Source organism: Staurois parvus, unplaced genomic scaffold (assembly GCF_062004578.1).
Source record: "Staurois parvus isolate SC_StPar_1 unplaced genomic scaffold, SC_StPar_1.0 ptg000486l, whole genome shotgun sequence".
Classification (NCBI taxonomy): Eukaryota; Metazoa; Chordata; class Amphibia; order Anura; family Ranidae; genus Staurois; species Staurois parvus.
In genome coordinates, this window is record NW_028318282.1 from 2,555,189 (window position 1) to 2,627,277 (window position 72,089).

Consider the following 72,089-nt stretch of genomic DNA (forward strand, 5'->3'; position numbering starts at 1 on the left):
AGCGGAGAATGGTCGGGGTCACAGGCCAGGTTCAGCAGGTAGCAAGCAGCATAGTACAGAGGGTCAGGCAGAGGGATGGTCGGGGTCACAAGCCAGGGATCAGAACAGGTAGCAAGCAGCGTAGTACAGAGGGTCAGACAGAGGGATGGTCAGGGTCACAAGCCAGGATCAGAGCAGGAGAAGTCAGCAAAGGAACAGAAACAGGATGCAGGACAGATACAGGGCCCAGGACAAACACAACACCAAGGCAGAGTCTGTGGGTCTGGCCATCCCTTAAATACCCCAGCATCATCAGTTACAGGTGTTAGCTGGCTGCAAAGTTGAGTCTCTGATTGCTGGGAACACCCGCTGGCCAGCCCTGGTACTGCAGATCGAAAGGCAGGTGAGTCCCACCATAGCTGGCCAGTCCATTCCTGACACCTAAAGTTGCAATATTCTTTACCATTCTGGGCTCAATAAATCTGCCAAAAAAAAGAAAAAAGATGTTCTTAGGCATTTTTTATGGCAGCAAAAACAGTAATACCTCCACATTGGAAGCCTACCATTATACCATCCTTCTCAGAATGGACAATGGAAGTAGACAATATTATCAATTTAGAATGGCTATTATCACAGGAAAATTATAGAATAGATCAGTTTTTAGAAACATGGATGCCATGGTCATTCTTTCATCTTTTCCAAGAGTTTAGGACCCCATTCACTGAGCCATAAAAACTGAAAAGCATGGAGCCATGATAGATATACCCCCTCACCCCTATATAACTACTATTTGCACAGTATATACTGTAGTTTCTACTTTTGATCGGTAGATACCCATATTTTGCTTTATGTAATGAGTTTGGTTCTTATGTTTGTATAATTTCTAATTCAAATATAAAGAATGTAATAGGCTAATATTTAATGTTTTATGGTACGGGCACACCCAATTTTCCCTTTGCATACCCTGAAAGACTTAATCATGACTTATGGCCCAGGATTTCTAACACCAACCTTCAAGGTGTGGTAAAATCCCTGTTTACATATGTAAGCAGGACCTATGCACGTTTGCATTTTTGTCTGGACACAGGGATGGGGCAGGAGTGCTTTTAATTTTTAACATTTTTTTCATTAACCTTTATTGCTATTAAATAGGTGCTAACAAGCAGCAATAAGCACAAATGTAAAGCTGGCAAAAGAACCTATGTAAATTTTGAGGAAATATAGATGTCAAGATTTATATATAGAATTACAAATTATTCATAGCAAAAAGGTTTTTTAAGACAAATTGATAATGTTTACATCAAACAAATCTCTTTTAAACATATCTAAAAATGTACAGAAAAGTTTCAGTGAAAAAACACACTTTTTTTAAACAGTGCTTATTCTTATTTGTCTAAATTGATTCCCCTAGCAAATAAAATTAACAGCATTAAACAAAAATTTTAAGAAATGTTCTTACTATTTATGTATGAATCCAAAAAATATTACACTGCTATTAATTCAATATTTCTCCAATGTTATTTTTTTTCTCCAAAAGGAGAAACAAGAAAATAAATTTTAATTGAGATTGGACCCCTGGGTATTAAAACCCCAGCACTCATCTAGGTTTGTTTATCTATTTACATGTGTAGATACAGTATATATGCTAATAAATTGCAGTCTGCATACTATTTCAGCTATTTGATTGTCATCTTATGTTGTTCTATCACATATATGCATTCTACTTGGACTATGGCTGAGAAATTTCTAGTAAGTATACAGTTCATGATACACTTTGTTACACACAATACATTTTATAGCAATAGTAAGCTGAGGGTTTATAATGGTTCACAGATGGCAATTTTCACATTTCTCACATTGGCTTCCCATTTATTGTTTTCTTGGTCACAAGAATAGGTTTTTTTGCCATGAAACTTAGAATTGTGAGCCTGCCAGTTAGAAAATATTTTCTCTGAATGCATTATGTTATATGATTTTACATTACTTTAGTTATCTTTTAAATTGAAACAATAAAGGGACATGAAAACTTCTATATTTGACTGGTCAACAACAAATATGAGATTTCTGTTCCCTCTGCAAACCCCTTTAATGACAGTTCTCTAAATTTTTTTTACAGGGATTCTACTCTATAAAAAAGGACCTTAATAAGACCATTGTACAAGAATTTATTTTAATTGCTTTCTCAGACCTAAAGCAACTCCAGATATTACTTTTTAGCTTTATTTTGGTAGCATACATCATCTGCATTATAGAAAATATTACCATCATCGTCTTAGTTAGGACTGAGCCCTTGCTTCAAACTCCGATGTATTTTTTCATAAGTACATTTGCTGTTCTTGAAATTCTGTTTGTGACGGTTACTATACCTAAGCTTCTGGTTAATTTAATTTCAGGAAATAAGAGGATATCTTTCATTGAATGTTTTGCACAGATGTATATTTACAATGGGTTGGGTATGTCAGAATGCTATTTGTTAGTCACTATGGCCTTTGATAGGGACTTAGCTATTAACAGCCCTTTACATTACTCCGCTATTATGAGGAAGGAATTATTTGCTGTATTAGCTGTGGCACCATGGGTTGCTGGTTTTTCAGCTTCTTCTGTGACTACTGGTTTTATAGCCCAATTGAATTTCTGTGGGCCAAACCAAATAAATCATTTCATCTGTGATTTGGCTCCACTTCAGATGTTGTCTTGCTCTGATCCTTCCATGAGCAAATTAGTCTCAATTTTAACAGCCATTTTTGCCAGCATTTTCTCAGTTCTCATTATTATGTCCTTCTATATTCACATTATTAAAGCTATCTTAAAAATCAAAGGAGCTGAAGGCAAACAAAAAGCCTTCTCTACCTGTTCCTCTCACCTTGTTGTGACCAGTCTCTTCTTTGGAGCAGTTCTTGTTGTATACATCATACCTACTGGAAGGGAAAATGACAAATTTCTTGCTCTTATATACACAGTTCTTACTCCACTCTTAAACCCCTTTATTTATACTTTGAGAAACAGTGATGTGAAGACAGCAGCAAAAAAAATCTGTATTAAATATACAACATATTTATCCTGTAGCACATAAGGAACACTCATAGTTTACATGGCCCTTTCATATATACTTTGAGGAATACTAAAACCATTCAAAATGGAAGAAAATACATTTATTCTGTAGCCTGATAAACCACTGGAATTTGCTGGGATCGCTGCATGCTATTCTCAGAGTGGGATCAGCTCACTCAATAAATAGATCATTGATAGTTGATAGCAGTGAGCAATAGATAATTATATAAATTATCTCTTGCTGCAGAGGTGCATTTCCCCTTAATTGTTAATGCTGCATCAAATAAAAAAAGTGTAAAAAATAAGGGAATTAAAAGTGTCAAAATTATTTTTAAAAACCCTTAAATTTCAAATACATTGAGTGCTTAGGTTGGCATTTGCACACAAATGCCAAATGCACACAGAAGTGTAGGTATTATCATTCAAAATATCTGGAATTACACATTTTTCAAACAGTGTGATTGAACCTATTCCCATCTGCTCAAACCCAAATATTTCTCAAACATCCAAAATAATAAACTAATGTTAGAACTTTGGCAGACATACAGTAGACTTGTGGATTACATTGCTGTTGAGCTCTAATTATTAGTCTCTTTTGTCAACATAATGTATTAGAAAAAAAATCCACTTTTCTGCAGTTCTCTCCAAACCTCAGAAAAACTGTAAATGAAACAGAGAGCACACTGGCATAGTGTAAGAACCTCAACAAATCTTTAATTTGTTAACATAAATAAAGCGTAATCAGAAAAATGGTATAAAGAAACCCTTTTCACATATTTCCTATTGGGAACGTCTCGTTGGCCAACTAATACGAGGGGTCTTCAAAATGCTTCCGCACTTTAACTTTAACCAAAATGCGGAAACATTTTGAAGATCCATCGTACACTCATTTGTTCATTATTGCATAATTTTATTATGTTATTACTATTATCTAATATACTGGGTATCAGAGCCAGGAATTGGCAAGTGCCAGGGTGCAGCCTGGCTGGAACTTAGGAGTTCTGGTGTCAGATAAGAAGAGGTACAACTGGTAGCACATCATGGATATGCCAAGTTCAGTAATAAGCAGAGCCAGGCCCAGTATCAGCTGTGCGAGAAGACAGCAAGTAAAGCCAGGGCCAAAATCAGAAAAGAGCACAGGTAGGCAACGTGCAGACAGTGAGGTACAAAGTCAATGGACAAAATCTTGGTCCAGGCTGAGGTTGGTAACAATGAAGTGCAGCAAACATAAGCAGAAAAGGGTAATCCAAAAGCAGGTGAGGATGAAGCCGGGTTAACAACAGGATCTGTATAAGTTTTAGTATCAGAAGAACAGGTGCAAAAGACTGAAAGGCTATTAAGCAATGAACCTATGCACAGCTCAGGTTTAAATAGTCCTCTTGGTGCCAATGGACATGCCTGCACACTTACCCATGCACATATGATGTGTAGTTAGGCATTTATGCCCTTAAACATGTGCATGCTTAAGTGTACAAGGCATTAGCCTGATGGTTGGCATAATGTTCCTGACATTGAGCCTAATATGGAATATATTATCCAGCCAATGAGACCAGTCTTCCACTGTCACATGCATGCCAGAATCAGGCTTTTCTGGTTCCATACTGATGACACCAAACTGCAAGCTGTCACTGTTAACTATAAATTTGATAAAGTGTAAGAAAAGGAGCTAAAAAAGATATCATACATGTAGTGCCAGGCAAACGGGTCAAAACGATGAAGGGCTGCCCTGAGCATGTCAGGGTGGGCTGAAAAGCAGGAGAAGGGTTAAGAATGGTCAGGGAAAGGTTTAAGAATACGACATACAAGTGTTTATTGTTAGAGAAAGCTTCAAGGAGGAACAGACAGCAAGGTGAGCAATCTATTACCAAGATGGCAGGTGGTTGGGTCAGAGTGGTTATGGCTATATTTAGAAGTGCATAAGTTTTGGGGGATTGGGGTATGAGAAGAGGATGGGGACTTCCGGGGCATATTTTACTTTTGTTACAACAATGGCTGGTCTTTGATGGTGTCAAAAAAGTAAGATTGTTGGTAATGTATGTACAGGTGGTTTTTAGAAATATGTATGATTATGTGGCTTACATGAAGGAGGTAATTACTAAGGTTCATTACAAGTGAATAATGGTGTAAAAGAACTGGTGAGTACTGCTGGAGGCAGATACAGGTTTACAACAGAACCAAGGGCAGACTGACAACTCATGGGGCCCTCGGGCAATAGGGGAATCAGGGGGCCCCTGTGTCCTCACCCACACTCAAACCACACCAAAAAATGCCTATGAAAAAGCCTATGAAAGGTACCAGGGGCATCTCATGGGGCCCCCGGGCAATGCTCGAGTGCCTGAATGGTCAGTCCACCCCTGAACAGAACATGCCTCTTGGGGGATCAGGAAGGAATTTTTTCCCCTGCAGGAGCAAATTGGATCATGCTTTGCTGGGGGTTTTTTTCCCTTCCTCTGGATCAACTGTGGGTATAGGATTTTAACTTTTTTTTTTTTCTTTTAATGGTTGAACTGGATGGACTTTTGTCTTTTTTTCAGCCAGACTAACTATGTAACATTGGATGGCACTGTCAAGGATCTGGCTTTATTGATTGTTAGAATTTATACATAATTTTGAAGAAATGGTACCTAGATTATGTTATTGTTATTATCTTGTTATTTAATAAAAGCTTTGGCCATACTACTGCAATAAAAATAATTTGTGTCATTTTTTTTTACGATGTTTAATGTATTTGTTTTTTTTTATGTTCAATCTACAGTATGGTTTGCTTAAAACTGTACAATGTGCTTACTTTTCCAATAAGGAACCAATAGAAAAAAAAGATATAGGATTCTGTACTATTTATGTAGGTTAACAGCAAAAATATAACTGATTAAAAAGTACTTTTATTAAGCACCTAGCCTTGAGTGGACCTTGCCTTACTGTATCTTGTTCAAGCTATGTAACTGTGACTCATACTAATAATATGTATTGTACATTATTCATGATACAGTATCTTGCGTTGCCAAACATCACATATTCTGTATGCTCCTGTTTACAGAATTCTTCAGTAAAATATATATTTAAAAACAATTTGTTTGCCTTTTTTGCAACGGTTTACTATCCCCTTTCCTTTTCTGCTTATTTATCGCACTAGAAGCTGTATAGTACACAAAAATGCTGCTACTCTGCTATACTGAGCTTTCATTTAGGGCCCATTTAAACTTTCCATTGCATTAAATTAGTCATGTTTGTGCTTTGAAGTGTGTTGCATTTTTGAAAGGGGCTGCCAATCCTCCTCAGCACAACAAAAATGTATCTTTATTTATTGAACACAGCATACAATGTTACAGAGTATTCACATAATGCCCACGAAACTCATAAACTATGCCCTGGAGATGGGCACTCAGACTAGACTGATTTTATGCATGCAGTTGCTCACTTGGATTATATATTCTTTTACTGTGAAGTGTGTCACAATATTGCACTAGGCTGGTGCATCCTCTTTTTATGTTTTTGTTCCAGCTCTTGCTTAAATTTGTGTGTTATGTTGTGCTAAAACGGTGCACTGCATATGCGGTTGAGATGCCATTCAAATTGAATGGCACCAATGGCACCATGGTTCACCAATCCTAGTTCCATGCTTTAACCACTTGCCCTCCTGAGGATTCAGCCCTCTTCCTGACCAGGCCATTTTTGCGTTACGGCGCTGTTTTACTTTAACTGACAATTGCGTGGACAAGCACCGCTGCACCCAAAAGAAATTGAAGTCCTTTTTTTTCCCACGAATTGAGCTTTCTTTTGGTAGTATTTAATGGCCGGTGTATTTTTTATTGTTTGCGCTACGAAAAAAAAAAGCCAACAATTTTGAGAAAAAAAAACAATATTTTTGACTTTTTGCTATTAAACATGTCTAGTAAACATTTAAAAAAAAAATCAAAATTTGTCAAATTTAGGACAAAATGTATTCTGCTCCATGTCTTTGCTAAAAAAAAATCCCAATACGTGTAATTTAATTGGTTTGCATGAAAGTTATAGTGTTTACAAATGGCGGTATAGATAGTGCAATTTTTTTTTCTACTAGTAATGGCAGCAATCAATGACTTATAGCGGGACAGCGTTGGACATTCTGAATTGGTGATCCCCAGTTACAGCAATACAGTGATCCGTGCTAAAAAAAAAAAAAAGCACTGACACTGTATTAATGGCATGGGGCAGGAAGGGTTTAACATGAGGGGTGATCAAAGGGTTAAGTGTGTGCAGGGAGTGTTTTACTAGGGGGCGGTGTGTTGGTGCTTCACTGTAAGTACACTGCTCTGGATGGCTGTACTGTGCACATCCATCCAGAGCAGTGTGCCCAAGCTGACAGGGAGAACTGTTAGTAAACAAAACAGTCCTTCTCCCCGTCGGAGATGCTCGATAATCACCGGGCTCTAGTGGGTAATCACCAGCCGGGACCTAGTGACTGACAGCCGTTGTCGCGAATGGAACTGCGGGTAGGGCACGCCCCCTACCCATAAAATGCGAAATCACGTATATATACATGCTGCCCTGTTGCAGTATATCTGCTATAGGGCGGTCGGTAAGCAGATAATGTACATGGAAGGCAACACACAGATCAGAGTAAAGCCCTTTAAAAGGATAGGTTCACCTTTCATAACATGTTACACCCATATTCATAACTTTGAAAGCTTTTGACATTCTCCCCTCACGCTGTCAAATTGAAAAAAAGTGGCCATGCGGGGCTTCGCCTGCTTGGCCGTGTCACTCATTCACAGCATTCTGTGAATGAGAGACTATAAGTCCTGGCAGCCTTAGTGGCTGTCAGCTTGTAGTCCTCAATGAACTAAGACAGCACTGTGGAGCTCTGTAGCAGTTCATTGAATCTTTCTGTCAGTATATCTGCTTGTGTGTACATCATGTACCGGCAAACAGATATTCTGACAGATCTGCAGGAGACCTGCATGGCACCTGCTCATCTCTGCAAAAAAAGTGCATTTATTTTTTTTCTAAAAGGTGAACTTATCCATTAAAATACTTGTTATTGCTGTCTCCTATACTCAATACATTCAAAATAATTGATCTGAAAGAGGCACAAAGGCACAAAGGTTTTGATTGAGTGCTGACCACTCAACATCATGCAGTATTTTTTGTTTAATGCTGGATCTCAGTTATGTATGGTTCCAGTGTTACTGTATATGCAAGTATAAATCTCTGTACAAATGGTTTTGCTTGTATTTATTTTAACAAGCAGAAGTAAACCCCCTCCCGAATCTGTCAAAAACAGTGCTACATTTCTGCATAGCCAACACAGTCCATGAATTAAGGTGCTGTAGAAAAATGGTGGTTAAATTAATAGTGGCCATCTGTTGACCCAGTTATTGCACTGCTTATTCCCACCCATAAAAATACAGGATCTCTATATGGGGTCAGAACAAAAATGCTAAAAACTTCAGCTTGTTTATGTTCTGCGTACCTTATGAGTTCTCTCTAAAGGATGCTACATTCTGTATATCATAGGAGTCATCTCGAGATAAGGGAACTATACCAGGCTTGGGAAAATACTGTATGTTAACTGTCCAAGAAAATCATTACTAATATGTGAACACAAATCAATTAGGCAGTTGTGCTATACGCATATCCAGAAGATGTACAATTGTATTAGCAAACATGAAGTTAATTTATTATGTTATGGGGTGTAGTGGGAGAGTTGGGTATGTAGATTATTCATGTATTTAAGGCTTCATGCACACAGGTTGTTTGTATTGAGTTCCAGGTATTCGTCCCTGGGTACATACTGCCCTAACCTTAGTCCTGTACTACTCATTCAGACCCGTCCAGCCACAGCAGCATTCAGCCTTTCATAGAGTTTTACAGGCTGGAGGTAGTGGGGCTGTACAATGTACCCATGCCTTCTGTCTGTTCAAAAATGCCAGGATCTCATACACAATTACCTAGCGTGCATGAGGCCTTCAAGTGGAATTCCAGGCTATTGCTAAGGGCTCGTTCACACTTGGCTGTTTTACCAACGCTTGCCAAATGCCCATATAGCGTTTGGCAAGCGTTGGTCCGGCGTTTGCGAAGCGTTTTTTAACGCTCGGCAAATACGCCGCATGCGCGGTTTAACGGCGGTTGCTAGGCGTTTGCCGAACGTTAACGCCCCACAAATGCCTATAATGCAGTTTGAGTGGTGTTACCGCTCCGCAAATGCCCGCAACTGCATCGCAACCACACCGCAAATGCCGGCTGGGCGTTTGCGGAGCGGCACCATAGACTAGAATAGGAGGCTTCAATGCCTCCTGACTCAACCAGAGGCGTCCGTTTTGCCACAACGCGACGCAAACGCTCCCGTTAGAACAGCACCATATGCAGAAATGTGCAGAGGTGGTAAAACCGCTTCACAAACGCCTCTCTGCCGCCTGCACACAACGCTAGTGGGAACGTAGCCTTACTGTACTTAAACCTGTTCTCACCCCTTCTAAATATTATTCTGAGGAAGAGGCTAATCCTCGAAATGTGTCAGCCATTTTGGATGTCCATCATTCTCATCACCATTCAGAAACGCAGTGCGAATTGGACAGAGCGGTCTCATATAATGTGCTTATATTCCTGTACTTTTGTGAGTAGAATACCTTCTTTTATTTAATAAGCATATTTTTAAAGGTAATGCACAAGGCCGGTGCACCCTCTCTTTTGTTTTTCTCTATTACTACTATTCTAACTACCCTGTGAAAGGAAGATGCGCATATATATATATATATATATATATATATATATATATATATACACACATATATATACACACACACACACACCTATTTTGAGGGGGCTCCAGTTCATTCAAATGATCAGCTCCTTGTGGCGCTTACATGCAATTTGTTTATTTGAACAGTTTGTCAAACGACTTTAACATATCATGACTGGGCTTTCCTTCAAACTAGAGATGAGCATTTCTATCCAGGTAATGACTGGGCTTTCCTTCAAACTAGGGATGAGAGTTTTTATCCAGCTTCATTTTGCCTAAGGTTTGACTTATGCACTTTTACATTTGTTGAACCAAAATTTAGCGCCAGAACCCAGTGAAGTCTATGAGAGGCAATTGTTTTTTTTCCTAGCCATTTTTAAGGGCTGTTAAAAAGGGCATATGGAGCTGTGAACTGACATGGGAGACATGTAACAAGCAAAACAAAAATATAAATGTTAAAAATACCATTCAGTGATGAGTGGGTATTTTCATATGTTTCAGCAGTCAGGCTAAGAAATGTTGTCTGGCTAATGTATGTGCAGACATAGAGGACTGACTGCACATACATTGTTGCATGTTCACTGTTGCCATGCAGACTATTTAAATGTAGCCAGGTGCTTGGCTAAGAACGGAGAGTGAAAGAAACACTGGCTGCAGCTGCTCTCTGTGGTTGCTGCCCTGTGGTGCTGAACTGGTTAACAGATATATTAGGAAGAGGAGGGAGCTGCTGAGCGGGAAGAGTTCAATAGACTGAGTCAGGCAGCACTGCATTGTGGAAACTGCAGTCCAGAGGACAGAGAATCAGCTGTAATCAGGAGCTTTTGTACTGCATTTTTGAGAAAAAATTCCAGAAGAAGAGAAAGAGCTCTATTTTCTCAAGCTGTACAAGATACAGTTTCCGCTTGCAATGAAGGAGTTTAGAGAGTGCACATCACTGTCCAGTGTGCACCATCACTACTACATATCAGTGGTTTGAGCAGGATAAATAGTGCTGGAATACAGACAGAGTCACATAGGTACACAGCAGAGAGTGGACCAATCGCTGTGTGTGTGACCAACTTGCGAGCTGCTGCTGTGGGGAGTTATTATTTCCTGCTAGAGAGAGGAGAGAGACTGAGCCCTTTAGGAACTGACCATGCTGTAGCCTTATTGTGGCCTGCAGACTTTACTGGGACTATTCTCTTGTGCACCAACAGTAGAGCTGTGCCCCAACATTAGCCAGCTGAAGAGTTATAGTCTGTCCCTTTACACTGCTACACAGAGACCTTCACCTACTGCTTATGCTAAGAGGTACCTCCCAGCAAACATTGCATCATTTCCTAGCCATTCTCCTAGAGTGCACTCTATACTAATTTTAGAATTAATATTTACTATGAAGCTAATGCTTATATGCACTATTTATTGCTGAATTATATGTTGATTGCAGTATAGTGATACAGAACTCTATTCTAAGTTACTTTGACACAATGATTATACTGTCTAGTGGACCGTGTTTGTATTCTCACACATACCAATATGTTAAAGTTCATTTACCACTAAACAGCCTTGTGTCTATTTCATTTTGCTAATTCACAGCAGAGTCTGAGGATGTTGTTGGAGTCAAGGTGCAGAACAGAGAACCCAAAATTATCATGCAGCTCCTGCAGGGGTAGCACTACATAAACCCGAACTGTGCACTAGTCTGTGCATGGTCTTCAGTCTTTTCCTTGTGATCCAGTTCCTGATATGCATCTTGATCCTGTTAATGATCCAGCTTTCTCTCTGACCTTGCTCTCAGATTACCCTTGTCTGCTCCACGCTTCTCCCTACTGAATTTATTCTTCGCTGTCCAATTGTTGCCGACTTCTGCCTGTTCCCAAATCTGATTCTGCTTATATGCAGATCTCCATCCACTTGGCTTGCCGCTCAACCAGGTGTGGGACCTGACTCCACTATCATCTGGATTTGGCATCCCCATGGTGCATTATCAGCTGGCACTTGTGCCGTTCCTTCTCTCCTGCAAACCCTGTTTCAACTCCCAGGGTGTTCGGATGGGAACTGTGATGCATTTAAAGTGGTTCTAAAGGCTTAATATTTATTCTTAATGCATCCAAGGAAAAAGTAAAGCTTGTGTGGCTATACTTCCGCTGTGGATAACAAAGAGTGCAGTTTGTGCTGCACTCCAGTGGCTGAAGCCCGCTGTTGGCTGACATCACAGATCCGGTCCAGGCTCTGGAAAGATCCATACCATATAGTTAGGATCCACCCAGAAACCTGGATTGGCACCTGGTTCAGTCTCTCAGTGACCCACCGAGAGCCTGAATCAGCCCAGCACTCACTGGGGAGAGCAAAGAGCTGTTGACTGGCAATCAAGGCTCTCTACTCAGAAAGGAGGGAGAGAACTGAGTGATCAGCAGTGTTTCATAGCGCAGTTCTCACCACAGAGCCAGTGAGGTGTAACATCAACTTCAGATGAGTATGTTTATTTTTTTCCAAAGCCATACTCTTTTAAGGTAATTAAAGCTTCTGTGAACAGGATCCCCCCCTAAATACTTTCCTTACCCTGATCTAGATCCATCATTGTGTCTCACTCTCCTCACAGGACAGAGAGACAGCAGTGGGAGCCATTGGGGGGCAGGGGTGAGCCATGCTGTTTGTGACTATGGACGCAAGCAGAGCAGCTTGGGATTGAGCCTGCACTAATGCACCCATAGGAAGTTACTTCTGATGGCACTCTCTGAAGAAAAGTCATAACGTACAATGTAAATGTGGTTTCTGTTCCTTCAAACTTCACTCACTCATCCACGCAATTGGCAACCACGAGGGAAATTTTTTTTCAAGGATTCCATCTCCAATACTTACTCATGTTTGTACCCGTGTCAAAAAAAGAAAAGGAGTCCATGCACCCCACATAATGTAAATCTGTAATTGTTTATTCGTAAAAATGCATTATTTGCATTTTTACTAATATATATTTATGGTTTTACACTATGTGAGTGTAAATGGAAATGGAATTTTGAAATGACAATTCCCCCTTGGTTGTCAATTGGGTTAAATGAGTAAGTGAAGTTTAGAGAACAGCGGCCACATTTACACTGAGCAGTATATGAATTTTTGGACTGTCAATGTTGTATTTTTTACTTTTGTTTTTTTTTGCTTTGGTACATGTTTTCTATGGCTGTGCCATTCCTGTTACCATACAAAATGGCCAGAACTGTTTTTTTTTTTCCTTAACATTCATCTCCCATTGACTTCAAAGGGTTTTGTTCATGTCCACCAAACCCTTGTACATTTGGTTCATCACTACCTAACAGCAGGTGATTGATCTGCAGAAACACATTACAGTCAATTTAACATTTCCTATGAGTCAAGTTCACATCTTTGAGTTTTTTAACCAATGCAATTTTTGGAAAGGGTCAGGGATTTTTCTACACGCAGCAGTTTGCATTTTTTCTTCTATAGATTGCAATGGAAACACACAAAAAATGCAAGTACTGCATTTTTTATGCATTTCTGCTGTATTTTGTGTTCCTTCACCTGCATGCCAACAAACACCTAACAGACTTTCCAGGCTGCCCAGAAAACCAGAAAGTGGATTCCTGAATGCAGCATGGTGAAGACAGAAGAGCTTAGCAGGCTGGTGAGACCAAGAAGCTATTTGTATAATACTGCAGACCCAGCCCATAAGGAATGGGATAAGGGATGGATGGAGATAGCCTTGGAAATATATCTAAGATGGGAATCATTCTCCAAAAGTCATGTTTTGGCACTTTCCTGTGCAATGGTGGTCCACTATTCCGCCCACTGACACCAATGATGGTCCAGTATTTCACCCGATACAAATGGTAGTCCACTGTTCCGCCCACTGATGGGAAACAAATCCTCCCACTTACTCCAATGATGGTCCACTATTGCGCCCACTGATACCAATGAAAGCCTACTGCACACATACCAATGTTGGTACACTATTCCACTCACTGATACCCGTGATGGGACACTATTCTGCCCACTGATACCAATAATGGGATACTATTTTGTATATGGATACCAATGATGGGGCATTGTTTACTACCAGTGATGCCAGGGTATTTTCGACTCACACGGACACAAAGCAAAAAAATATAAAAATCAAAAGCATACTTTGGAATTGTGTCAATATTTTTTTTTATTTCAGAAACACTAACAAACCTTTAACAAGGATTTATATAACGTCCCCAACAAAACCTCCATGGAACATTACACATTATAAAATTGCCAAGAAAATATTTGGAAATTACCACATTTTTAATGTGTAATCAGTATATTAAATATGACATTGCAATACACAGAAGAGCTTTATTATTTTTATAAAAATATACAACAGCATCAAGCTGCTATAGCAACTGACCAGTGGGTGACAAAAAAAGAACTGACTAAACACAAAATAACCAAACCCCAAGATATAGCAAACTTGTTTGCAGACTATTATAGTGAATTTTACAGCCTTCCTCTTCAAACATTGACAGCTTCCTGGCTTGCCTCTACCTCCCTACATTCTCCGATGACCATCTCTCTACCTTTAACTCTCCATTTTCTGAAGCAGAGATTGCAATTAGGAAGGGAAGCTATAGTCTTGAGAAAGCCCCAGGCAAACATCCTAATATTATTAGCCTTTCAGCTGGTGGAATACTATTCCTGAAGAACATTCTTTTGCTCTAGCTTGCTGTTGAGTAATCCCAGAAACTAAAAAAAAAAAATAAAAAATAGTGATTAAAAGAAAAGACAATGTGACTTGTACATGAGCAGTGTGTCTAATTTCAGAAAGTAACCACTTTTTCACAGCCATCCGTGTGTACTTGAAAAATGTATCCTCATGTGCTCTGAGGTCATTGTGCATCACTCAGAACTGTCCTCTCTCTCTGTTCCCTATTGGTAATCATTGATGTACTCAATATCTTCACTGACTCCTTGCCTCTTCTTCTAGGAAGAGTGCAGCAGTAACAAATAATGTCATTTTAGCCATGCTAGCCAAACACCACACCAGAAAGGAAACAGGATGTAAAAAAGGCAATCATACATCCTATGAACATCAAATCTGTCATTTTCCAATTGGCCAAAAAAAAAAAAAAAACCCCAAAAACATCTAAATCGCAAACTGCATATATGTGGACATAGCTTTAGCCTGGGTTCACATATATGCGGTGTGGTATAGTGCAGGAATGCGAATCACATGCGATTTGTGTGTGCTGCGATTAGAGCCATACATTTTGTATGGCTCTAATCGCACCACACCAGCATCAAAAATGTGCAGAACCCTTTTTTGGGTCCACACTAGAAAAAGATCACATGGGTATTCACACTTATGCCACAGCGTTTTGCGGACTGCTTTCGGGGTGTCAACATACACACCTGCAGCAGTTGGCATTAACAGGGTGAGATTCTGATGAGGTGCGGAATTCACGCTGAAAATGCTGTGAATTCTGCACCACATCAGTGTGAACCAGAGCTTAAAAGGAGGAAGCTGATAGAAACTGTAATACTAGTTTTTGTGGGTCATAATGGATGGAACCTATCCTATCCTATGCTAGGTGCAAGGCAGACAGGAACAGGTGATTGCATATTCAAGTTAGAGTCTTAGGTCTACTGAACGTAACCCTGAAAGTTAAAGGATAAGTTCACCTTTTAGAGAAAAATAATAAATGCACTTTTTTTGCAGGTAAAAAAAAAAAATTGCATTTATTATTTTTGTCCAAAGGAGCCTGGTAAGCATTGCACCAACGATCAGTAGATCACTGACGCCATGCAGGTCTCCTGCAGACCTGTCAGAATATCTGCTTGCCGTACAGGATGTACAGCCAAGCAGATATACTGACAGGAACCTTCAATGAACTACCACCACGCTCCACAGCGCCATGCTAGTTCATTGAAAGCTACAAGCCCACAGCCGCTAAGGCTTTCCAGACTTGTAGGCACTCATTCGCAGAACTCCGCAAATGAGTGACGTGGCCTCGTGAGCAGAGCCCCGCATGGCCGCACTGTTTTCAAATTGAACAGATAGTATACTGTCACAGCACCGTGGTAGTTGATTGAAACCTACAAGCCCACAGTCGCCAAGGCTGTTGGGATGTGCAGTTTAAAAAAAAATTAATAAAAAATAATAATATATATACACACATATACACACACGGGCTGACTGACAACTCATGGGGCCCCTGGGCAACAGGGGATCTTGGGGCCCATGTCCTTGCCCAAACTCAAAAGCCTATGAAAAAAAAGATACCAGGGGCATCTCATGGGGCCCCCTACTGACCCCGGGCAGTACAGAGTTTCCAAATGGTCAGTCCGCCTATATATATATATATATATATATATATATATTTTCACCCAAGCACATAACATCCCCCAAAAAATATGTAAAGGCTCCTACCACTTAAATATACAACGTAAACGCACACATCAAGGCACACATGCATGAAAGTGTCAATTGCGATATATTGCATATTGCCGTATACGCCAGAGTGAAAGCATTACATCTAGCACTGCGGAGGAGGTCTGGTGCTAAACTGATGTCCTATATGGGCTTTTGAAGCATCGGCTATAGAAAATATAGGGTATTGAAGTCTGACAATTTCATAGGTGCACACAAATGTAAGGTTTGGCCTGTTGGATATCTATTTAGTTGGCACAACCTCATCTGTTATATTCTACCAAAATTTGTTTATTGCGTGCATTTGACCTCAGATTCACTTTAGTGTGATTTTTAGGTTTCCTACCTCTTTTCATCAATATCCTGTGACATAAAAAATTAGAACTATCACTATTTTATTATCTTAGGGTGTCTGCTTTCAGAAAATATAGAAAGCTTTGGGGGTTTTATATAATCTTCAGATCTAAAATATTTTAAAATCATGAGTGCAAAACATGCAAAAACAGCTTTGGCAGCAAAAGGGGTTGGTAAAAACCATCTAAAAGTAAGGCAACAAAAATCTCAATATATTTGGAATCATTGATCCTAAACAAGCACGCAGTTAAAATCAGTGACAGCAACAACTTGCAGTTTAAGAAAAAGACAACAAACAAGTTGTAGCATTAGGCTAAATTAAGACTGCTGGATGGCAGCAAAAACGATTTTGAGGTCCGGTGGTGGATAAACTCCAGCTCAGGCCACGGCAACACTCAGTAATATGACTGCATACAAAGTGGCCGATTAGTTGGGAAAAGTTAGTATGGAAAAACACAGAGCATGCCCTTACACTGGCTGCATCTAGGGTTGGTTGCACGCAACTGGTCCAATGGGCAACCACATCCTCACTGGCCATAGATTTTTTACAAAATACAAGCCATGCAGCAGCAATGGTTTACAAACATGATGTACAAACAGAATTTACAGCTGCTGCTATTCGGCCATCCAACTGTAGCCTAAACTATCCTTCCTAAACCTTCCACCACCCATCCCTCTTTCTGCTCTTAGCTGCCTTCCTCCAGACACACACTGACAGCAATGAGCACAGCCCTCATATAAATACCGATAGGTGTGGCTAAGACATTAACTCATTGCTACCCAAACTCCATATTATATCCATTGATCATTCTAAAATTTTGGGATTGAAAATGAATCCAAAAATGTTCACCTTACTTTGTGAACAGTAAAGCTCTGTTCACTTTGACTATGCAATCATAAGAAAATAAAAAAAAAAAAAAACTTGCATGATTGACTTTAACCACTTGCCCTCCAGAGGGTTTAACCCCTTCCTGACCAGGCTATTTTTTATCGATACGGCGCTGTGTTAATTTTAACTGACAATTGCCCATTCATGCAGCGCTGCACCCAAATTAAATGTACATCCTTTTTTTCCCACAAATTGAGCTTTCTTTCAGTGGTATTTTATTGCCTGTGCAGTTTTTATTTTTTAGTTATAAAAAAAAAGACCAACAATTTAAAAAAATATATATTTTTGACTTTTTGCTATAAAACATATCCAGTAAAAAAATGTAAAAATCTAATTTCTTCATAAATTTAGGCCAAAATGTATTCTGCTACATGTCTTTGCTAAAATTAAAACAAAATCTCAATACGTGTAAATGAATTTGGTTACGTGAAAAATATAGTGTTTACAAATGACGGTATATATACTGGAATTTTTTTTATACTAGTAATGGCGGTGATCAGCGACTTATAGCGGCGCTGCGGTGGGCATTCTGACACTGGGAGGGAGCTAACTGCCACTGACATCCCCAGCAACACTAATAAAAAGCACTGACACTGGGCAGGAAGGGGTTAACATCTGGGAGGATCAAAGGGGGCTGTGTGTGTTTTACTATTTTGTGCGTGTGTGCTTTACTGTGTAAGCACACTGCTTTGTATGGTTCTGCTATGCAGAGCCATACAAAGCAGCATGCTGGTGCTGTCGGGAGAGATCTGTATTGTTTACATACAGACCTCTCCTCTGTCAGTGTTCCTCGGCAATCGCCGGTTGTCATTAGGGAATCTCCAGCCTGGACCAAGTGATCGACAGCTGTAGCCGCCTAGGGTGGCGTGTGCGCCCCCTAGACGGAAACACAAAATCACGTATATATACACGTATTTTTGCACAGCCCTGTCACCCTGTAGCAGTAGTTTTTCTGCTATAGGGTGGTCATGAAGTGGTTAATAAATCAACCCCCCCATCTTAGAATTTTATTTAGTTTTTAGTTGCTCCAGAGCATTAGGCTCCATTTATACCTATACAGTTTGCTTTTTGTCCATTTAGAGTGCTTTTCGCAATTTGTTTTGCATCTTTCTACATTTGTTTTTGATGCATTTTTGCCGCATTTTGTTCGGCCTTTTTTTTTTTTGTTAAAGTGGACATTTAATTTGTTGCTGGGAAGAATATAAATGCAAAACGCAGCAAAAACACACTACCATGCCTTGCAGCAGCTTCTCCATTGAACTCTATTGTAGCAAGAACTCTGCTTTTTGCTTTTAAAAAAGTTTCTGACTCTTTTCAAAAACGCAGCAGCTCAAAAAAGCATCAATGTGAACATGTTCCATAGCAAACCATGTTAAATGGACTGTAGTGCGCTTCTGCAAAAAGCATTAAAAAATGCATTAGTGTGAGTGGAGCCATATAGGTTAAGTTCACTATTAACCACTTGAGCTCCAGAGGATTTACCCCCCTTAATGACCAGGCCTCTTTTTGCTACTCGGCGCTGCACTAATTCAACTGATAATTGCGCGGTCATGCAACGCTGCACCCAAACAAAATTTACGTCCTTTTTTTCACACAAATAGAGCTTTCTTTCGGTGTAATTTGATCACCTGTGCGCTTTTTATTTTTCACGCTATAAACAAAAAAGGCCAAAAATTTTGAAGAAAAACAATATTTTTTACTTTCAGCTATAAAAAATATATAGTAAACTCAAAGTCGGTTATAAATTTAGGCCAAAATGTATTTTGCTACATGTTTTTGGTAAAAAAATATCCCAGTAAGTGTATATTGATTGCTTTGTGTGGAAGTTATAGCGTCTACAAACTATGGTATAGATACTGCAACTTACGCCATTTTTCTGCTATACAGCGCTGTGCTAGTTTAACGGACAACTGCGCGGTAATGCAATACGGTACATAAATGAAATTTACATCCTTTTTTTCCCCACAAATTGAGCTTTCTTTCGATGGTATTTGATCGCCTGTGCGTTTTTTATTTTTTGCGCTATAAAAAAAGGCTGACAATTTTAAGGAAAATAAAACAATATTTTGGACTTTTTGCTATAAAACATGTCCAGTAAAAAAAAAAAAAAATAAATTTCTGCCAAAATGCATTCTGCGACATGTCTTTGCTAAAAAAACCCCAATACGTGTAAATTAATTGGTTTACGTGAAAGTTATAGCGTTTACAAATGGCGGGAAAGATACTGGGATTTTTAGGGGTTTTCTTTATACTAATAATGGCGGCGATCAGCGAATTATGGCGGCAATCAGGGACTTATGGCGGCGACCAGCAACTTATGGCAGGACTGCGGCGGACTTTCTGACATTGGGGGGTACTGACTTGGGGTCACTGACATCCCCAAAAACACTAATACAGTGACCAGTGCAAAAAAAAAAAAAACTGACACTGTACTAATGGCAATGGGGAGGAAGGGGTTAACTTTATTTTGCAGGGAAGGGTAATAGGAGTGAGGGGAGTGTTTTACTAGGGAGCGGGGGTGTGTACTGGGAGGGACAAGGCTGATCAAGAAAGAGAAACTGTTCTTTCTCGATCAGCTCATCCTCGAGCTGACAGGGAAGTGACAGACAGCACAGCTACTGCAGCTGTGCTGTCTGTCACTGTTTGCCGCCGAACACTGGGAAACAGCCGCTAAGGAATGGCTGTGACCCGGCGACTCACATCTGCGGCGGTGATCGGCGGGACAGATAGGGCGGCGGCAGCGCGCCTCGCGTGCGCCCCCTATTTGTTTACAAAACACACGTTTTAAAACGTGGTTTTGCCTGCGAGTGCCGCCCTGCCGCCATATATCTACAGTGGCTGGGCGGCATGTGGTTAAAAAAAAATAATAAATGTACACATTTGAGCAGATAAAAAAAGAGAGATTTTTTTATATATTTATTTGCGCAGGTGCATGCAAAGATTTGCACCCTTGATCAGTGAGTGCAATGTTAACCTCCTGCACACAGGCTTTCATTTAGGCCCCATTCACACTTCACATAGTGGAAACTTGAGTGTTCGCTCATGATTTTGTGTTGGCGATTTTCACGGCAGCTCGTTCACATCAATGGGCTTCCTTATGCGTGTTTGTCACCCAAAAGAAGATCCTGCTCCTTTTTGGGTGACAAGCTTCATATGATTTTAGGGTGCTATTTAAAATGAATGGCACTCAAATGTGCATTCTGTGTTTTGCACCAATTGCCATGCGTTTCAAAATAATGGCGATTCCAAATTGACAAGTGTGAATAGGGTCTTAGAAAGATGAAGGAAGAGTGAATGAATGAGCTACAAGCTGCCTACTGCGGTAGTTTATTCATTCACAGACCTGCTGATTTTAAGGCCCCATGCACACTGGACATTAGTCAGTAGCATTAGCTGTAGAATGCCGTTAAAAACGCAAGTTTTGTCTCATTTTTGATTTAGCAGTTTCTTACTTTTCAGCCTTTGCGTTTATAGCAAAACTATACTTCCACAAAAGCTTGAGGCTTAACCCCTTGCCCTCCTGAGGATTTACCCTCATTCCTGACCAGGCCATTTTTTGTGATACAGCGCTGCGTTACTTTAACTGGCAATTGCGCAGTCATGCAACGCTGCACCCAAATGAAATTTACGTCCCACAAATAGAGCTTTTTTTTGGTGGTATTTGATCACCTGTGTGCTTTTTATTTTAACCTCCCTAGCGGTCTGATTATGTCCATATTTCTGTGCTCAAAGCGGTACATTTTTTTGCATGGAAATATGTATTTTTTTTATTGTAGGCCTGTCATTTTTAGGAATAACTCACTGAAATCTGTCCGAGTCTAGTAAACATTCCGGGTATGTTAGAATTTGAAACACGAAATCCTAAATTATAATTTAATAAATAATCATAAAAAATAATAATATAATAATAAAATTTTAATTCAATAATATAATGAAACCAAAAACACAAAAATTTGAAATATAGCGCCAAGTTCGCACATCAGTGAGCTCAGTCGCAAAATCGTTTTCAGTGTCTGATGACGACTTTCCCCACGAATCATTATCAGTCAATTCTGCAAGTAGTTCTGATTTACTATCGCTATTCTCTAGCCGGTCTAAAGCCGATTTTGACCTAAAGGAACGCTTTTTGGATGCCATGGACTTTTCTCAGTTTCCAGGCAGAAAGAACAATAAAAATGAAGGCAGGGCACAGGACAAAGCACTCAGGACAAAATGTATGTGAAATGCTTTGATACCGTAATGTTTTACTATGTGATCTTAGTGAATTTAGTGAATGTCACTTTTTGTCATTTTCAAATTTCCCGCCGGTCCCGACATCACAGGGGACAGAACCCAGAAGACAGATGCCGGCATCCGCCGGAGGACATTACAGGGGACACTGCAGGAGGGACATCGCAGGAGCGCAGGACAAGGTAAGAGAAGAACAGATCCCAGAGCAGCGCTGCATGGTAAGCCCGAGTGTAGCTCGGGGTTACCGATTGTGGTACTGAAACTTTACCCCGAGCTACACTCGGGAATACCACCAGGGAGGTTAATACTACGGGAATTTAAAGCATTTCTTGTGCAGATCAGGTAGCTCTGAAGAAGTGGGTATTGCCTTCAAAACACATAAGCATTTTTCATGTTACAGTGACTAACTGTTGGTTGATGGGTTTGACAGTTGGTCATTTATATCCAGAGTATTAAGTGAGTTTCTATTGAGATGGTTTTAATGTTATATGCACTTCTTTACTAATACAGTATCTGTTGACCACAATTAGGTTTTATTGAAGCTATTGTACAAGGTTGGTCCACTTTTCATTCTGTTTTGCAGTTTTGAATAAAGATATCCACGACCTTGAAGAAGGGGTTGACCAACCATTTGGTAACTCGGGCACTGCCCGAGGGACCAGGGTCAGTAGGGGGCCCCATGAGATGCCCCTGGTACCTTTTTCATAGGCTTTTTTGAGTTTGGGCAAGGACACAGGGGCCCCATGATCCCCTATTGCCCGGGGGCCCCATGAGTTGTCAGTCCGCCCCTGCCTTGAAGCTCTCTCCAGGTTGGTCAATCATCTTGTATTTTACATTCATAAGGAATATTGGTAAAATACATTCTGAATTTAAAATAATCTAATAGCAAGCCTGTTTCTTTTCAAAACTCAAGCAGTATAAATTATATATATATAGATATTTGCAATAATCCATTTTTTTTTTTTGCTAAATGGAGTATTTCATTGTTTTTCCTTTAAAATATATGAAATATGTACTTTTAATTTGTTCTAAGGAAAGACATAAATAGCTATAACTATAGCAAATTCCTATGGGTGCAGTATTATTTATATATTTATTTTGCATTTCTGGTCTCAAGCGTTTCATACATCTGGGTTTATCTTAGGATAATTGTTCCCAGGATTGCACATCTTCAAGTTCCTCCTCCTATACATACAGTATGTTTGATTGTATAAATTTCATAAATTAATGTTAATGTACAGCATTAAAATCTTTATATTACCTATATACTATAAAGAGAATATAGAATAACTATAACCATCATTTATTTAAATCCTCATATTAAATAAAACTTAGTTTTGTTTGGACTATGAGTGATACATCTCTAGTAAGTGCAATCTCTTTTGTTTAGATTATGAGTGATGTTTAAAATGTTGCATCAAAAACATTACATACACTTGTTAAGTTTCATGCGATCATAATGGGAATGGTAACTTAAAAATAAATACATAAAACACACTAACTTAACGTGCAGATTTTTTTTCAGGTTTTAACCTTTATCTTTCTTTTTGTGATTTCTTCCACATAGTTACCATAATTCTAACTGAGTAAAATGACACTAAAGTATAACCGTAGTAGGCAATGAAGGTCATACTTTGTGTTATTATGTGTGCATGCCATATGTCCTTTCTTTTTTGTTGCTTGTTAATGGCAGCCAACTGTATTTCCCTTTTAGAGATCAGTGTCCTACATAACTGATGACAACAACAAGACCATGGTGAAGGAATTCATCTTAGTGGCATTTTCTGATTTAGCACAATTGCAGATGTTACTATTTGTCATCATTTTGCTGTCATACTTGATCTGCATCAATGGAAATATTTCCATTATCTTCTTCATTAAAATTGATCCCTTACTTCATACCCCAATGTATACATTTATAGGCACCTTTGCAGTCTTGGAAATTATGTTTGTAACAGTAACTATACCTAAGCTTCTTGATAACTTAATTTCTGGAAATAAAAGTATATCTATTTTAGGATGTTTCACGCAGCTCTATGTCTTTAATGGATTAGGGATAACTGAATGCTACCTCTTGGCAGTAATGGCCTTTGATCGAGACTTGGCTATTAACAATCCTCTACACTATTCATCTATAATGAGTACGGAGCTTTGTATTAAACTAGCTGGGGCACCATGGATTATTGGGCTTACTATTTCTTTTATGACCACTTTTTTCATTTCTCGTCTCAATTTCTGTGGATCAAATCAAATCAACCATTTTTTCTGCGATGCAACACCACTTCAAGATTTGTCTTGCTCTGATCCTTTTATCAGCAAAGTCGCTGTACTATTAGCAGCTGTTTTAGCCATAGTTATCCCATTTCTTATCATTATACGTTTCTACGTTCACATTATTAATACAATTCTTAGAATTAAGAGTGCGTCTGGAAAGAAAAAGGCTTTCTCCACCTGCTCCTCTCATCTTACTGTGACTTGTCTGTTCTATGGTACAGCCATGATTGTATACATCACACCCATTGGCACCCAATTTAATAAATTTCTAGCTCTTGTATACACTGTTCTCACTCCATTGTTAAATCCCTTTATTTATACCTTGAGGAACAAGGATGTGAAGTCAGCAATAAAAAAAGTTAAGAGTTTACTAACCCATTTTCTGGTTGTTTTTGCTTCTTGTAAGCAAATTAATTGAATACATTCCTTTTTTTTTTACAACAATGTATAAAAACAAATAACATGCCATAATATGTTTCTTAAAGCAAATCTTCATCCCCCAACATTTTTTTTTGTTGTTTCCATTTCAGATACTCACACACCCTGAGTATCCAGCGTTGTCCCACTAAGTTCCTCTTGGCTTCTGCCACCGCTCAGTCCTGTATCATCATGCTACTTGTGACATCCTTGAGAGGCCCATCAGCTCTTCTGGGTTCAATGCGCAAATCTCCAGGTGACGTGGTGCTAGGCATGCCCCCTCCTTTCTGAATGAAGGGCTATGCTTTCTGTGATATGTGACATGAATATTCTAGGAGGCACAGGCAGCACTGTGCATGTCATTTGTCTGGGCAGGTAACACAAATGGGGTTCCAGGGCTGTACATTTTTAATTAAAAAAGTGCCTTTAAAAAAATACTATTCATGTAGTGGAGGGGAGGAGGGGTGCATTGGAGGGAAGTGTACTCAGAGCTTAAAGATCTGCTTTAAATTAGAATCCCTACACAGTTGCTTGCTATCTTTTGGCAAAACACTCAGGTGTAAATGAAGCTCCCACTGCTTCATAGATGCTTTTTTCGCCTCTCTTTGGATCAGCTTTGGGTATAGGTATAGAGTTCTGTTTATGGAGGTTTCTATTTATCTAATTATTTTTATTGGTTGAAACAGATGGACCTTTGTCTTTTTTCATCCAACTACGTAACCAGTGTATACAGCCCAGTTCCATTGTCAGTCGTACTTCTGGTGTCTGCATGTACTGCATTTTGATGTTATTGATGACATTGCATCTTCAAACACTTAATTTGGGTAATAAATGAATCTACATGTGAGTGTTCTTAAATTATTGTTTTTTAAACTTTTACATGATCAATTTTACATTATGATGGTGATTTCCTTGCATGGATAATGCACGACATCTTTAAGATTTGATATAAATGTAAGGATTAAAGTAATTATAAAAAATTGTTTTAGACATTATTTTTTTAATACATTTTATCCAAATTTATATATAAAAAGTTAAATAATCTTGATTTTGTTAAACACCAATTCATTTCTAGGTATACAGGTGAATCTTAATAAATTAGAACATCAAAACATTAATTTATTTCAGTAATTCAATTCAAAAAGTGAAACTCATATTATATAGATTCACTACACATAGTGATATATTTCAAGCATTTCTTTCTTTTAGTTTTGATGCTTATGGCTTACAGCTAGTGAAAACCCAAAATTCAGTATATCAGAAAATTAGAATATTGTTAAAAAAGTTCAATATTGTAGACTCATGGTGGTTGCTTAATTAAAGGCAAATAGGCTGTGCACTTAACATGCAGTTGCTCTAGATCTGAGGGGAACATACGCGGAAAATAAAAAAACTGAATTTTTGCTTGCACATGATTGGATGAAAGAAACCAGCAATGCTTTGCCTCATTTCAGAGCTTCCCCTCAGATCTAAAGCAACTGCACTTGCAGTGCACAGTATATTTAACTTTAGTAAATCAACCCCTTGGCGTCACATTCTAATCAGCTAATTAACTCAAAACACCTGTAAAGGTTTCCTGATACTTTAAATGGTCTCTCAGTCTGGTTCAGTAGGTTACACAATCATTGGGAAGACTGCTGACTTGACAGTTGTCTAGAGGACAGTCACTGACACCCTCTACAAGGAGGATAAATAAAAAAAAGGTTATTGCTAAAGAAGCTGGCTGTTCACAGAGTGCTGTATCCAAGCATATTAATGGAAAGTTGAGTGGAAATAAAAAGTGTGGTAGCAAAAGGTGCACAAGCACCAGGGATAATCACTGCCTTGAGAGGATTGTGACGCGAAGGCCATTTAAGAATTTGAGGGAGATTCACAAGGAGTGGACTACAGCTGGTGTCAGTGCTTCAAGAGCCACTACATACAGACATATCCAGGACATGAGCTACAACTGTCGCATTCCTTGTGTTACCTGGGCTAAGGAGAAAAAGGACTGGACTGTTGCTCAGTGGTCCACAGTCCTCTTTTCGGATGAAAGTAAATTTTGCATTTCATTTGGAAATCAAGGTCCCAGAGTCTGGAGGAAGAGTGGAGAGGAACAGAATCCAAGCTGCATGAGGTCCAGTGTGACGTTCCCACAGTCACTGCTGATCTGGGGAGCCATAACATCTGCTGGTGTTGGTCCACTGTGTTTTGTCAAGTCCAAAGTCAGCACATCCCTCTACCAGGAAATGAGCACTTAATTCTTCCCTTTGATGACCAGCTTTATGGAGAGGCTGATTTCAATTTCCAGCAGGACTTGGTACTTTTGGCAGTGTGGGCAGGTGCCAATACCTGGTTTATTGATCATGGTATCACTGTGCTTGATTGGCCAGCAAACATGCCTGACCTAAACCCCATAAAGAATCTGTGGGGTATTGTCAAGAGGAAGATGAGACACCAGACCCAACAATGCAGATGAGCTGAAGGCCAGTATAAAAGCAACCTGGGCTTCCATAACACCTCAGCAGTGCCCCAGACTGATCACCTCCATGCCACACTGCATTGATGCAGTAATTCATGCAAAAGGTGTCACAACCAAGTAATGAGTGCATACTATACTGTACATGGGCATACTTTTCAGTAAACCTACATTTCTGTATTAAAAATCCTTTTTTTTATTGGTCTTATGTAATATTCTAATCTACTGAAATACTGAAGTTTGGGTTTTCACTAGCTGTAAACCATAATCATCAAAATTAAAAGAAATTCTTGAAATATATCACTCTGTGTGTAATGAATGTACTGTATATAATATATGAGTTACACTTTTTGAATTTAATTACTGAAATAAATTAACTTTTTGATGATATTCTAATTTATTGAGATGCACCTGTAGACACAATAATCATTTAACACTTTAACTGTTTTAAAAATGTATGTGTAAAAATATATATATATTGCAATATATATATATATATTTATTTTTTTTTTTTAAAGGTATGATCTTAAAAACATGTATCTTTTTACTCAGTAGTTAGAAGCTCTAAGACAATTGATTATTTGTGAATTGTTGCGTGAATCGTTAACCAGTTCAATATAACTTAGCAGTAATACTGTTGAGCACAGTAAGACTTAACACTAATTCCTGTGGTGCCATGTGTATATTTATTCTCTGTGGCTGCATTGTCTTGCTTGATGCCCTTTCTCACTTGTAACACATTTTCTGATGAGGGAGCAGATTAACTGCTCAGAAATGCATTGAATAAAGTGTTTTTGTTTAGTTTAATAACACCTGAAGTATGTATCTGAACTCACTGTCTGTTTTTAGCTTCTTATCTGACATGAATCCACAATCACATATACTGTACATGTGAGAAGAGCTGCTTGCTGCAGTCCAGGGGACAGCAATTGAAAAACTCTAAGTCTAATCCTAAACTGGAGACACAAACCAAAGCAAAGCACACAATGCCTGGAGACAGAGGAGGTAGATTATCCGCTCACCGGACACACCACTTAAATGTACAGCAGCAAAGCTGCATCCCTGATTTGGATCACGTATCTATTATTTGATCCAGTTCTTACAGGTAGGGGGTGCTGTGATTAGTTACAGCACAAGCTAATCAGTGGGTCCCAGACAATGATTGATGGCCAGGACCTATCAATCGGCGAAGGAGAACACAGGACAGAGCTCTGTGGATGTAAACAACACAGAGCTCTGTCCCGTCAGTGGGGATGCACCAGTTTTTGTTCCCTGCAAAGCAGGAAATATAAACTGGCACGTCGCTTCGTAAAAGCACCACACAGTAAATACACCAAGCATTGCTAGGCACCCTTTAACCCTTTGTTTGCCCCTAGTTAATACCTTCCCATTCAATGTCATTAGTACAGTGTCAGTGTATATTAATATTACTGATCACTGTATTAGTGTCACTGGAGATGTCAGCGGCAGTTAGTCAGCTTCCACTAAGTGTCAGTGTCATATTGCCTACTGTACTATCACAGTCCTGCTATAAGTCGCTGATCACTGCCATTACTAGTATAAAAAAAAAAATGAAGAAATTAGTTTTTTTTAGTGGATATGTTTTATCTCAGAATGTAGAAAATATTTTTTTCAGAATTTTCAGGGTTTTTTTTCATATACATTATATTGCCAAAAGTATTGGGACACCCTCCCCAATCATTGGATTCAAGAGTTTGAATCACCTCCATGGCCACAGGTGTATAAAATTAAGGACCTAGACATGCAGACTGCTTCTACAAACATTTGTGAAAGAATGAATTCAGTGAATTCAAGTGTGGTACCTTGATAGGTTGCTACCTTGTAATAAGTCCATCCGTGAAATTTACTTGCTACTAAATATTCCACAGTCAACTGTTCATGATATTGCAACAAACTTGAAGCAACTGGGAATGACAGCAACTCATCCATGAAGTGGTAGGCCACATAAAATGACAGCGCGGGGTCAGCACATGCTGAAGTGCACAGTGAGCAGAAGTCGTCAACTGTCTGCAGATTCAAGAGCTAAAGACCTTCAAACTTCGTGTGGCCTTCAGATTAGCACAACAACAGTGGACTGGGTTTCCATGGCTGAGCAGCTGCATCCAAGCCTTACATCACCAAGTGCAATGCAAAGTGTCGGATGCAATGGTGTACAGCACACCGCCACTGGACTCTAGAGTAGTGAAGACATGTTCTCTGGAGTGACAAATCAAACATCTCTCTGTCTGGGTTTGACGGTTTCCAGGAGAACAGTACTTGCCTGACTGCATTGTGTCAAGTGTAAAGTTTGGTGGAGGGGGGATTATAGTGTGGGTTGTTTTTCAGGTGTTGGGCTTGGCTCCTTACTTCCAGTAAAGGGAATGTTTAAGACATGCATATCAAGACATTTTGGACAATTTCATGTTCCCAACTTTGTGGGAACAGTTTGGGGATGGCCCCTTCCTGTTCCAACATGCCTGCACACCAGTGCACAAAGCAAGGTCCATAAAGACACGGATGAGTGAGTTTGGGGTGGAGGAACTTGACTGGCCTGCACAGAGTCCTGACCTCAACCTGATAGAACACTTTTGGGATGAATTAGAGAAGAAACTGCGAGCCAGGCCTTCTCGTCCGACATCAGTGCCTGACCTCACAAATGTGCTTCTAGAAGAATGGTCAAACCTTCCCATAGACACCCTCCTAAACCTTGTGGACAGCCTTCCCAGAAGAGTTGAAGCTGTTATAGCTGCAAAAGGTTGGCCAACTCAGTATTGCTGCTGCACAAGTATTAAATAGTAAGAAGGTTAAAAAGTGAAAAGAGGCTCCCACTCATGCGCTGCTACACCATAAATATAAATAAAGAAAAACTAAACCAAAAACAGGGAGATTGCAGCACCCACTCACTAAGTGTACTCTCACTTAAAACTTATACAAACCAGGAATGTGTAGTGCGCTAACTCCTCGTTAAATATTCCTCCAATTGTGCCATGCACAATATACACACTAAATAAAGTCAAAATCCCAAATCATAAATTTCCAAATTGATGTGTTTAACAATAAATTTCCAAAGGATGTGCTTGTGCTCAAGATACTCTCCCTGCTCACTTTTATGTTCAACCTACAAATTATAATCGGTCAAATGTGTTTATAAAGGAGTGAATCCTTACATGTGGCAATGAATCCAAATGTCTTCACTCAATCAATGCTCAAAAAAACATGTATAAAATATATATATATATATTGTAGTGCAACACTGTTTAAGATAAGCTTAAGCACTGAGTGCACCAAAATATATACGCTCACATTAGAGAAAAACACACCGTGCGCCACAACACTGTTATAGGTGTTTACTTTATCCAACAAATGCAAAAAGTGCTCCCATCGCCAATGAGTGTGCCATGCACTCACCTTTTTCCTTGACCAATATACCTTACAGGTTATAAACACTGTGGACATTGGTTAATCTTTTACTTGTCCACCACTATCCCTTAGTAGCGATTTCCTTGCTACTGGCCCTTTAAGAGGGTCCATTTTAATGGATGCAAGTCACAGGGATTGTTAAATGCATCAATTTGTACATTTTTGATTTGGACTTTATTAAGTGTGTATATTTTTCATGGGACAATTGGAGGATTATTTAACGAGGAGTTAGCGCACTACACATTCCTGGTTTATATATATTGTACATTCACATCAGTCCGTAACCCTCAAGGGGTGCACAATCAAAGGTCATTAACTTACATTCATACATACACATACTAGGACCTATTTAGACAGGATCCAACTGACCTACCAGCATGTCTTTTGGAGTGTGGAACGAAACCAGAGTACCTGAAGGAAATCCACGCAGGCACAGGGAGAACATGCAATCTCCAGGCAGGTGCCATGGTTGGGATTTAAACCAATGATCCTAGTACTGCCAGGTGGAAGTGCTAACCATTTAGCCACTGTGTGAATGTTGAACTTATTTGCTAAAGGAGTTGAGAATATCCACATAATAAACTTTACAAATATTAATTTCAGTTATCCAAACATATGAAAAGCAAATACCTGTCAAGTTGAATTCCCAATCATATGCAGAATAAATAAGCTATGGAAATTAGTTTTTCACATAATTGGACAGCTGAAGTAAATACACATTTTTTTCTTAACCCCTTACTAATCAGCCTACACATGAAATTCTTTCACAGTTATATTTGGTTCAATTTTTCTAGCAAATAGGATTACCTTCATGTACTGTATATATTTAATTATTGTATTAATAATTATTAATATTAAAACTACAATTATCATCAAAGCTATAATCCAAAAAAGGTATAAGAGATGATCTCATTGGTAAACAAAACTGCTTTCTTTATCACTAACAGAAGAAGGACAGACACAAAGATTAAGTATTTATAAGGAATTGCTATTAAACTAGCTAGTTTTGGGTAGAATCCTGAACATTTTAATAAAATGTTTCTAAACTGAAACAACATCACTTAACCTAAAAAAGGACATCCAATTTACCACATCCCAGGGACGGACTGACCAATTGGAAACTCGGGCACTGCCCGAGGGCCCGGGGTCAGTAGGGGGCCCCATGAGATGCCCCTGGTACCTTTTTCATAGGCTTTTTTGAGTTCGGGCAAGGACACAGGGGCCCTATGATCCCCTATTGCCCGGGGGCCCCATGAGTTGTCAGTCCGCCCCTGCCACATCCTTACTATCTGAACCAACTCTAATAGAGAAATGTTGTTGCCTTGCAAAATTGGATTTTGACTGTACACCATGAGGTCAGTCAATATTTTCATAGAATCATATACTTTTTATTAACAAATCTTTAAGAACTTGCATTAAAACCCCCACAGGTTCAGAAACATTTATACCATATGGTAAAACCATATGAAAACAATTATACAACACAGTTCAAAAATTCCAGCAAGGGCCCTGCAAACGTATCAATAGTCAACATTGTATACAATATTCTAGTTGTCTTTTAAAGGGCTTGATGGGTTGTCCTTGCTGTACATCTGTCGATATGTTTTGCGGTACCACTGCTTGTTCAGAACAATTGTTGTATAGTACAATCTCTAGGTGGTGTCGCAGTGGCATACTAGTTTCCCAGGTGGACATAGGGGCTAATCTAACAGGCACTCATGGAGGGGAACTGCCCTCAGGACCAAGAAAATTAGATAATAAAAGCAGGGAGTTGTGCGCCTAAGGGGTAACTCCGAACACCTTAGTACTACGTATAGACTATCCACCAGTTATTGTAACTCCTTTAATGAAAAAATGGAGTTCCTAGAGTATTAGCCCAGTTTTTCAAAACCCCTAAATTGTATGATTGCTGATTCTCTGTGTACTTTGAGGTGCTGTCAAACGCTCAGGATGCCTAATTTTTTCAAAATTCCTTGATGCTTCCTATCTACCCCAGTATTGAGTATCCTGCCCTAATTCGATAGTGGCAAGAGCAAAGAGAACGCTATTGTTGCACACAGATCAGACACTACACGTCCTTTGTAATCAACCCCACCTTTGCTTACCCTCTTTGAAAGTGCCAGTCTAATTCAGATGCCCCTCATATCCTTAACTAATGCTTCTAGTGTCTTCTAAAATACACCATACTTAAGGCATATGAGACCCACAGGAAAACTGAACTCAGTTCTCACTTATTTTATTACAGGTTACTTATATAGCCCCATCAATACACAGATTTATTATACATTCACATAAGTCCCTGCCCTAAAGGAGCTTACAATCTAAGGTCCTTGGCTCACATTTATATACTAGGGACAATTTAGATAGTAGGAGACAGCATGTCTTTGGATGTGAGAGGGAACCAGAGGAAACATGTAGGCATGGCGAGAACAAGCCAACTCCTGGCAGGTAGTGCTGTGGTGGGGATTTCAACCAACAACTCTAGGGCTGGTAGGCTGAAGTGCTAACCACTTAGCCACTGTTCTGCGTTGCAGAACATAGGAAAAGTCACTGCTAAAAGCTGCAGAAATGTCTTAAAAGGGAAGTATGGCCAAACGTATGTGTCTGTACTTCTATTTAGGGTCAAAGGAGTACATTTACTTTTGACACAGTCAATTGATGAGGTAGAGTCATGCCAGCCTCAGGGAGGATCCTGACAATATTGTCAGGATCCACTCCACCTGGCTGCCTTATTAAGACCTGGTTCTATCTTTTAGTGCATGGCTAGGAACCAGAGCACCCCCTTCTCTAGCCTTGTGCTGCAGTGAGTGCTGGAGGAACAGAGCAGACAGAAGTGACTGACACAGAAGTATGCACTGTATGATTTTTGTATACCTTAACTTCTACTTTAATTGCAGAAAACTCTAAAAAAGTGGGGATGAGCTCAAGGTTTGGACTGAACCTTTGCTGTTTGCAATCAGCCATCAGAATGCTGGACTGTTAGCCAATTTGGAAGGAACCGATGGTCATTTATAGCAGCTGGCACTCTCCATGTCTTTAGCAAACAGTGACATCACTAGGCCCCAATCATTTACTAGCCAGGAATCCCCGACCATGTAAAAAAGAATACCGTTATGACATGAGGTCATATTTGGACAATAACTTTGACTTCACATGGGAGACATAGCTCCTTTGTTTATTTTTATTGGCAGGGATGAAAGATGTCATTTGGTGTGAATCAGTGATGGAATGGGGCTTGCTCATCAGTTGAAGGTATTTATCATTTTTGGTGACTCTCAGACATTGTTCAATGTGACCGACATGGTGATAAACAATAGACGTACCTTGTTGACATTTTTTGTTTTTTAATTTTAAAGTTTACTTTTTCTTGTGTGAAAGAGCAGGAGGACTATGTACCACTTCCTTATTTACCTGGTGGGGTTATATATGGGTGCCCCCCTATTTTTAAAGGGGGACTTTCAGATTCCTATAAGCCCCCCTTATCACAGACCCCACATCCAGGGATCATGTGGTTACTGGGGTCAATGGACATTACTGTTTTTTTTTTTAAATTCAGCTCTTATTGACTTCAGTGGGATTTGGATTTGGCACCAAGACATTAGTCATTTTTTGCAAACCCTCCTCAATCTGAACCCAGGTACATTTGCTTCATCCTTAATAAAAGTTTCAGTTTTCAGCCCTGTTGCACTTTGAATGACAATTGCACGATCATGCAACACTGTTCCCATATGACATTTTTTAATGATTTTTTCACACAAATAGAGCTTTCTTTTGGTGGTATTTAATCACTACTTTTTGCTAAAAAAAATGAAAAAAAAACAAAAATGTTGGAAAAAAGTGTTTTTCTTTGTTTCTATTATAAAATTTTAATATGTAAAAGTAACTCCATGCCTAAACTGACAAAGCAACAAATACAAACCTAAAATTGTGAATTACTGCAACAAAAATACCACTGCTGCAGTTTTTACTTTGTGTAACACAACTACAGTGCATATACAAAAAAAAAAATTCTAACTACACATATCATAGATATACTTCAGCTCTTACATACAGTATATGATGTGTCTTTATTGAATACGTTTAAACATTTGCGGTGGAATGTATCTGAGTTTCCAGTGTCAGAAGTGAATAGCGGCCATCTTAGTGTTTGTAGACACTAAGATGACTATACTGGGTGCCGGTCCATAGGGCACCTATTTATGTGAGTGTAAATTTTTAAACATAGTCAATAAAGACACCATATGGTTTTACACTATGGGACCCTCTCTTCCATCTTTTTTTTTGTTTTGAGAAACACAGCTTGGTTCTGAATAACTGACTGGAGTTGATCATATAGGGGTTTGCCCCACAAGCACAGTTGCCAATGCTAGTGATAGTTGGTCACCCAACAGAGAGTGAGTGCAAGTCCATGTGGGACACAAAGGCACTGTCAAGTGGAGCACTATATTCATATTACAGCACAGCTACTTTTTGCACCAATTGGGACATCATATATTCATACATATTTATTTGAGCTTTGCTTTTTTTATGGTAGTATAAAATTTTTCAAACAGGTTATTTTTCTCCTTCACTGATGTGCGCTGATGAGGCTGCACTGATGGTCAATGATGAGGTGGCACTGACAGGCAGCACTGATGGGCACTGATGAGGCTGCACTGATAGGTGGCAATAATGGGCACTGATAGGTGGTACTGATAGGCACTAATAGGAAACAATGAAGGGCACTGATTAGGAGCACTGATGGGCACTAACTGGCATTTATAGGCAGCACTGATGGGAACTGTTGGGGCAGAAGTAATCAGTGCTCTGATTATCAATGTAGATGTACCCTTTCACACTTGTCAGTTATCAGCAGTACTTTCCTCACACTGTGACAGCATGAGGAAAGTACTGCCGATAACCAGCAAGTGTGTTCACATCATGAGCATCTGTGATTGGACACAGCTGATCACATAGTAAAGGGCCGCAGTGATTGCCCCTTTACCGTAATTTGTGATCAGCTGTCTCAGTGTCTGAAGTACACAGCGATCACAGAGAACTCCATGTGCACACCACAATGAGCATGGTTCTAGGTGGAGGTAAAATAGACGCCCTCCCAGAATTGGACAACCACACTGTAGCTATCATTTGACTACAGCACAGTCGGCAAGTGGTTAAACCATAACTCTGCCAGAGGGCTTTTGGTAGGCACAATTATTATGGTTAAAATCTTTCTTAAAAAAAAGTTGCTATATTGTTATGGGTTGTCCCAGCCCCAGTCACTTTTGTAGGATAGCTTTGTTTGTATGTAAGTTAGGAAAAGATATTTAAATGCCTGTAAAAAAAATTAGTATACTAACTTTACTGTCATTTCAAATTACATATACTGTATGAAGATAGTTAGACAAATGGAAATTCCTACAGAAATGTAAAAGTTTTTTTAAATATCTGCCATCAAAGATTTAAATTCTCTATTTTATCTAAAAAAAAATGGAATCAATGGCAGAACAAGTATAAATTAAAAGTACTATAACAAACTCCTATGGGTATTTTTTAAATGTATTCTCCGATGTTTTATTAAAATATGTAACTGACTATCAAATGAGAATTGCAATTATCTAGGTTCCTCCTCTCAAGCCGATGTTTTATTTTATAAATTGATACACATCAAAATTGTTTAGATCTTTATATGCTCTACATGCTGCATCAGAGAGAAAAATAATAACCTCTCTTTGGACCATGGGTGATAATTCTCTAGTAAGTGTGAAGTAAAACAATGATTGACTTAACTAAATGTGATATTTACCCTGACATTCAAATTTATTAGGATGCATTTAATCAATTGTTTATTTTAATTTTAAGGGATTATTTTTTGTGCCATAGTTGCAACTTACAGTACAGTAGTTAAAAAGACAAAAAATACTTTGCGTGATTTTTTTATCTGATTGTACCCTCCAGACTATACAGTATAATATATTAAAGTAATATATACCAAAGCATAACTGCAGTGGCCATTGCATGACATACTTTGGGTAATGCAGTTATCTTTAACCATGAGTTGTGTGGATATGTATCCTTTCTACGTTCCTAATCACAAGTTGTATGGATATGTATCCTTTCTACTTTCCTAATCACGAGTTGAATGGATATGTATCCTTTCTACTTTCCTAATCACGAGTTGTATGGATATGTATCCTTTCTACTTTCCTAATCACGAGTTGTATGGATATGTATCCTTTCTACTTTCCTAATCACGAGTTGTATGGATATGTATCCTTTCTACTTTCCTAATCACGAGTTGAATGGATATGTATCCTTTCTACTTTCCTAATCACGAGTTGAATGGATATGTATCCTTTCTACTTTCCTAATCACGAGTTGAATGGATATGTATACTTTCTACTTTCCTTGCTTGTTAATGGCAGCTAACTGTATTTCCATTTTAGACATTATCATCCTACATAGCTGATGACCACAACAAGACTATGGTGAAAGAATTCATCCTAATGGCATTTTCTGACTTGGCACACTTGCAGATATTAATGTCTTTCATCATTTTGCTGTCATACATGATCTGTGTCACTGGAAATATTTCTATTATTATTTTGATTATAATTGATCCTTTACTTCACAATCCAATGTATACATTTATAGGCACCTTTGCCTTCCTGGAAATTATGTTTGCAACAGTAACTGTACCTAAGCTTTTGGATAACTTAATTTCAGAAAAAAAGAATATTTCTTTTCTAGGATGCTTCACACAGTTATATTTCTTTAACGGATTAGGGATAACTGAATGCTACCTCTTGGCAGTAATGGCCTTTGATCGGGATTTAGCTATTAACAATCCCTTGCATTATTTGTCTATTATGTGTAAGAAGCTTTGTTTTAAATTAGCCGGGACACCATGGCTTATTGGGCTTACGGTTTCCTTTGTAACTACATTTTGCACCGCTCGTCTAAATTACTGTGGTCCAAATCAGATCAACAATTTTGTATGTGATGCAGCGCCACTTCAAGATTTGTCTTGCTCTGATCCTTTTATCAGCAAACTGGCTATTCTAGTAGCGGCTGTCTTAGCCATAGTCATCCCATTTATAGTCATTATATGTTTCTACATTCACATTATCAATACCATCTTAAAAATTAAAACTTCTGCTGGAAAGAAAAAAGCTTTCTCCACCTGTTCCTCTCATCTTACTGTGGCCAGTCTGTATTATGGCACAGCCATGATTGTATACATCATACCAATTGGCAACCAAATGGACAAATTCCTAGCTCTTGTATACACTGTTCTCACTCCAATGTTAAATCCATTTATTTACTCCTTGAGGAATAAGGATGTGAAGTCAGCAATAAAAAAATCTAAATCTTTATTAAGTAATTTACTGACTGTTTCTGCTTTATGTTAATAAAAAAGAACTTTATTTACCTTGATTTTTAGAAAATAGCATACAGCAATATGGACAAATGGACAATGCACCAAATTATGGAAACAAGTATGGTAAAAGGATATTATGACCTAATATGGTGTTGGACTGTCTTTGGCAACCAAGATGGCCTGAATTCTCCTGGGAATTGACAATTATAAGTCGTGGATGGTGGTTAATAGAATCTGATATGACTCTTCATGCAAAAACCCGGGTCACAATCTTGTGCAATGTCCTTTTGTCTCTTTCGGCAGTTGCCCATATCGACTGCTCGTATGCTTATCAGACAGCGTTTTCCCAGAAACCATATATGCCATCAAAACCTTTGATACCTTACAAACAATTTGCCCTGTTTGAAGCTCTGTAAACTCTGATTTACTAGCATCACACTCAGTGAATGATGAAAGTGAGATTTACCACCTGTTAGCTAGGTGTCTCATCACACAGCGGAAGCAAAAGAATGTTACATCACCTCCGCTTTTAATGCAAAACATGTTGTCGCTTTCACACCTGCAAATCATGTAGTGTTTTCATATTCTTGCCCAATCCCTGTATATTTCTTAAATAAGAATTCATATTTTTAATTTAAGTTTGTTGAATTAAGTTTAAATTCATTTAAATTAGAAAATTAAATTTACTGATTTAAGTTTGATTGAATAGTATCTATCTATCTATCTATCTATCTATCTATCTATCTATCTATAGTATCTATCTTCTTCTGGCTAAATGTTTGTTTATGGAATTCCAATAGATTTTTCATATTAATGAGGTTTTTGTTATCCAGGGTCATCAAAACGTTTATTACCAGATCAAATTGTAACACCAATTTGCTCTACATTAATTTTTTAACCCACTGTTCATACCAAAATGATCTTTTATCATGTCTGGAGGCCTTACTTTAGTAGTTAGTATTTTCAGTCCTGTATATTTTTATTTTTAAAAACAATTTTGTCCCCAAATACCATCCAAATATACAACATACATAAACTTGTTTATTGATATAAAATACAAAAGATTCAAACCAATTGGTTTTATTTTTTCTATCAATAAACAAGACTTCTAAGGGCCTGTTCACACTAGAATGCGGGTGGGGAAAGCTGCGGTCCTGTGTGGCATTCCAACCACATTCCTATAGTACCATGCGATGCAGTTGCCGTGCATTTGCATGCACTACTTTTGGTGTGGTGCTATTTCAGCCCATTCAAATGAATGGGCTTTAAATTGCAAAGCACAGAACTGAAGATGAATTGCACAGGAACTCACAGCTTGTTCCTGTACAAGTCAGCTCTGGGCATATTGTGAACCAGCCCTAAAAGAGGAAAGCTTTTGAGGTTCATATTTGTTGTTGTTTATTTGGATGGCATGTAGGGACAAAATAATATTTTCAGTCCTTGGTAGTCCACAAAACAGGATTTTTTTTTTAATGTGGGATTTGTTGGAACCGGGGATTTGTTGGAACTCCCCAGCATGTTATCCTATGTGTCCATGCACAAATATGCTTTAATCATCATTTTTTGGCAGGGGAGTTTTCTGGATGGGAAAAAAACCCAGAACTAGTGGGTTTCAAGAGGTTCTAACTCTGGCAAATGTGGTAACGTGGCAAACCAGCATTTTTTAGCATTTTTTTAGCCCAAATTGTATTTTTTTTTGTGTGTAAAAACACGCTAAAAAGGCATTATAAAAGATAGTGGCAGCATGAGGTGGCCACAAAATCTAGATGGTCAGTTTGGGAATGATGTATGTTGCCTAGTGCATTTATTTATTTGATTTTTTTCTTTATTAAAGCAATTTACTGCACTACATCTGGTGTGCTCTGTGCTCGCTTACATTTTAGTTTCAAAAACACATTGCTGTCTGATGTATGCATGGGCTGCATGTAGTATTGTTTGATGTTACTTCAAAAACTGCAGAAAGTCTGTTGTTGTCAATAAGATGGATCAAATTAGTGAGTTAAAGCAGAACCAAACTCTAAAATCAACATATGGCAATCAGAGAGGCTTCTTATTGTAGCACAAAGAAATGCAAGTTCTCTTCTGCAATATAATAAACCTACTAGCCTACTTGCAGTCTTCTTTAACGGCCTCCCGGCCGCCCTATAGGAGAACTACTACTACAGGGTGGCAGGGCTGTGCAAAATCACATATACAGTATATACGTAACTTTGCATTTCCAGGTGGGAGGGGGGGGGGGGAATAAAGCTGAAGATGCTTACTGGATTTTGGGGTTCTGTACATGGCTAGACTGCCAAAAATTCTCTCACATGTGGTATCCCCATACTCAGTAGCAGAATGTGTTTTGGGGTATAATTACACATATACCCCTGGCATGTGGGAGCAATATATCATTTAAGTGACAACTTTGTGAAAATATTTTTTTGTCATTTTCCAAAAACTTGTGGTAAAAAAATAAAAATTTCCATGGACTCAACATACCTCTCAGCAAATAGCTTAGGGTGTCTTGTTTCCAAAAAGGGGTCTTTTGGGGGAGAGGGTTATGCTATCCTGGAATTTCGGAGCCTCTGAAACTGTGATAGGTAGTGAGGAAGTGAAATGAAGAATGTACGCACATTCAGGCTTTCAAAGGGGGTCATAGGATTTCGGACTCCTGTATGCAGCTAGGCTGCCAAAAAGTCTCACATGTTGTATCCCCATACTCTGTATTTTACATTCTGCTACTTCTCCTTATACCCATGGCATGCATGAGTAATATATCATTTAAGTGACAACTTTGTGTCAAAAAATAATTTTCATTTTTCAAAAACTTGTGGAAAAAATATAAATCTTCTATGAACTCAATATCCCTGTCAGCAAATAGCTTAGTCTACTTTCCGAAAAGGGGGGTGTTTGCAATGCCCTGGCATTATAACACCTCAAGAAATGTGATAGGAAGTCAGAAAGTAAAATCTGCGAAAATTCCAATATCTATACCATAGTTTGTAGACGCTATAACATTCACACAAACCATTGAGTATACACTTGTTGGGATTTTTTTTTACCAAAGACATGTAGCAGAATACATTTTGGCATAACTTTAGGCGAGCAATATCCATCTGTAATATCGCCCATGCCATGCATGAATGCTAATTCACCCTGCACTGCTATATGGTAATTGTCTGCGAGCAATATCCATCTGTAATATCGCCCATGCCATGTATGAATGCTAACATTTCAAGCACCTTAGCAAGTTAGTGTGATGCAGATTTTATGTTCACAGGATATTTTCTCCTTAAAGGATAAGTTCACCTTTGGGAACATGTTACATCCATTTTTAGGGTGTAACATGTTCTTAATCCTGCAGTTGCCGACCGCTGAACCCCACTCCCCCCATGACAGCAGTACGGGATGTAATAGCTTTCAGTTAAAAAAAAAAAAAACCAGCCTGGCCATGCAGGGCTCCACTCACATGGTTGCGTCATTCATTCACAGTGTTCTGCGAATGAATGGACTACAAGTCCCGGCAGCCTTGGTGGCTGCCAGCTGGTAATCCTCAATGAACTACCATGGTTCTGTGAGCGCCGTGGTAGTTCACTGAGTCTTCCTGTCATCAAGTATGGGATGGGATGTACAGCCAAGCAGATACACTGACAGTGTGCAGGAGACCTGCATGGCATCAACAATCAGCTGATCGCTGGTGTAATGCTTTCCAGGCTTCTAACACAATAAATAATAAATGCACATTTTTTTAACCTGCAAAAAATATGCATTTATTATTATTTTGTGGAAAGGTGAACGTATCTTTTAATATAAAGTTAACCAGAGTTAAAAATTTAGTTTGAGTATATCATATACAGCTATAACTGGAACTATCCAGTTTTATTGTCTTTGGCTATGTTGGAAACCATTTTATCCTTTGTCTTTAAAAAAATATCCATAGTGTGAGTCAACAGAACTTGCACCTTTCACTTTATTAATAAAAAAAGACAACAATCCTCAGTCCTTACATAATTTGCCTTTGTTCACGGGGTGGAGCGGTTTCAGCAGGTAGCTCTCACTTGTCATATCAAGAGCTACTTTTACACAGAATCTGTCATTCAGATTGGTCTCCTGAGATTTCACACCTTGCAAATTCTTATACCCCTAGCAAGTACCCATAAAATAATAAAATGTGCTATCGGAGCCATTGAAGGTATTACTGTATTTCTATAGTTATCTTTTAACCGTACAGACCAACGAGAAAGAAAAAATGGATCTACCATATGTCTCAACAGTAGCTCTTGATATGACAAGTGAGAGCTACCTGCTGAAACCGCTCCACCCCGTGAACAAAGGCAAATTATGTAAGGACTGAGGATTGTTGTCTTTTTTTATTAATAAAGTGAAAGGTGCAAGTTCTGTTGACTCACACTATGGATATTTTTTTAAAGACAAAGGATAAAATGGTTTCCAACATAGCCAAAGACAATAAAACTGGATAGTTCCAGTTATAGCTGTATATGATATACTCAAACTAAATTTTTAACTCTGGTTAACTTTATATTAAAAGATACGTTCACCTTTCCACAAAATAATAATAAATGCATATTTTTTGCAGGTTAAAAAAATGTGCATTTATTATGTATTGTGTTAGAAGCCTGGAAAGCATTACACCAGCGATCAGCTGATTGTTGATGCCATGCAGGTCTCCTGCACACTGTCAGTGTATCTGCTTGGCTGTACATCCCATCCCATACTTGATGACAGGAAGACTCAGTGAACTACCACGGCGCTCACAGAACCATGGTAGTTCATTGAGGATTACCAGCTGGCAGCCACCAAGGCTGCCGGGACTTGTAGTCCATTCATTCGCAGAACACTGTGAATGAATGACGCAACCATGTGAGTGGAGCCCTGCATGGCCAGGCTGGTTTTTTTTTTTTTTAACTGAAAGCTATTACATCCCGTACTGCTGCACCTCCTTACCACTAGTTATGTGGATAAATTTAGCTACAAATATCCCGGCATGCCTAGGACAGAACTAGAAAAATAAGAAATAATGTTGGCATGTAAGTCTTGAGACCTGGCACTTCTATTTTAAGACTTTAACCTGATGACACAAGTACTGACCCATTAGTTCCATTTGCCCAATGTAGGGTAGTTTAAAAAAATATGGTCCCTTACATTTTTTTCCACTACACACAGAACATCCACAGTGGCAATAGTGAAAACTGTTAAATAGTCAATGTTGATTGAGAGACTGAAGTTCCACTTTACTTACTACTGCTGGCAGCATAAGGATTCAGATAGGAAAGTATATAATATTTACTGTTTTTAAACTTTTTCATATTTCTTTAGTTACTTCCTGGTTTCTTGCCTAGGCAAATAATGTCATACATCCCAGGAGTCTTCAGGAGAGGAGGAGGGGTTTTCTGAGCTAAGCACACCCTCCTGCCTGCATGCCTGAGCCAAGGGCAGATTAATTCCAGGAAATAAATGCTACATGAATCATCTGCCCTTACTTAAGATGGTCAGGACCAGAAATGCCGGGAGGGTATTCTTCAAAGTGATTTCTTTGCAAAATGGAGACATGGATGGATGGGGGAATTAACTTTAAATATTAAAAAACGAATTGAATAGCATTGTTTGTGTGTGGTCCTCTGGTGCAGTGTAGTTCCGCTTTAAAGTGTATATATTGTATAGCTAAAACCTATTGGATAGAGTAGGGAAGGTAGAACCCCCTGACGATTTATTGTTTGCTGTCTTGTCAGGGAGTTTTTCCTTCACTGTCCCAAAGACACAACAAGAAGTAAGAGATCTCAATGCTAGTGGGTGATTTTCTAGGTGGTTTCTGAGCAAAACAAAGCATGGAGACATGGATGGATGGGGGAATTTACTCTGAATATTAAAAAATTCATTAATTGTCACTTTTGGTTTGTGGTACTCAGATGAAGTGTAGTTGTTGTTTAAATGTGTATAATATTGTTCATATTAGGAAAGAGATACCATACTTGTCTAATAGAAAAAATGATATTTTAAACAATCTTAAAAATACACCAAAAAAAGAACTGGACATCCAAAAATTATGGTACTAAAATTATTGCAGTGATGCACATAATTGAGAAATGGGTATACAAAAAAAAAAAAACCTTTGGCTTTTTCTAGAGGATTGCTATGATGAGTAGATGCTTCTGGTAGGCAAGCATAACTAAATGCTACTTTGCAAAAAATCACTAGCTAGTAGGTTTTTTACAAAGAAAGCAGAAATGCAAAATAATTTAACAGGCAGAGTAGGAGCTTTCATGGTAGAAATAACTGACCGTCTAAGTTCTAACGAAAAGGCAAAAAGATGGGTAGTACAATGCAACATGTAGTTTATTATTATTATTATACAGGATTTATATAACGCCAACAGTTTGCTCAGTGCTTTACAATATAACAGGAGACAATACAGCAACAATACAGTTCAATACAAGAGGAATTTGAGGGCCCTGATCCTTGGAGCTTACAATCTAGGAGGGAGGGGTTAGTGGTACAAAAGGTAGTAACTGTGGGGGATGGACTGGTTGGAAAAGTAGAAGATTCCATTATTAGCTGAGGGCAGGATAGGCTTCCCTGAAGAGATAGGTTTTCAGAGATTACCTAAAAGTGAGCAGAGTAGGCGGTACAGTTGCAAGAAAAAGTATGTGAACCCCTTGGGATTACGTGGAGTTTTGCATGAATTGGGCATAAAATGTGCTCTGAACGTCATCTAAGTCACAACAATAGAAGAACACAGTCTGCTGAACATAATACTACACAAACATTAGAAGTTGCCATGGTTTAATTGCACATAACATGTAAACATTCACAGTGCAGGGAGGAAAAAGTATGTGAACCTTTGGACTTAATAACTGGTTGACCCTTCTTTGGCAGCAATAACCTCAACCAAACGTTTCCTGTAGTTGCAGATCAGACCTGCACAACGATCTGGAGTAATTTTGGACCACTCCTCTTCACAAAACTGTTTCAGTGTAGCAATATTCTTGGGATGTCTGGTGTGAATCGCTCTCTCAAGGTCATGCCACAGCATTTCAATCGGGTTGAGGTCAGGACTCTGACTGGGCCACTCCAGAAGGCGTATTCTGTGCTGTTGCAGCCATTGTTTTGTTGAATTACTTGTATGCTTTGGGTCATTGTCATGTTGCATCACCCATCCTCTGCGGAGCTTCAGTTGGCGGACAGATGGTCGTACGTTTTCCTGCAAAATGTCTTGATAAACTCTGGAATTCATTTTCCCATCAATGACAACAATCCGTCCAGGCCCTGAGGCAGCAAAGCAGCCCCAAACCATGATGCTCCCTCCGCCATGTTTTACAGTGGGGATGAGGTTTTGATGTTGGTGCGCTGTGCCTTTTTTTCTCCACACAGTGTTGTGTGTTCTTCCCAAACAACTCAATCTTGGTTTCATCTGTCCACAGTATATTTTGCCAGTAGTGCTGTGGAACATCCAGGTGCTCTTTTGCAAACTTCAAACGTGCTGCAATATTCTTTTTGGACAGCAATGGCTTCCTCCGTGGTGTCCTCCCATGTACTCCATTCTTGTTTAATGTTTTCCTTATTGTAGATGTGTCAACAAAAATGTTAGCATGTGCCAGAGATTTCTGTAGGTCTTTAGCTGACACTCTGGGATTCTTCTTTACCTCATGCAGCATTCTGCGCTGTGCTCTTGCAGTCATTTTTACAGGACAACCACGCCTAGGGAGAGTAGCAACATTCCTAAACTTTCTCCATTTGTAGACAGTCTGTCTTACCGTGGACACATGAACATCAAGGATTTTGGAGATACTTATGTAACCCTTTCCAGCTTCATGCAAGTCAACAATTCTTGATCGTAGGTCTCCGAAGAGCTCTTTTCTGCGAGGCATGGTTCACATCAGACAGTGCTTCTTGAAACCAGTAAACCCAAAACAGGTGTGTGTTTTTTAAGGGCAGGACAGCTGTCAGCAACACATCCAATATCATCACACTGATTGGAGTCAAGGTTGGCTCACTCCTGGCTCCAATTAGCTCTGGGAGAAGTCATTAAGCTAGGGTCTCACATACTTTTTCCTCCCTGCACTGTGAATGTTTACATGTTATGTGCAATTAAACCATGGCAACATCTAATGTTTGTGTAGTATTATGTTCAGCAGACTGTGTTCTTCTATTGTTGTGACTTAGATGACGTTCAGAGCACATTTTATGCCCAATTCATGCAAAACTCCACATAATCCCAAGGGGTTCACATACTTTTTCTTGCAACTGTAAATTGGGGTACAGAGTTCCAGAGGATGGGGGAAGCTCTGGAAAAGTCCTGGAGACGAGCATGGGAGGAGAAGACAAGGGAGCTAGAGAGCAGGAGGTCTTGCGAGGAGCGGAGAGTACGGTTTGGGTGATATTTAGAGACAAGATCGTTGATGTAATTTGGGGCAGAGTTATAAATGGCTTTATACGTTATTGTTAATGTTTTGAATTGTATCCGTTGGGCAATGGGAAGCCAGTGGAGGGATTGGCAGAGAGGGGTGGCAGATACAGAACGGTTAGTAAGGTGGATAAGTCTGGCAGCAGTATTCATGATAGACTAAAGAGGGGATAGCCTGCGATGAGGTAGGCCTATGAGGAGGGAGTTGCAATAGTCAAAGCGAGATATAACAAGGGAGTGAATAAGTTGCTTAGTGGTTTCCGTGGCTAGGAATGGGCGTATCTTGGAGATGTTGCGGAGGTGAAGTCTACAAGATTTGGACAGATGGGAGATTGGATTTGGGGGTGAAAGGACATATGGGAGTCTAGGATTACACCTAGTACCCTGGCATGAGGGGAGGGACTGATAATTGTGTTATTGATCTTGATGGAGAAGTCAGGGGAGGGGTCACAGGCTGGGGAATACTAAGAGCTCAGTTTTGGAAAGATTGAGTTTGAGGAAGTGAAGTGACATCCATGCCGATATGTCACTTAGTAGGTTAGTAATGCGAGAGGAGACTGAAGGGGTGAGGTGAGGGGTAGAAAGATAGATTTGTGTTTCATCAGCATAAAGATGGTACTTAAAGCCATGGGAGTTTATCAAGTGACCAAGGGAGGAAGTGTAGATGGAGAAGAGAAGGGGTCCAAGGACAGAACCTTGATGGACCCCTACAGAAAGAGGGAGTGAAGAGGAGGAGGCAGCATCATAGGTAATGCTGAAGGAGCGCTGTGATAGGTAGGAGGAGAACCAAGAGAGAACAGAGTCTCGGAGGCCAGGAGAGTGGAGTTTTTTGAGGAGGAGGGGATGGTCAACCGTATCAAAAGCCGCAGAGAGGTCAAGTAGTAAGAGTACCTCATAGTGGCCATTGGTTTAAGCTGTTAGTAGATAATTAGTGACCTTTAGTAGGGCAGTTTATCATCAATTCTATTTTTTAGAGTATGTATATTTGACTATATTTAAACTGGAAACGCTGGAAAATAACAAAATCTTGACTCTAAAAACACTTAATTTAGATATTGTATTAAGAAAAAAATAAATAAGTGTTTCATAATGTACACTTTGTGCTGTTAATGGATAATATGCCAACATTTATATACAATGCTCAACAGTGATTAAATCTACAGTGTCCTTTCAAATGTCCAAATCAACCTTCTAATTCATAGTGTACATATCAATTCTTCCTAAAAAGTGCTCTGTGCTCAATAAAGTAGAATAAAGTGACCAGTGCTCTTTTAAAATTTAGCTTTAAAGACGGTACTCCTTTTGTGGTGACCCCCTTAGTGTCCACACTCACTAGATTTGTTGGACTTCTTGCTTCCGCAACAGATTCAAAATATGTTTGATCTGGTGGTGGTTATTTCCTTCCTTTTATCTTCCTACCGCTAATCAGTTCTTCCTTCTAGTCATATTCATATCATTAGGTATCCTATACACTCATGGAAACCAAGAAAAAGGAGGATGCCCCCACAGTGTAATATTGTTTTTAAAAAAAAAAAAAACTCTCAAGTATTGCACTTACAATTGAATTAAAATCAAAAGCCTTAATAGCAATATATTAAAACCTGCTAGGCAAGCTAATCGGTGTCGGATCGCCACCACTCGTGTGTGCTCCACGGAGAGGACGTGACGTCACCGGAAACCGGAAGCACCATCCAATGTGTTTAGCCCCTCCCACGGGGCATACCCAGGGACATCTATTTTTCAAGGGGGTCCCAGGATCCCGGCCCCCCTTGTGAATGAGTATGTAGTACATAGTACCCCATTCACCAATAAAGTGTGAAATGTGAATAAAAACACAACAGTTTTTGACAAGTCCTTTATTTAAAAAAAAAAAGCCCCAAAAGAATGGTTCCATCATTGTAATCCATCATCAGTCACGGCGCCCTGCATGGTCCCAATGATGCCGACCAACCGCAATAATTAAAAAAAAGTTGTCGGTGACCCGTCCACACCTGCCAAGCACATGCCATCTGTCATTCCTGAGTCAGATGTAAACAACTGGGAGGAGCTAGCAGTTGTGCCACTGCTAGCTCTGCTGAATTGTGATGCAATTGGTCAAAGCATTGAATGTGACCTGTGGCCTGACCTTTTAACAGACTCCTGAGTTTACTATGTGGTTTGGATTGTGTTTGTCAAGCTGAAAAATGTTCATCAAGTTCAACCAAAGTGACAAGACTAATATTTTTTTCTCAGTGGCATAAAACATAGGATGAAAATGCTTTAACGCCATAAACATAATCAGCATCTGTTAGCCAACTGGAGTAGATAGAACATAAACTTTTACAAAGTTGATACAATTACAATACAAAGGGGGATGTGTACCACAAGGATAATGTAAATCATAACTATTACGCTTACCCCTAGCACAGGTTGTCAGGCACTGTGTGGCCTCTGTGTTACTCACCTACAATATAGAAACCCTCTTTTCCAAAAGGTAAGCAGACCTACCAGTATGTGGTTGCCCCCAGGTCTTATACACAATGCTATTGTGCCTTGCTACCACTCCAGGGCAGGTGCAAACTGAGCACAGCAAATAGGCAATTGAACAGATCACAGCAAAAAGGTACTTGAAGTTGTCAAACAGGTAGAGTGGTCAGTGACAATCCAAAATCAGGGCAGGTTGAGTTCTGAGCATATTCGATATCCGATCAAAGGTCGTCAACAAGGGATTCCAAACTAGCAGGCAGGACAGACAAACGGGGAGCTTGAAGTACGTGTTACAAATGCTATCACATGCATAAGGCTGCAGGCTTGGCTTGCTTAAATCAGGTTTGGTCTCCACCCAGACACTGGCCAAATCAATCACCTTGCAGGTAGACAGGGAGACAGGGAGAATGTATCACAGCCAAAACCAGGATGCTGGAATGAGACCAGCAGATGTGATAGAGCAGGATCATTTGCACGCTCCTGACAGTAACATAGAAATTAATTAACATATGACAGTAGCACAGAAAATTGACTGATAAAAAATGGGGGTAAAGACCAGGGCTAGACCTTGCAAATTAGAGCAATATAATCTTCTAAGCTTTAAAAAGCCTTACAACAATTGATCTAGAGCATCTGAGATGCAAAGCAAGCACAAAAAAATATGAGACATACGCCAAAGAATAAAGAGAGTAAAGTGGGGTAGAGATAGATAGGGAGGCAATGAAAGAGGGAAGAGGTCTACTGCCCTCACCAGGTTAGGGTAGCATCCAGTAACCCAGTGGGCAATTGGGAAACCATGGTTCAAGAATAAAAGAGAGAAAACCTGAAGTTAAGAAATTACCAGGGTTGACAAACCTTTACATGTTTAGGGACTGTTTCTAGAATCAAAAATTATAATAAAAAGTGTCCTCAAGATCAGAAGAAAATAAATTTTATATATATATATATATATATATATATATATATATATATATATATATATATATTAATTATGAAGGAGCAGTCGGTAGAGAAGGAAAAAAGAACATAGAAACCAAACTTAAGCTCAACCTCAGTCTATAAATACTGTGATGGGGGTAAAAACCCCAATGAGTGACTCAACACACCAATAACTAATTAGAAAACCTTTATTGAAAAGCCTAAACTATACAAAAAACCAACTATCCCAAAATAAATAAAACCATAATTGGCCAATAATTTAAAAACATTCCCCATAGAAGCTGTGAGAAAATATGAAGCTTCACCTCCAATAAAGGGCACATACAGTATATAAAGTTAACCCAAATATTCATAATATATATGTACTGCGTATATATATATATATATATATACACATACACACACATATATATACACGTATATATATATACACATACACACACACACACATACATATACACACACCTCTATATGATATAAGACCATATCAATTAAACAAACCTCTTCCTTCAAGGTGATTTCATAAAGTCCAATAATGCAATGGCTAAGCACACAGTGAAGTCCTTGTTGAATGTTAAACAAGATGTTGAATCCTTCTATTTAGAGTAAATCTCAGCAATTATTATGTTAATTTATATTATAAGTTTGTCCCAAATATGGTTCAACAGTCAAACAAGGAAGCCACCAGCTTGCTGGAATTGCCAGAAGACACCAAGAGCAGTTGAACTGTGTATCTTTCCATCTAATTGTGAGTTTGTTATGCTAGTGATGGAATCCTTATATAATAAAATTCACTGCCATTAAGTTGCCAGTCCAGGGAGCCATGAGCTAGATAGAGGTGCTGGAAGACTCCATAGGCAGTTAAACATAATGGAAAGAGAAGAGGAATTTTTCCAGCATGTGAGGCAAAATTGGATAAATACCTATTATGGAGATCATCAATATAATTTAAAAGTTCCAAATAATAGGTATCCAGTGATGAAACAAAATGATACTGTTTCATGGATGTATCAATAAGTGCCCCATTTGTATTTAGCAAAGTTGCTGCAATATTACCATAAAACATGGCCTGTGTGAGTCGATTTTTAACTGGAATAATTTTGCAAAAATTTAAAACAAAAAAATTGTGATCTCCAGCATTCAGTGTTGGCAAGCCAATAGAGGACATGTAAGATAATATTTGAGACTCTCATAAACCTGCCTTTACCACATACATGGACTAATTAATATCCCCTAATATGGTAAAAAAATAAAAGTACTTCTGTCATACTTGTCACCACCCAGAGTAACTAGAAATGAAGAACAGTGACACGAATTGGTGGGGGCTAGTAATACCATTTAGAAAATGCGTGTTAGTGACTTTAGTACAAATGAATGAAAAAAGTGTTTAATACAACTTCCGTGCTTTGCTGTGTTTGATCACAACACTGCCATTATTTTGCATTGATGGTGAATAAGACTGAAGAACTCTGTCACTTGTGATGACAGCCTGGAGCAAAACTGAAGCCTAGGCTGCCATTAGAAATCATAGATACCCATACAGCCCACCTAACAGGGCCCCCAGTACTGTACGCTCAGCCAACAGGGATACCTATATTTATCTAAACATACACTCAGAAGCAATAAAAAGTGGAGCCAATATTTGATGTGCCTCTCTATAAATGGCAAGATCTTCTGTAAGTACAGTATATGCCATCAGTACTCACCTCCCCCTGCCTCCTCTGCCCATTCTTTACATTGCCGGACACACAAGTAAGTTCCTTGCTCCTTCTGCTTTTACCCAACATTCTCTCATTGACTGGAGGGACTAGATTGTGTAGATGACCGCACTGGACTGGTAAACATTTTGGTAGGTTGATAGTGGATCTCTTTGTGATTGCTATGGTAAGGAACTCTCTTGGGGAGTTGGTCCCCCAAAAGTGAACAGTGATAGTGGATTCTGTTAAGATCCTGTGGCAGCTACCTTCCTGATACAACATTAAATGCCATTTCTGTTGGATTGACTTGAGTAAATATGGAGGAGTGCTAGGTAACAGCTGGTTATCTCGCCTGGTGATTTATCATAAAACTTTGAGTGACAAGGATTTGAACAAACGCATTTTGGGAAAATAGCCTCTCCTTTTTCAGGGCTGTTTGTACAATATTTGTAGAGTAGTCACACTCCGTTAGAGCATGATTGAAGATGAATAGATGTTGACAACTGAGCAGCAGTATTTCGGTGTGCTGTTAGCAGGATGCAGACCATCTGTCACCTGTTGCTCCCCCATACTTACTCAACTCATTGGCTGGAGGCCAAGTATCTTAAGTATCTCTATTGGCCGCTGCAGTCTCATATTGGAAGTATACAATGTAGAATTCCCTACTGCCTGCCACCATTACCTGCAGTATAACAAGACAGGCCAATGATAAGGGGGTACAGCCAGCCGTCCTGTACTCTCTGCCCCAATGAGGTCAGTATAGGAGAGCTGGCTGCACTCCTTTATGGCAGCACTGACTGCAGCAGTGAGATGTGTTCAGCTCATAAACATGTGTTTCTGATTGGCTTTTAGATTCAATGATTGACTGTTAGTGTGGGATGAGGGATTCTGGTAAAGCTAAAAATAGGCACAGAAAAGTCTACTGAATATCACCACAGTGTAAAAATATCACAAGAATTTTGGTATGAACTTCCACATGACTGTAGATATCCATATCCTATACTTGAAATAGTAACCAATAGAAACCCAGTGGTTACACTAGAAGAATATAGGAATCAGGAAGAATCAGGAAGCGAAGGTTGTGTGCACTCCGGTGGGAGCCATTCACATCTGCAGAGCGGCCGTTTCCACACGTGGCAACACTATCAAGTGGCGAGGGGCATTTGACCAGATCTGACCAGACCCATATAAGGATCCTTGATGTCCTGAGAGTATCTGCTTTAAATGCGCATTGGGATTGCGTATCTGGTGAGTGCGCAATCCTTACATATCTATCACCTCATCCACGGATCCAGCTATTGGATTTTTTGAAGATCATTTGGGATCTTTTCTTGATCACGCCATAGACTATATTTTGGTTTAGTGTCCAATCACCTATAGTCACCAATAGGTGACATTTTTATTTTTATTTGCACTTTAAAATTGTTTTATTATGTTGTTTTATTTTATTTGATTCTATTGGTTTTTGGCATAAAGATGTTTATATGTTTTAAACACAACATTTTAGCGCTGCACCCTGCTTTATTTTGATCACTTTGGAGGTTTATATGGTACCTTTTTTGGTATTCAGCTGCTGCTTTCAAATTCTATTCATTTATCATTTTACCTGAAGCGCTCACTTACCCTGTGAATTACTAGAAAAATATACTCAATGTTTAAGTTATGATGTAAACGTTTTCACTGAAGCAAAAAAAAAAAATAAAAAAAAAAACTTTATACACATTGGATTTTACTGGCTCTTATTCTCAGTTGTCAAATCTCAATGGGAAAATAATTATCTTTGTATTAAACAGATGATAATTGTGAACTGCATTTACTCTTATAGAGGATATATATATGAGTCTAAAGATTCTGATTTTCATACTTGGCATTTATCAGCAGACCATGCCTTAAGCCCAACCAACATTTTATTTAATAGAAAATGGAAAATAGCTCAGAAGTAAGTTTTAGAAGCTTTGACCTATACATATTTTGTAAAATATCTGTATCAGGCATAATTTACATTATTGCAATAGTGGTGAAAATTTGATTTGCACCTCTCCTAATTTTCACAGTATATGGAATCTAGTAGTTAAAAGCTTTTCCAGCTTTGTTGTTGGAGTTATTATTTAATCCTAAATTTACTTGGTAAATATGCTTGTCCACCAAGGTATATTTGCTAACAGCTGTTTGTGGTGGCACAATGACTAGCAGAACTTTCATTGCATGTAGAGACCCACTACATTTGAATCTATTTTTAATTTAAGTTGTATTTCTATTTGTATTTGTGTAAAAACAAGTACTGGAATATTAAATGCCTGCTAAAATGGTAAACAAAGGAACAAACATTGAAAAAGCCCTACTATCTGTTTGCAAGGATTACTTGTGACAAAATGAACTGATTTGCAAATAAAAATACACATAAACTAGGATTTCAAAGGTGGCTTGAAGATTTTTGCCAAGGTCTGAAGTCTACCAGTATGAAAGTGTATGGAAAAGAAAAAGAAAAAAAAATTACTTGTAAATTCGACTAAATTGGATATAAATACTTAAGCCAAAGTAAAAGTAGAAAATATTGTAGGAAATAAATCATTGGTTCTCATTATTATTACCCACAAAGACAAAAGTTAAAACACCATAGAGAAAATCCTACTAAATTAAAATCTACTAACCATCCTACAATACCCATATGCAGTTGCATATTTAAAGTCATTGGATAACTTGCAATAAAAAAGTATCTAAATCCTTGACTGATTTATTAATGTTTTGGCAGTCAGGGTAAATTTATCTGTCCAGTAAATCTGAGAGAATATCTGCTTCTAAATTTGCTACTTAACTCTCCTTCCAATGGATTAAGGCCTCATGCACACTGGGCATTCGCCCTGCTCTTCAGAATACCTTTCTCCTGGCAGGAGAAACGCAAAAAGTTGCCTAAAGCCGCATTTTTGTAAACATGTTTAGGAGAGTTAGATACATTTAGGCACGTCAAACGCTTGGATGTTAACTGATTTCATTGGCCAGAATAATCATTTATTCCAGCCATTGAAATGAATTAACACTCAAGCACCACGTTTAACTCTTAACTGATGACCTGTAAAGATTTTTTTAAGAAATGCCTAGAAAAAACTTTGTGTGCCAAAGTTTGCCACCATTTCACAGGCATGCACAATTTAAAAGCTTGACTTTCCTCAAAGTATTTATTTCCTCATAAAAAGCCAAAAATTGGGTAATAAATTATGTTTGTGTGTACTAAATTTAGTTTGTGTAAGTTGTCTTGTCAAAATGTATTTAAAAATGCAATTGATAAGCATGTGTGCTAATATAGGGTGAAATAAGAAATTGAAACTACTACCATTTTATTATCCAAGGTCTTTGCTTTCAGAAAATATATATTCTGTGGTTTAACTAATCTTCAGACCTAACATGTACATTTAAAATGTATGCAAGAATGAAAAACATGTCTCTGGTAGAAAACTGGTTAAAAGTGTTGCAGCAAACCAAATAACCATTTGTCCATGCAAGTTCAAGAACCTTATGTTATACAGACACTAAAGTTGAATTGTTTTCTTCTATATAAATCTATTTTGTTACAAGCCTACCTGTATTTTCAAAGCCTGTCTGCTTTTTTTCTAACCATTTTCATATAAAAACAAATTACATTTCTTGCATTTGTAAAATCCATGACATGTTGGGTATTTACTTACTCAGAAAAAGCCAACAAAAGTTGGATAGTAAATTGTGTTTGTGTGCACTAAACTTAATTTGTGTAGGTCTTGTCTTGTCAAAGTGTATTTTAAAAAATTCAATTAATAAACATGTGTGCTAATATAGGGTGAAATCCAACTGTTTGTACTGCATGTTCTATAATTTGTTACCAATTGATAAGCATTTGGCTAATGTGCCTCAAGTTCATTAAACTAAGTGACAGCTATGTGTTCTAGAAAGAAAGGTGGAAGTGCAAGAAGCAGTGACAGCAAATTACGTGTGTGCCCCTGATACCTCAAATACATTATATAGTCTTTTTATTTTTTTATGCTAGAAAAACGGTATATGCAAGGCTGGATGTACCATTAGGCACAGTAGGGGTGTATCTATTGGTAGCAGATTCAAAAGCAGTCACATTTTTCTGTACAGCAGGAGTCTCCAAACTTTTCAGTATGAGGGTCATAGCATACTGTATATTTTACAAATATTTGGGAGATGTAAATAAAATCTCCATTAGAGTCTCCCTGACATTAGAGCTCACTTCAGATCCTTACAAAAGTCCCTCATTACATCAAAATCGTCCTTACTTCAGAGTCCCCATCAGCATCCCCCCTTACATCACAGTTATCAGAGTCCCCTTTACATCAGGGTGCCCATCAGAGTCCCCTTACATAAGGGTTCTCTGCAGAGTCCCTGCTTACAGTGGTATCGGGCACTATGATGAAGCTGGTAACCAAAAGGCAGCCTCCACTTGTAGGCAGGGGTTAACTCTCTATTCTTGTAGACCCTTCCCCTGTGTCTTTAAGGGATGGGTCACTTGGCCAAATAAGTGTGGTTTCCCCGCAGGATAGAATAGAGACAGATGGAAAGCAGTAGTCTGATGCAACTGACATGTGAGGCTGAAAGGACATAGAGAACATTCCTCTGGGATAGGCCCCAAGATATTTTTAGAGCAGAGGACCAAGCTAAGAACTCGTATTAGGAACTACATCTGGAATGACTGAACATCGTTCCTCCCATTAATAATAAAATTTGCTGAAGGTTGTGGAAGCAGAGAAGATGATGTTGGCACTGTTAAGTGTTGTGATGCATTTGGTAAAGCATCCAAAAAAAGGCTAACCATGTGGGCAATCGTTTATTCATAGAAACCCCAAAGTGTTTATAAAAGTGGGCCTCAGGCCAGGTGTATGTGACTAACTAAGATGGCAGACTTCATAATTCAGGGATTGGCACCCTTTCTCTTCCTGCGTAGTAATATGGTGAGAGAGACCCTTGGCCAGCCTGATGTTGCTGGCAGCAAATCAGGGCCCCCCTTATGCACTGACCTAATTCCCAATAAGTGCAGATTGAGGATACACCACTGACCCTGGTTGTGGACCAGATAAAACCTTGTAGCTAAACTACAATTTGCCTTTAGTAAATTAGTTCAGTAGGGTTGATGTATTAAATATATAGAGCAAAATGAATGCATACTTAGCTTAACTTTACAAAGTGAATGTCATTAAATAATGCAAGGTTGTGTTTGCTTTGTGTGTCCAAACAAGTGCAATAAGAATTACAATAAAAATATTTTTTCATATATCTATATTGTACCGCGCTCCAAACACTCTAAATAAATAATAAATAAATATTGTGTATCACCGATAAATCAATAATAATCTATAACCTTGATGCTTAAATCCATAATTGCATAATACTTAAATCCATGATTGAAGTGAATCAAAAAATACTATTAATATTTATAAATCAGTGTATAAAAAACTGCGTGCATAAAAAACTAATGAAGACTGAAAAAAGAATGAAAAAATATAAAAAATGAAAAATATAAAAAATATAAAAAAAAAAAAAAAAAATATAAAAAATAAAATGCAATAAACTGGAAGAAAATATATATAGGTGAATAATAATTCAGTTCATACGAATTGAGATGGTGATGTGGTTCAATCTAATCTGCGTAGTAAGTCAATGTTCATAACATGAACCTCTCTCTCCTTCCTCCTCTCCTTTCTCCTCAGTACAGCTTTTCTCAATAAGGACTTTCTCCTCTAGCTGCTTGGCTTATTCAGGTTAGTAGACTCCTGTTATATTCTCCTGTTTTCCACTCCGGTTTTTTAACTTCACTTAAATGTCCACTTACTCAAAGGCCAGCAAAATACAGGCAAGTTCAAGAATGAGCAAGCATGAGTTGCTCATTCTTGAACTTGCCTGTATTTTGCTGGCCTTTGAGTAAGTGGACATTTAAGTGAAGTTAAAAAACCGGAGTGGAAAACAGGAGAATATAACAGGAGTCTACTAACCTGAATAAGCCAAGCAGCTAGAGGAGAAAGTCCTTATTGAGAAAAGCTGTACTGAGGAGAAAGGAGAGGAGGAAGGAGAGAGAGGTTCATGTTATGAACATTGACTTACTACGCAGATTAGATTGAACCACATCACCATCTCAATTTGTATGAACTGAATTATTATTCACCTATATATATTTTCTTCCAGTTTATTGCATTTTATTTTTTATATTTTTTTTTTTTTTTTTTTTTTTTAATATTTTTCATTTTTTATATTTTTTCATTCTTTTTTCAGTCTTCATTAGTTTTTTATGCACGCAGTTTTTTATACACTGATTTATAAATATTAATAGTATTTTTTGATTCACTTCAATCATGGATTTAAGTATTATGCAATTATGGATTTAAGCATCAAGGTTATAGATTATTATTGATTTATCGGTGATACACAATATTTATTTATTATTTATTTAGAGTGTTTGGAGCGCGGTACAATATAGATATATGAATTTAGCATCCACACACCTGGAGAGGGTGTAAAAAGTACCTGGCGATCTAAATATCTAATTAAGCACGTTAATTGATTTATTACTGGTTCACTTTATTCATTAGTTAATATTGCTTCACCAGTAAGAAAACTTCTAGTGGCTCACAAGTATTCAATTAATTTGCATTTTAATAAAAATATTTTTGCTACAGCATATGAAAAGTCGTGTTCTAGAGATACAGGTCAGAGAGGGGGCATATCCCCAATCTATGGGCTTTACCTTAACCCTCCCCATAAACTAAATTATATGGCAAAATGGGATAGGCACCTCTTGGTTGGTGTCAGGGATCCCGGCTCCGTCTGCCGCAATCGCGGCTCTGTCCCCCGCGCATGCGCATTGGCGGCAGATCACGCCGGGACACAGGAACTAGGTCCCGGCGAGCCGCGGCTGACAGGACGCCGCGCATGCGCAGTAGAAACCGCGGGCGCGCCTCAGGTGTCCAATGACAGCCGGGGGCGCGTCCTAGCCAGCCAATGACAGTGCAGGGCGCACTATTTAAAGATGCCCTGCACTGTCACAAATTGCCGCAAGGTCTATATGTGATCCTGAATACCTGCTCCTGCTGTGACCCTGTTTTTTGACCCTGACTACGCTGCCTGCCCCTGAGATTGACCCGGCTTTGTTCTGACTATTCTACCCGCTCCTGTGATTGACCCGGCTTTGTTCTGACTATTCTGCCTGCTCCTGCGTTTTGACTCGGCTTATCCCGACTGTTCCTACGGATTGATTTACCTGGCTGACCCTGCGTGTGACCCGACTACTCCTAGCCCGCCGATTCGGTACCCCGATTACCCCACGGGGCCACTATCCGTACCACCCTGCTGGGGCCGCCATCCTCTTCACAGCTGGCTCTCCTGGTACCTACATACATCCCCGGAGGCCTCCTCGGCCGCTGGTGGCCCGCTCAGAGGTCGTGACCTGGCCCGGGACTGTTTCAAGTCCATCCCCACCATCAGGGGCCCTGGTGAAAGCACAGCCCGGGCTTAGACTCCACGCTCTGGGTAGGTCTACCAGCTGGCAGACGGAGGGCTCCGCCTGGCGGATCATAACAGTACCTTGCGGCCATGACAGAGCCAGGAAGTGGACCGGCGTCCCTAGAGGATATTTGCCAGCACCTGGCAACTTTGACCCAGGCTTTCCAGAACTTCCACAGTCGCTGCGCCCGACTGGAAGACCGCATGGAGACATTAGCCCCCCAGACTCCCCCTGCTCAGAGTTCCCCGTCTGTGGAACCTCCCGATACCCCGGTATCCGGAGCGGTTGCCACACCCTTAGCTCCTGAGCCCCGCGTTCCCCTGCCGGAGCGGTTCCGTGGGGACCGGAGCCGCTTCCGAGCCTTTCGGAACGCTTGCACACTATATTTTGACTTGCAGCCTCGCACATTCTCCTCCGAGACCGTCAAGGTGGGGTTTCTAGTCTCTCTCCTTCAGGATGAGCCCCAGGATTGGGCCCACCGTCTGATGGAGAGGCGCGACCCCCATCTTGACTCCGTGACCGAGTTCTTTCAGGCCATGGCCGTTTTGTATGACGACCCTCAGCGGGCTGCTTCCGCAGAGGCTACCCTATACTCTCTGCGACAGGGCCGCCGGGCAGCGGAAGAATACGCGTCCGATTTTAGGCGTAGCATGGGAGACACCAGATGGAACGATGCGGCCTTATGTCACCAGTTCCGCATTGGACTGTCTGAGCCTCTCAAGGACGAACTCGCACGAGTAGGCCTACCTTACTCCCTGGAAAGATTGATTGAATTGGCCATTCAAATTGACCGTAGACTAAGGGAACGTCGACAGGAAAGGAGCGGCCAGGGTCAAAGGGTGGCATGGATTCCATCAAGAGATACAAATCCAGCCCCAGGGAACCATCCGCGAAACACGGACATGGGAGACAACTCGGAACCCATGCAACTGGGACTGGCCCGTTCCCACTTATCGGTCGAGGAACGCCAGAGGAGGCGCTCACTGAACCTATGTCTGTACTGCGGGGAAGCTGGTCACCAGGTGCGCTCCTGTCCTGCAAAAACGAGTAAGTCCACGCCCGTTTCTTGTTCCTTACCTGCAGGCAGGGATGATCAGTCTAGTTACCTGGCCATTCCTGTGTCTTTACAGCTCCCCGGAGGAATATTGTCGGTGACCGCGATCGTTGACTCAGGAGCCTGTAGCTGTTTTATTGATCTGACTTTTGCCCACCGGCAAAAAATCCCTCTCCAGACCAAAGAAAGGGGGTTCAACATTTTCTTGGCAGATGGGTCCAGTATAAAATCTGGGGTGGTGGACCAGGAGACACCACCCATTTTCACCACTATGGCAGACCATCACCAGGAGTTCCTCCGTTTGGACGCCATCGCCTCCCCCCTTTTTTCCAGTCATTCTGGGGCTCCCTTGGCTGAGGGCCCATAACCCCCAGATTGACTGGGAAAAGGGAACGATTCATTTTCGGTCACCCTATTGTTTGAGTCACTGCCACGTCACAGGACCCATGGTTCCCCGGTTCCTCCTGTGCTTGGACGGAGACACCAATCTATCCCAGGTGATTCCTCCGGCCTATCATGACTTCTTGGACGTCTTTAGTAAGCGGGGAGCTGACGTTCTACCTCCACACCGTCCCTACGACTGCCCCTTTGACCTCCTACCCGGGTCGGAAATCTCTTTCGGCCGTATCTTCCCCTTGTCCGAAATGGAATCGGGGGTGCTGAGGGAATATATCGACGAAAACCTTCGGAAGGGCTTTATTCGTCCTTCCACATCCCCAGCCGGGGCCGGGTTGTTCTTTGTAGAGAAGAAGGACAAATCGTTACGGCCCTGCATAGACTATCGTGACCTAAATAAAATTACGGTAAAGAATCGTTATCCCTTACCCCTAGTCCCCGAGCTCCTCCAGAGACTGAGATCAGCAATGATATTCACTAAATTAGACCTGCGGGGGGCCTATAACCTTGTTCGTATCAGGGAGGGGGATGAGTGGAAAACGGCGTTCCGTACAAGATTCGGTCACTACGAATATTTGGTGATGCCGTTCGGGCTCTGTAATGCCCCGGCGACTTTTCAGCATTTTATCAATGATGTTTTTCGCGATTTTCTTGATATTTTCGTGGTAGTTTACTTGGATGACATCCTAATTTTTTCCCCCTCACTGGAGGTTCATCGGGGTCACGTGTCACGGGTCTTAGAACGGTTGCGCCAACACGGGCTATACGCTAAGGCTGAAAAGTGCTGTTTTGAACAGCACGAGATCACATTCTTGGGACTGGTTCTCTCTTCCGCGGGGGTCGCGATGGATCCCCAGAAGGTCACGGCGATCTTAGATTGGCCAATACCCGCCGACAAAAAGGGGGTACAGCGCTTCATCGGCTTTGCTAACTTTTACAGAAAATTTGTTAGGAACTTCTCCGGCCTGGTCTCCCCGATCACGCAACTGACGAAACAAGGGGTCCGCTTTAAGTGGACCTCCGAAGCTCAGTCGGCCTTCGATAAGCTCAAGAGACTGTTCACCTCTGCTCCCATTCTCTGCCATCCGGATTCTTCGCTCCCATATGTGTTGGAAGTAGATGCCTCCGAAAACGCGGTAGGAGCGGTTCTGTCCCAAAGGAATGGTACCAAGGAACTACTGCACCCTGTGGCGTTCTTCTCCAGGAAGCTGACACCAGCGGTGCGCAACTATGACATTGGAGATCGGGAGCTCCTGGCCATTAAAACCGCTCTGGAAGAATGGAGGTATTTACTGGAAGGGGCCACTCACCCAATCCTAATATTTACAGATCACAAAAACCTTGAATATTTAAGGACGGCAAAACGACTGAGACCACGCCAAGCGAGATGGGCTCTTTTCTTTTCTCGATTCTCATTCCATATAACGTACCGACCCGGTACTAAGAATACCAAACCAGACGCCCTGTCCCGCATGTTTGAGGACCCCGACGACGCTGCGGTACCAGACACCATCCTGCCTTCTGGAAGCTTCCTCGCGCTACAAACGGAACTGCGCTCCCGGCTTCTTGATGCTTCGGTAAGACTACCCGTTCCATCTGGGTCACCCCTCCAGAGCCACGGTGGCCTGTTTTGGAAGGAAGACCGAATCATGGTCCCAGAAGAGGTGCGAACCTTGGTCCTAGGGCATTGCCACGACCATCCAATGGCAGGTCACTTCGGGGTGACGAAGACTCTAGAACTGCTACGGCGCTCGTTCTGGTGGCCGGACATGATCAAGGATTGTGAGCGTTACGTCCGGACGTGTCCCACCTGTCAAAGGAACAAACCCTCCAGGAGTAGGGCATGGGGATTGTTACGTCCATTACCTATACCCAAGCGGGCCTGGCAAATGATAGCCATGGATTTTGTGGTCGAACTCCCACCATCCCAAGGCCACACAGCGATAATGGTGATCGTCGACCGCTTCCCGAAGATGGCGCATTTCGTGCCCCTGGAGAAGACCCCATCGGCACCGGAAACGGCACGGATCTTCATTCGGGAAGTGGTAAGGCTTCATGGAGTCCCCGAAGACATTGTGTCGGATCGGGGGGTGCAATTCACCTCCAGGTTCTGGAACGCTCTATGTAAAGCGCTGGGAATCAAGCTGTCGCTCTCATCCGCCTACCACCCGCAGACCAACGGTCAAACCGAGAGGACCAACCAAACGCTGGAACAGTATTTACGATGCTACACCTCCTATCTCCAGGATGACTGGCTGACGTTGTTGCCTTCTGCGGAGTTCTCATACAACAACTCAAGTCACTCAGCTACGGGTCAATCGCCATTCTTTTCTAATTACGGGTATCACCCCACATTCCTCCCTGATCTAATGCCTGAAAATCTGGTACCGGCGTCGCAAGACATCTTGAACTTCTTTTCCGTCAACAACAAGACTATTCAGGAAGCCATCGCTAAGGCCCAGGAGGACAGTAAGAAGGCTTTCAACAGAAAGAGAAGAGGAGATTTACTGCTTCAACCAGGAGATCTGGTTTGGCTGGCAACAGCCAACTTGAAGATGCTGTGCCCCTCAAAGAAGCTGGGACCCAAGTACATTGGCCCATTTCCTGTTAAACGAATGGTCAACGAGGTGGCCTACGAACTCGAGCTTCCGCAGACTTTCAAAATACATCCTGTGTTTCATGTATCTCTCCTGAAGCCGTCCAGACCGGATCCCTTCCCAGACCGAGAATCCAGACCTCCCGAGGCAATCGCCATAGGTGACCAGGAGGAATTTGAGGTAGAGACTATCCTCAGTTGCCGAAGGAGGGGGGGCCAGACTCAGTTCCTGATAAAATGGAAGGGTTATGGTCCTGAGGAGAACTCCTGGGAACCCGCCCAGGACGTTCACGCGCCCAGGCTCATCCGGGAGTTTTGTCGTGCTCACCCGCGGTGGAGAGATCAGTGGGGCTCCCGGAGGGTGCCCGTTGGGGGGGGCAATGTCAGGGATCCCGGCTCCGTCTGCCGCAATCGCGGCTCTGTCCCCCGCGCATGCGCATTGGCGGCAGATCACGCCGGGACACAGGAACTAGGTCCCGGCGAGCCGCGGCTGACAGGACGCCGCGCATGCGCAGTAGAAACCGCGGGCGCGCCTCAGGTGTCCAATGACAGCCGGGGGCGCGTCCTAGCCAGCCAATGACAGTGCAGGGCGCACTATTTAAAGATGCCCTGCACTGTCACAAATTGCCGCAAGGTCTATATGTGATCCTGAATACCTGCTCCTGCTGTGACCCTGTTTTTTGACCCTGACTACGCTGCCTGCCCCTGAGATTGACCCGGCTTTGTTCTGACTATTCTACCCGCTCCTGTGATTGACCCGGCTTTGTTCTGACTATTCTGCCTGCTCCTGCGTTTTGACTCGGCTTATCCCGACTGTTCCTACGGATTGATTTACCTGGCTGACCCTGCGTGTGACCCGACTACTCCTAGCCCGCCGATTCGGTACCCCGCTTACCCCACGGGGCCACTATCCGTACCACCCTGCTGGGGCCGCCATCCTCTTCACAGCTGGCTCTCCTGGTACCTACATACATCCCCGGAGGCCTCCTCGGCCGCTGGTGGCCCGCTCAGAGGTCGTGACCTGGCCCGGGACTGTTTCATGTCCATCCCCACCATCAGGGGCCCTGGTGAAAGCACAGCCCGGGCTTAGACTCCACGCTCTGGGTAGGTCTACCAGCTGGCAGACGGAGGGCTCCGCCTGGCGGATCCTAACAGTTGGCTTATAGCCAACCCAGTGGCACATCTATTATCCATCTTCTTCGTGACATCCTAAATGTGTTGTTGATAGAAGACAGCTTCGAACTAGCCTAGTTGTGCTTGGTTCCTTCCCACCTTGCAAAGTTGTATCCAGGAACCTCCCCACTATGTTTTCAAGGGTCTGCCTTGCAAGGCACTATGTGCCATATTTGGTGGAACTGTCCCCAGATCAGGGAATATTGGAATAGAAACTTCTCTATGCTCCGGCAGGAGTACTGGAGTGCAAATTTCACAACAACCTCAAATAGCTTTGCTTAATTAACCAATTAAGGACATTCTGGTGACCAAAATCACCGTTGCTAGCAATTGGAAAAAACTCTCTATCTTCCTAGCACAGGCAAAGCAGAAAATTTTGTGGATAATGCTTCATGAAAAAATTGCTGAGATAATCAATGATACCATAAACAATTCGATAAAACGTGGGACCCATGGGCTCAAGGCATCCTGTGAAGTTCAGGAGTATATCACCTTGGATCAAGTGCAAGTCATTTGCCTTAAACATAAACATCTTTATTTTAGTTTAAAGCAAACAAAACGCAAATGACTTAACTTTAGAAAACACAACACAAAAGTCTGCTTGTCTTCTGCACAAACAAAATATAAGACATGCAAAGTTCCTGTAAGGGCATTATCCCAAAGTAAGCAATGTCCAACTTCAGTTGTTTGGTAGCTTCCAGCACGCATGCAGCACTCAGACCCGTGTCTTCTCCCAAAGTCCTACACCCAGCATTAGGAGCCTCCTGTGTTATGTGCTGCTTCCTGGAGGCTACTTAACCCTATTGGAGTCCCTGTAATCAGGGGGTGGAAGTTCTTTCCCAACTGAATATGACTCTGAACCTCCAAAATTCTGGGTCCCAAGTAAGCAATTACTAATGCAGAAAGAACGGCAAGTCACTGTGTGGGTGAGACCCCTGAGTACACCAAACATTTCCCTTAAAGGGACCACAACCAAAATATAGGTGATACATAGTACCCACCCAGGATCAATCATCTGCATCCTGTACAGTTCACATCTAATTGCATCCTCAGAATAATGTAGACTCCAATCCAGGTAAAAATCTCCAGGTCTTATCTTATTTTCCGTCTCTGTTTCCTGGTTTTCCTCCTTTTTTTACAGTACATGGGTAATATATGCCTACACTTTACAGTTATCATTATTGCTAGATATTGGTGCAGTACATGTGTAGCTATTTTGATATCCTTTGTGTATATTTGGCAATTATATATGCTACCATGGAATACCTTTGTTGTCCAAGATTGAAATGTCTGTGACTACCTACTCCACTAGTTCAGTTATTCTCTTCTGTCCACACTGTCCATTCTGTCCATGCCTGTATTTATTTTCTCAAATACTTGCATGAAAGAATATTAAAAGTAACAATATTTTTTGCTAGCATTTGATTGGAGAATTAAAGTAATTGCAGCTTTACTTTTTCACCAAACACTGGGAACATTTCCACCAAGTCCACTGGATTGATTTGCAAAATGAGTAGAGGTTGTTCACTTCATTTAGAGATAAATATGTCATAGGTCAGGATTCCCAGGTAGAAGAAAATAAGTTTCTCCCACTGTTTTCATCATTTTTCTTCACCCTCTTCAAGCACATTTTCATCCCCAGAAAGGTTACAGAATGTTCAGAAATTTGAAAAATTTTGGCCAGCACCCCCCATGTAAACAAAAAAAAAATCATCGTAAAGGAAAATTGTACTTTCAAACATTCTAAAAATTATATTTATCCTTTGCCCCCCCCCCCCCCAACATTTTATGTGGCTTATGAATATGGGTTGCACCTTTCCAATATCCTTTCCTTTGAAGCCAGACTAGACTTGTCCATGGTCTGTTCATCAACACCTGTCAAATCTTTATAGTCCATGAAATGTAACAACTATAATGCTGGATGATAAAGTAGACAAAGGGTGGTCTTCTGGGTATTAAAGTGGAACTACACTGCATATAAACACCACAAACCAAAAATGTTATTTAATTATTTTCTAATATTCAGAGCAAACTCACCCTTTCATCCATGTCTCCATGCTTTAATTTTACATTTGAAATCACTTTGAAATGCACTCCCCTAACATTTCTGACCTTGGCCATCATAAGTAAGGACAGATGATTCATGTAGCATTTACTTCCTGGAATCAATCTGTCCTTAGCTTAGGCATGCATGCAGGAGGAAGTGCTTAGCTAGGAAAGCTCCTTCCCTCCTGAAGGGTCCTGGGATGTATGACATCATTTGCCTAGGTCTGCAAACCAGGACGTAACTGAAGAAATATTTACTTGTTTTACCCTTTTTTTACATAACACATTTTCCTATCTATTTACTGATGCTTAAATGAATTAAAATAGTCAATGTTGGAGAGAGTGAACAAATCACAGCCATTGTCATGAGCTAAACACCTATATTTTTTATGTCTTTTTTCGCATCTCAAATAATGGCATCAATGGCTTGCAGTGGCACAGGTAGAAGGAAACCAAAAACAAAACACCAGCTTTGTTGAAGTTTCTACAAAAATCTATTTTATTTCTTTACAGTAAACACGGGATACAAACCATACAGATGCTAACATGTTTCAACCAATCCTGGCCTAAGTTGTAGCAAAGTATAGATGGATGCTTCTAGCCTTATAAAGGAAGCGCAAGGATAATGGTAATCACTGAACCTGTTTACCAACATGATTCCAAAATCACACATATATAAAAACTTCAACACTTACTGTATAAAAACTGCTTACCATACACAATATTCAGGCAATATTGTATTTGAACAAAAGAAAAAAGAAAATGCATTTTTACTTTCAAAAGGAAGAGTGGGGCTTTAAAAGGTACAAATGATCATAAAACCTTTGTTGATAAAAAATAAAACGTTATTAACAATGTTTAAAACAACTTTTCATACACGAGATAATGAATAACAACCCTATACATCAATGGTTATCAGCATCATGTAAGTTCCAGCTATCAGAGAATCTTCAGACATCACTTCCAGTGCAACCGCCGTCAGTCTCAAAGACAGGACTGGGCTGACAGCGGTCACACCAGAAGTGATATCCGAAGCACCAGAAGTGACGTCAGTTGTCACCTGCTAGTCCCATAAGTGTTGTGGTTGGCAATTATGGCCACATTTGGGCAGGGATCCTATTGGGGAAGGCAGGTGGGGGAGACTCAGGGAGGCAACTTCCACACAGGATGGGCCCCCTTATTGCCCAGCTGTTACACATATAGAATAAGAATACTATCAATGGCATTGGTCACGAGTGATCATCTGATCCTAAATGTCGTCTTTATTAAGCTAGCTTCTTGTAATACAGACAGTGCTATCTTTGCTATGGGTCTGTTTGGTGCTATCAAGGCAATTCTAGAAGCCCTGAAGTTGGTTATCCATCTGCAACAGGTAGAGAGTGTAGATGCTAGTCGCTCACTTTTTTTTTTATACTAATACTTTGAAATGTATGATTTAGTCCAATATGTTATACTTATATATACTATTATTAATTTTTGGTAGGTTATCAGTTTCAGCCTCAATTTTATGAGAAGGTGGCTGGGTCATTCTCCCTTGCACTTTATCATATTCCACCCCGAGGGCCTCTCTCTTGGGGACATACATTCATCTAGTAGTGTTTAGATTTCATCTTTGGGTATATAAAAGTAGGCATTTTTATAAACATGATTGACTAGTTGTTTTTATAATTGATGATGTTACTTGGTATTGCTACCTATGTATATTTATATTTCAGAATACACTGCTTTTCCTCTTGATGAACACTCTGTATGAGTTGAAAAGCGTTGAGGTTCCAAGGTGCCATCTGAAGATTCTCTGATAGATGAACTTATATGATACAGATGACCATTGATGTATAGGGTTGCAATTCCTTGTCTCACGTATGGTGACTTCTTTCAAACAATGTTAATAAAGGTAATTATTTTTTAGTAAACTTTTTATGATGATTAGTACCTTTAAAGTCCCACCCTTCTTTTTTTCTTGATTAATCTATGCCTATAGGGATGTGATATCATATATATTACCAATTAGGGCTCAGCATCAAATTTATTGTTCTAAGGAATAAAAGTCCAGTGATAAAGGTAAGTGACCACAATCCCTAAATCAAAAGTCCAGTGATCTAAGAAAACTTTCTAAAAAATAAACTTCAGTGCTTCAAATAATTCGAATAGCAAAACGAATTTCCACAGCTCCTAGGAACTCACAGCCTTGTGTACAGCAAGATGACAGCCTCCATAACGAACAAACTTTCTTCACTAGTCAAAAAATGGCCGCCTGGAACGCATCCCTCAGCGTGCGTTCCACTCACCGGAAATGACGTCGGACGTTCGGGGGACCAACCGGAAGTACGTCAACGCGTTTCGCCCCACCCACAGGGCGTTCTCAAGACCTGTCATCTTGCTGTGAGTTCCTAGCAGCCGTGGAAATTAATTTTGCTATTCAAAAATTTGTTTGATGTTCTTAAATAAATGCTGGTTTTTATCCTATGAAATGTGAGTGGTTTGGCTTGAATTAATTAAAAAAGGGGTATAACAGTATTACACTATTAGTTTTTTTCTCCTTTTTGGAACTTGGTGATTTGGCGAGGAGACAAGTGGAGAAATACCCATAGATCTGAGGTGGAAAATAGAGGAGTCCTCAAAGGGGGTCCAGGAGCCCTAAATAATCCTGAAAGGTGTTTTACTCACCATTATCTGGTGAGTGCGGTTTATGTTGGTTTCGGCACTGGTGGATGGTGGAAGAATTATTTGAAGCACTGAAGTTTATTTTTTAGAAAGTTTTCTTAGATCACTGGACTTTTGATTTAGGGATTGTGGTCACTTACCTTTATCGCTGGACTTTAAAGATTATTTATAAAATAATAATTTTATATTCACTTATTATTTAACATTTGTGTTTTGCGCTGGTTTATATTGGAATATTTGTTTTGGTTTATATACCTATGCACAGCAGCATTTCACTTATAATTGTTTGTTAATAGATTGGTCCTGGGCGCTGTGTGTTTTTTTTATTTAAATCTTACACTTAAAGTATGTGTTAACACAATCATTCAAATTTCAAACAATCTTTTAACCTGTAAGAAAAAAAACCTGCAAAGGTAATTTTTACAATATGCAAATCTGTCGTTTTTATTGCAATAATGTCTGCATGAAAGTCCACATTGCATTTCTCAGAAATAGTTTCCTGATGATGACAACAGTAAGAATGCTCTGTTCTTGTCTCCTAGTTGTGCTCTTGCATTGTCTCCCTATCTTATGGGCTTCCGATGGAGGCTTCAACATGTTCTACATAGGCATAGTTCGATGTGGAGTGCATGCATGTAGACAGTAAGTGAATGCATAGAGGCTGCAAGAGATGAACAATAATGAGATGTAGCAAAGGCTGAAAAAAGTGTAAAAAAAAATTATAGTAAAAATAAAAAGTAGCTTTCTTATTAAATGTAGTACTTAAGCATATTACATGCTGTTCAGTTAAGATTTAAATTTGCTTTAGGCTTCTCTTAGGATTAAAAGAGGAAGAAGAGTTTAAAATTCGTAAAAAAAAAGGTAAAATAGCATAAAAGTGTGTATTAACACCATACAGCAATTCTTTACTCCTTCTAGCCAAGTTCTTCAACAGGAAAATTCTTATTCTGGAACCCAGCTCCATCTTCACATTTTTATTAAATAGTTTTAAAGACCACTGCAACCCCCTCAAAAAATTACCATTTGCAAATGAAGATACATTGTGAAAGGGGGAATACAGCCAGTCTGTAGCAAAATAGTAAGCACTATAGTGGTGATGTGCTGAAAAGTTAACACAAAATGCTTTGAAAACACTTGAGGTGATTATAGCTGTATTAGTGCATTTGGAGCAAAAAATAGTATTGTCTGCTTTACTTTTTTTAATTTGCACCAATATGAGCTACTTAAAATTTCAGGAAACACTTTCTGGGTGTTCCATTCTTCTTGGTCCAAGCAGTTTTCTACTGCTTGAGTACTGTTTGTACTGAGAACATTCAAACACCCTGAAAAATTGTCCAGAAAATGTCCATGATACTTTTTTTATATGCGCTAACATTTACAGTACTCAGTTTTCTTGGTGATTACCCCAAAATAATTAGAAGAGGAGTTCTAAAAGTCTGTAAGGGTGTGTCTGGAAATGGTTCTACCCCCACTGATCTATCTTTCCTGTGGAATGGTATGATGGCTGAGAATGGTTGAAGACAACAGCAAGCAGGCTATATTTCCTGGATGGATGATAGCTGTGGCAAAGTGGAACAATCAAGAAATGTATTGGCTAATGCTTGTGGACAGATATGGCAAATAAGAAACGGTCTTAATTGCAGAAGTGGTGGGCACATTAGATGTAGGCATAGGAGAATAAGATCCAATGGTGGACTCAGAGTTGAAGGGACTTTATCTGATGGAAAACATGAGGTGGCATGTACAATGTAGGTTTTGATTCATTCTTTAGCAGGCAAAAGGCAGTAAGCATGGAAGCCAATAATGTATTACAAGGTCCAGACACTGCAGCATATACAGTATCTGAGGGCACAGTACAGGACCTTTGTCAGACAGTGTTTGGCAGCAAAAGGCTTTTTCTTTGTGCCAGTGCTCTGGACTTCAAATACATTGTAACATGTGTATTTCCACTTTTGCAGCCAGGTTGGTATAACACCTACTTTAGATTTGTTACATGTATCCATTTGATAGCATAACTTAAAAAACTCTAAAAAAAAATATTTAACATGGCAGCTTGCCTTTTTTTAGATGTTCTTTTCTAGACTCTCTTGTAAGGAAAAGTGCTCCAGTATGTAGTTCTCTTTGTTTTTGAGAGGGTTTGTTAGCTGTGTTTATCATAATTATCCCTGTAACTAGATTTGAACACTGTCTATCCTAACAAAGAGTTTAGAGACTAGGCATGTTAATAAGGACAGACTTAGGACAGACTCATTATGACATTGTTCAAAAAAACTTTGCAGTCAGCAGGGGTAGGAAATATCTTTTACATTTTATTAGGAATACTATGTGAATGGGAAAACATAGCAAACATATATTGAGATCTACTCAAATTTAACTGCAAAAGTGAAAATACACTTTAAGATTCATTACTTCAGAATAGTTGTATAAAAAGCTAACCTGAAATGTGTACTCAAAATTTTTGCTTATTTTCTGTTACATGGTAAATGTCTTCAGTGGAGACAGACTTGGAGGTAAAATTGGAACAGAGGTATAGGTGGACTTGGAGGTACAATTGGAACAGAGGTATAGGTGGAGGATGACACTTTGGAATGGAACAGTCCATGTAGTTATTACACAAACAGCATTACTATCTTAGCTTTACAATAACTAATCTTACCTTCCAAGTCTTTTTACCCATTCATCATTCCTTTTCACCAATCCATTACTCCAGCATGCTCACCCCCATACTTTCTTATCACCGACCATTCATTTATCCATCCACCCCTTTTCCTTTCATTCTTTAAACACATATCCATCAACCTCCCCATCTAGCCATCCACACAATCCTCTCTCCATCTATCCACCAGTCCACCTATCCATCCAACTTTCAATTACTTCCATGAAACTATAGACCTGACAATGAATACTTGTATCTGTGTATAATGTTCCCCATTTACAAAGGAACACACTCTAGGGACATCGCTTTCAAGGATCATACCATTTATGCACAGCCTAATGCAAACATGTCATCATAATTTATTTTTTTTAGGTCACCTTATTATTTATTTCAGGTACTTATATAGCGCCGTCAATTTACGCAGTGCTCTACATATATATTGTACATTCACATCAGTCCCTAACCCTCAAGGGGTGTACAATCTAAGGTCCCTAACTCACATTCATACATACACATACTAGGGCCAATTTAGAGAGGAGTCAATTAACCTACCAGCTTGTCTTTGGAGTGTGGGAGGAAACCGGAGTACCCGGAGGAAACCCACGCAGGCACAGGGAGAACATGCAAACTCCAGGCAGGTGATGCAGTGGTTGGGATTCGAACCAATGACCCTAGCACTGCCAGGTGGAAGTGCTAACTATTTAGCCACTGTGCTGCCCAGGTCATCTTGCAAGCAAAGATACCACTTAGGTATCCATGTCCCACAACTCCGATGTGGGTTCAGGATCCTAGTGCACAGGCAGGAGACCAGTGTAAAAGTGTCCTAGATTCACAAATGTTCATAGTGGATATGACATGCCACCTACTCTGTTCTTGTGAGCAAGCCTGGTAACATGTGTATAGGGAGTGTGGTCTGTTGAGAAAAGATAATATGTATGTTGATATTTCATGTTTTATGGAATAAAGCCCTAAAG

At 39.9% G+C, this 72,089-nt stretch overlaps 4 protein-coding genes across 4 annotated transcripts in view; all 4 read left to right on the plus strand.

Annotated features, from left to right (window-relative positions):
- Positions 1 to 3,052, plus strand: part of LOC149452283 (olfactory receptor 2AP1-like) — a 13,778-nt gene extending 10,726 nt beyond the window's left edge. Inside the window, exon 2 of the mRNA XM_089689553.1 lies at positions 2,096 to 3,052. Coding sequence (XP_089545679.1) covers positions 2,096 to 3,052 — 957 coding nt within the window. The remainder of the gene's footprint in view (positions 1 to 2,095) is intronic.
- Positions 3,053 to 13,340: 10,288 nt separating this feature from the next.
- On the plus strand, positions 13,341 to 24,301 carry LOC149452284 (olfactory receptor 2AP1-like). The gene is made up of 2 exons (XM_089689554.1): positions 13,341 to 13,370; positions 23,324 to 24,301. Exons 1-2 carry the CDS (start codon positions 13,341 to 13,343, stop codon positions 24,299 to 24,301), a joined length of 1,008 nt encoding a protein of 335 aa, XP_089545680.1.
- An 11,595-nt stretch (positions 24,302 to 35,896) lies between these two features.
- LOC149452285 (olfactory receptor 6N1-like) lies at positions 35,897 to 37,569 on the plus strand. The gene is made up of 2 exons (XM_089689555.1): positions 35,897 to 35,914; positions 36,604 to 37,569. Exons 1-2 carry the CDS (start codon positions 35,897 to 35,899, stop codon positions 37,567 to 37,569), a joined length of 984 nt encoding a protein of 327 aa, XP_089545681.1.
- Positions 37,570 to 67,014: 29,445 nt separating this feature from the next.
- The window catches only part of LOC149452286 (olfactory receptor 10A2-like), a 6,162-nt gene continuing 1,087 nt past the window's right edge, over positions 67,015 to 72,089 (plus strand). The window contains exon 1 of the mRNA XM_089689556.1: positions 67,015 to 67,167. Coding sequence (XP_089545682.1) covers positions 67,015 to 67,167 — 153 coding nt within the window. The remainder of the gene's footprint in view (positions 67,168 to 72,089) is intronic.

Excerpts from the sequence above, each read along its gene's own strand:
- LOC149452284 (XM_089689554.1), top strand. The coding sequence starts at position 13,341 with ATGGTGAAGACAGAAGAGCTTAGCAGGCTG. Across the intron at positions 13,371-23,323 it reads CAGAAGAGCTTAGCAGGCTG|AGATCAGTGTCCTACATAAC; the intron begins GTGAGACCAAGA and ends TTTCCCTTTTAG.